Raw genomic sequence first — 72089 nt, 5'->3', positions numbered from 1 at the left:
GCCCTCCAGCTCCCCTTTTGCACACATACACACACACACACACACACACACACACTCACACACACACACACAGAAAGTAATTTTCTTCCTTGAGGCAGCCACCTTCACCCTGCAGCCACCTTCACCCATGACCTAAAGCAGACCATAACAAAACCTCTGTTCATGTGAGTCTGAAGCCCCAAATCTAACTACAATCTGAATCTACACACAGACACACACACACACACACACACATACACATGCATATGCATTGACACCCTCCCTCACAGTGTCACTTTGAGTTCACACACCACCTGACCAGCAGCACAACAAATCACTTTTCTTTTTATGAGGGAAAAACAAATTCGCAGGGTTGAATGCCAGGCCTTGGGAACAAACGGGGCATTTTCAGGGTTTACGTGAAGACCAACCAATAAATTGACTCCTGACCACATTGACAGCGAGAGGCTACTGAGGCGTTTTGGATGATCTATTATTGTGAGAATTGGACATTTTTCTGTGATTTGTCTTGTCTGGTCAGCAAAATGTTTCTTTTTTTGATACTTTGGGAAAATTGCAGCACATTGTGGAATTTTTTTTCCAATTAAACCAGTGTTTACGCAGTAGTGGATGAGGTGATGACAGAGCACACTATGTGTTTAGACATGGGGGTGGGAGACAGACTGCCCTTCTCATAAGGATTTTGGGGAGCGAGATTAAAACAGTGAGTTTATTGTTTGGAGAGCCGTACATGATACAGCTGATCCCCCTTGTCCCATTTCAACCACTAACCCACTCTGTTACAGAAACACACACACACACACACACATACGGATTTCTCACAGAAAACCAGCACAGAGCTCAAACTGATCTCTGCCTCTAATCATGAGAGCAACTCTGTGAAAATCATCTGACATCCAGTAAAAAACATTAAATCACGTTTTCCCCAGCAACAGCTCATGCTCACAACAGCAGCAGCGGAAATGTCAAGTGTAAAACTTTTTTTTTTTCCTAATAGATTTCATGTGTGGCTTTGGTTTATCTCAATGCCGCTTTCTTTGCCTTTTTGTCATTTTTTATGACTGTGATATTGAATGTTTAGCATTTTGATTTTTCTCTTTTGTGTATGTGACACAAAGGAATGAAATCAAGGCCTCTCTAGTGTTACTAGCATTACAAGCAATGCTCATTCATATAAAATTCTAAAGAGCAACAGCTTTTTCTGTAATTGTGCCCTTTCAAAACTCCAAAAGGAATTTCTCCCATGCAAACTGAACATTAACAGAATTGGGAAACTAAATGTGCAATGTTGAACTTTCCTGAAATAACATTATCTAGATATGCTTGAGAACATATCTTGCTCTAAAGCCTTTTGTTTTTGCTTAATCACAATCACCTGTTATTTTTTTCTATCAGATGTCAGTTCATCTTGTACTGAAAGTCGAGATGAAATGAAAAATGCCTTTTTAACCCTTTTAGATCACATCCCCGGTCATGTTGTGCACCTATTTAACAATATATGCCAAAAAATACAAAAAAAATTCTTTATGTTCTTATACAAAAAAATCCAATAATGTTTTCTTCTTGTGAAAGAAAATATGACATGTGCGCATGTAGGCTTGAACAAACCAAAATTTTAACCAATAATATCATGACATCCATCCATCCATCAGTCTTAAAATGTTAGTGGCACAGAGCTAAGACTCATTAGTAAGCCCCACCCACTTTTCAGTGGTCCAATCAAATGTGAAGGATTTGATTTAAATCCCTCTTGTAACTGTACACTGCTCAAACATCTTTGCTGGGGGTTGCCAGGTTTTGGGGAGGACATCTAAAATAATTTATGATCATTTTATTACTGATAATATTTCTGATTAACGGAAATGGTAACTTATGAAAACTGCTTGCAGTACTCACTGGCTGCAATGAGAAATGCAATATTTGGGGTAACTGAGGGACAAAGGTGTCCTTCAAGGACAAGGCACGAACCTCAGCAGAGAGACACAGTGTAACTATCTGCAAATAAAAATTACAGCATATCCCTGATATGTAAAGAAAGGCTTTGAAAAGCAGTTCAGAATAAATTAGAGGTGTTTTCAAGAGTGTCTGGCCAAGAAAGACTGGCTCAGCAAAGTGTCTGATTAGAACCATATTTGCCCTGCTAAGTGGAAGATCGATTGAAACAAAAAACGGAGGAAGGAGAGGGAGTGAGAGTACGAGGACAAGAGAACTTAAAGAAACAGAGAGCAGAGGACACGAGAAGGTAAATGAACGAGAGAGACTGAGAACAAAGAGCAGGAGAAAGACAGAACTGAGTTTGTGTAACTGTCAGGGAGCCCCTTTAACAAGTTCAACAAGCAGACTTTCTCTAAACAGCTCATTGGATCCAGATGACAACTTCCTCACTCTGTCCAGCGCGGTGTAGTATCGATCAGCCGCACTTGGCAGACAGAAAGTGCTGCTCCTGAAAAAACCCATTATTTGGAGTTTGCCTTTTCATATTTTATGGTATGATGTATTGACAAATTATATTTTTCACTAAGTTTAACAGATCTCAGCGGCTCTGTGGTCAATGGAAACAGCTGTAGAAATTGGATGGATTACAAAACATTTCAGTTGTATGCACATGCTTTTTGCCTGATTTCTGTCTTTCTTGCTGTGGTTTGTGATAGAAAGGGTTTACAAGACAAATCTTGCTGCCTGAATGTGGGTTTTTGAAGTTTATTGAGCATTCAATCACTTTGTATAAGCTTTAAACAAGATATCCAATGTAAGAGCACAAATACGAACATCACGTCACCGAGATATGAAGTGATGTGTTAGGAGAAAAAAGAATAACGACGCATGGAGTAGATCACTGTTTATCTAACCTTCAATCTATTTGTTGAAGCTTCATCATTTGAATATTGTCTCTTCTTAAGACATTTTGTTTTGAGCTCCACTCATCACTCAGCAGTCCACAAAGATGATATGGGTATATGATTTTTGTTTGTTGTCCAAAGTCCAGTTGAGTTCCATCTGGTTTATTGTCTTCAATGTCAGTGAAGCAAATTGTTTTCTTCCCTACATTCTTTACTTTTAAGTGGCAGAAACTCCTCATGTCTTTATCTTAGAGAGATGGTGTTGGTGTGGCTGTAGATTGGCATAACACCAAGTGAAGAATATTTAACTTGAATACTGATATCCTAAGGATAGTCTGGCTCAGTGGCTTGTCTGTTAGAACAGATGAGCAAAGGCCAAGAGGTTCCAGCCCATTCTTTTAAAAAGAAGAGAAGCAGAAGAAAAAGATAACATAAAATATTAATCTCAACATCAGAATTCCTAATTCCAATAAACTGATAATCCAATAAAGATAGTTTAACTTCAAACATATTTTCTAAACATAGGAATGAAACACTAACTCAAACACTACTGAAACTTCATCAGTACAGCAAATAAATCATAAACTACTAAAACTATCAATGCATTTTGAACCAGACAAAGTTAACTGGCATATCATATACACAGATCAAACAACTGAAGGATGAGGCATCCACATGAGTCCAGCCAGCTTCTTTGTTCCCAGAGGGTTTGCCGCAGGTGAGGAGGCTGCCTAAGCAGTTAGGCAGAGGAATGTTAGAGTTGGAGGGGATTTTCCACACCAAGGTATCACTTCATTTGTCGTTTATTCCATTGGATCAACACATTTTCAGCATGAGAGCCGCAATGTTATGGTCACTGTGACTTTTCCTGCCTTCATCCACATTTCATCAGTGTCACTGTGAACTGTGGTTTACTGTGTAACTTAAGATTCGTTAACATTTTGTTTTTCTCCTTTCATGTTCTTACATTCATCTAACAGATAGCAGCCTCACTGTTTTTTGATGATATGCTTTCAGAGCTCTGATAAAGTCAGTTGCTAGTTAATGTTCATACCAACTCAACAATTTGCAAGTGTTTCTGTATATCTACATTTAAATTTTTACTTTTTTTCAAATATGAAAATATACAGCATATCAACATATCAAAATGAAACCCACTGGTGGAAAACAAATGGCAGTAATATAAATTAATATAAGACATCAGTTGTAAAATGAGCAAAACATCAGTCATTGTTTCCAAAATGCACTTATGATTTAAGTTCTTTATCCATAACCAGTGAACCGCTTCCAAAAAAAAGTGCTTCATAAGTAAACCTGCAGTGGTACAAACCTTTGTAAATAATCATTTAAATCAGATTGATGATTCAGACATGTCTGCCAGTGTCTGACAACAACACCAAACATTACAGTCATCATGAGCCACCAAAGCTCTGATTGCTGCTGTTTTGGCACAACTGCAGTTTCATAACAAGGTCAGAAGGACAACATGACATTTTAGGTGTTTTTTGCTCAACACCATCATTCTTCATCATGTAACGATGCCAGACTACAACAGAAGTTATCTCAGGGCATTTTTCACATAGAGCAGGCCTAGACTGTACTCTAGCACTTGGCAACAGTGGTGAGGAAAAACTCCCCTTTAACAGGAAGAAACTTCCAGCAGAACTGGGCTCTAGGTGGGTGGCCATCTGCCTTGACCGGTTGGGTTTAGAGACAAATAAGACAATAAACAAATGAGGTGAGACAGGAAAATGTGAAATATTTCTATTTTATGATTATTATTTATATATGAAAATAGAAACCATTTTACTACATATCAGTGCAAAAATAAGAGAGCACCTTTGGAAGATGATTGCTCAAATTTAAATAACATGTTGAAATGCAGTGATCTCTCACTTCATCTCAATAGTGACATTACATTATTTGTTATGGGGAGAGATTGGTGCCAAAAAAAAGACATCTAAATAATTTAAATTTGACTTTGCCTATTGCAGAGCATAATTTCATAAAAAATAATATAACTGCTTGATATTGAAAAGATTCCAACCAAATGTAACTTTCTAACTGTGATTTTAAAGTGTCTTTTCAGTTTCATGAGACACAATTTGTATAGTAAGACCTGCCTTGTTGATACTGCCACCTCTTCCAAGGCTTGCAACAATGACTGTGAAATAATGGCAAACTTGATATAAATACTGTATATGGTCATGGGTGCTATATGCTTTTCTAGGCCAGCTGTGGTTGCACTGACAGTGCACTGAGGTTCGATACCCACTGAAAGGTCTGACAGCAGCTGCCGATTGCTTTGACTTGCCATCCAGTAGATACACTTCTTTTCCTTCTTCAGATATCTCCTTTTCCCATCATATCATTTCGAACTCTTCTATTCTCTTCTCATCTTTATTCTGTAAACTAAAAGGACAGTCATCCACACAATCCACAGTGGCATAAAGAACCACATAATAGCCCGTCTCATGTTTGTCTTAACTGGAAACAGCGTGTTTACAGTGGGTCTGGCACTACGTCAGAGAGTTTAATTGAAGGTGAGTGTTGCAGTGGCTGTGGCTCAGGAGTAGAGCGGGTCTTCACTAATCGCAGAGTTCAATCCCCATCTGAACCCAGAATCGCTCCCGATGGTCAGGCCAGTTCTGCCGCCACGGGTGTGTGAATGTGTGTGTGAATGGGAGAGGCAAAAATTGTAAAGTGCTTTGTCCATTAAGGTAAAAAGTCGCTATATAATAGCAGTCCATTTACCATATCTGGGCTTGGCCAAAAGAATATGCATGGCCCCAAAGACACATGGGATATCACACCCACTCCTTGGGGTTGGTTTCAGCTGCTTTGCATGTCTAAAACAAACCACTACATCTGTTTTTACTTCATGTTTTGTTTGCGGCTTGAAAAGAGAGAAAAAAATAGTGGCTTCAGTAAAAAATAATTGCATTGGCTTTATTCTCCTGGATCTCCTGGACTGACATGGGAGAGTGATTGGTTGAAAGAGACAAAGGAGAGGAGAGGAAGCACAGCAATTGGGATGAACACAGATTTATAGAGAGAGGGTCATGACAGGAGAAAAAAAAATGACCAGTATGTATGGCCGTGCACACACACACATATTTAAACACAGACGGATAAGGTTTCCCTGAGAGTGGAAACATCAAGACATCTCTGCCTTGCTCTGCACGGCTGGAACGCATTGAGCTTTACACATCAGATCTGAGCATTCGAGACACTCAAGGGGAAGTGCTTTCGCCTTTCTGTACACTATGTCATGCCCAGAAAGTGCTACCTACACAGGATTAGTTTCTATAGATGAAGACCTCCTTTCTGCATACTTCAAAGGTGGCTGCCATTTTACCCCAGGACCTAAAAACCACCTCTTGCCATGTTGCACAAGCTTGTGCTTTATAGGAATTTTATTTATTGTTTATATGGGCACCCTCCCTCCAAAGCTTTAACCACTGATCACTGTAATATCAACATGGGGCTAAGATACTCAAAGTTACCCATGCAAGAGTCAGAGCTTCTATGCAACACTGACAGAAAAAAAGATACATTTTTCCACCAATTTCATTATTTATCTCCTCGTTTTATAGTCACTCCTCACTGCTGCCAAAAATTTCAACTTCTCTCACAACTCTATTCAAACATGTACATTTGGCCACTCTGCATCTGTCGTTCTGCACAGCCTATGTGAAAATATTGATCAGTATTTTGATATATTTTGGGCTTATTGCAGTACAGCTCACAGCCAAGCTTCTCCATACTTTTTTGTAACGACCACATGCAATATCCAAGAAACACCTGGCTCAGTTTCTGTGGCTTATTTTACAAACTTTGGCTAAATTTAACTTAAAATTATAGTCACTGGCAAAGTAAAAATAACACTCCCTCATGGGAAAATGTTGTTAAAAAAGACACTGACATAAAAGGCTTTGTGTGGTCTACGTTGAGTTGAAAGCTCCAGTTTAAAACATATTTTTTCATATTGTTAAGGAATTATCTAATCATGTTCAAATACAAAATAGGAAGTTGATAAATTGAGCTCTAAAAGTTTAGTTATGGCCATGAAATAAACAGCTGTCCATCTGACACTGAATTTGGACCAAAATGGACAGACTAAAGTAAACTGTCACTGACCTGCTTTTGATGAAATAATGGCCTAATGTGTTCCATATTAAAAGGACATGGCTGGCAATTTTCTATATTTTTCTTATTGTCAACAAATCTCATGTGCTGAGCCAAACTAACAATGAACTCATCCTGCTTACAAGTATTGTGTGTGTGTGTATGTGTATGTGTGTGTGTGTGTGTGTGTGTGTGTGTGTGTGTGTGTGTGTGTGTGTGTGTGCATCCAAACCCTGATATATCCTATGGCTCTGTGCCGTAGATTGTTGTTGGATGTCAGACGTTGTTGTCCAAAAACAAATAAAAACACATTAGGGAGCCACACTGTTGCACTGGCTGACATGTTCCTTTGCCCCTCATGTGAGATTGTATATCATTCAGTGTTTTCTCTCAATAATCTACAGAGCAAACTGCATCATGATAGAGCCAAATCGTCTACTGCATCTTTAACGTGACTGTCGGTTGCTTGGCCCAATCCATCTGTAAACTTCCCTCTTGGAGGGTGAAAGGTGGAGAGGGTGGAGCATATGGCTCTGTGCCCCAGCTGTTGCTGTTTGCATTGGGTGAACAGTAATTGCACACACGCACCCACATGCACACACAAATATTGCTGTTGGCATTTAAACTGGCAACTAAAAATAGAAATCCTGACATGCAATGTGATGATGATGAGTAAGTGTTGAAAGTGAAGTCTGACATACAGCATATATACAGCGTGCTCCTTGTAGTTTCACGTGTCCATCTGGTTGTGACGGGATCTGCGATGGGACATGCATGCAAACACACATGCTGTACAGAGATCATCTTTAGATCATATGGGAACTTGGTGTCAAAGGAATCAAATGCACATACTGTATGATCAAGGTGACAACATGTGCACATGCTACACATGTGAATTCAGAATGAAAATAGATGCAGGCGCAGACACACGCACAGTCTCAAGCCACAGGTGTGGAAAGAGCTTTGTTTGTTTGGAAGGTCTTAACTCCCTCCTACCTCTACTCTCACATTTCTTCACCTCCTCCTCCCTTTTCTTTTTTCACCCCTTCTCTGCTTTCCTCACATCTTCTCAGCCGCTCATTCTCTTGCCTCCTACTCTGGCCATCTCTCTTTCTCAAACAACAGTTTCTCTCTTTTTATTAATCTTTCCTTTGACATAATGTTCTTTCCCACCTCTTGCTTATTTTTATCATCTCCCCTGTCCTGACACACAAACTAAATCTCTCTCTGTCTCTTTCTCTCTCTCACACACACACACACACACACACATACACACACAGAAATTCGGGAGAATGTCAGGAATGTGTCCGTTCCTGCAGCATCATGTTGTTGTTACACATATGACTGCAACCCCAGAACCTGAGGAGTGCGAGTGTTTTTCCAGAGCCCATGGATGGACGGACGGATGGATGGAGGCATAGAATGATTGATGAAGAAGCGAGACACTGTTGACTCAGCCCTTAAAGACTTGATGCTTAATCCAAAGGTAAACAACAAAGTGCTACCCCGGCAAGCTCACTAACAACAAACCAATATTTCCTGCAAAAGTATAGAAAATAGTTGTAGATTGATACACATACGCACACAAACACATCAGAAAATGATAATAGAAAGATTGTGCTGATAATGATTTTCCTCGAAGTTTATGATGTTCTTGAGTTTTTACCCATGCTAGTGGCTGTGGATGGCAATGTCAGTCTGTCAGTTGGCCTATCAGTCAGTCCACCTTCACATACTGCCTGACTGAAGATTGCCATAAAATTTTGTACATTCAAGCTCTGCAGAGGATGAATTCTACTGACTTTGGTGATCACCTGACTTTTCCTCTAGTGTCAGCATGAGGTTGACACTTTTCAAATTCAACAACTATTGGATGGATTGGCATGAAACACATTCATGTCCCCCTCAGGATGAATTGTAATGTCTTTGAGGACCCTTCACTTTTTATCTAGCACTGCCATGAGATCAAAATTTCAATTCGTCAAATGTTTAATTACACTTCATAATCTGGGCAACAATTTCAAATAAATTGTGTTGGTCTCAACTATTCTTGGCTGCTTAACATTCCTTAGTAATAATGACCCATAGTTTAAGTTTCACAAACAGAGCTTTGATTAAAAGACATTTTTGTCATCTAAGTATGGGCAGAAATGTGTCACTAGAAACTGAATTTGAATCATTTATATTTGAATTTCAATTGCTCAACTTGAATTCATTTCTCACAATTCAAATTCAATTCAAATTTCAGAGTTGAATTCAAATTATGTGATTCAAATTCAGTTTCTAGTGACACATATTTCTGCCCATATCTAAGCTCTTTTTCTCCGTGTTAGCAATGTACACGATTATTTATCTGTTTATAAAACCTGCCCAGTGTAGGTCTAATTTGCACAGCCCCAAATCCAGACATGCCCCAGACCTCCTCCAGCGTGGGCTGGAGGGAAGATTTATCTGACTCCATGGATGGATAACCTGATGGAAATGGAGATAACCTGCTTGCTCATCCTTGTTTGGCTGAGGAAACTAAACTTCTTTTTTCAGGTGTCCAACAGCTGGTGTAAACAAATATCTGTCAGCTAATGTGCATTTCATTGACTAGTGGCTCATGACCTGCTGACTATCTTTTGGTTTAGACATCTGATTGCTTTTGCTACGTGATGTACAGGATGTAAAACAAGCAACTTTTCCTTCCGGATACACGGGAGAATGCAAAAAAAATGACACATCATGTGGGCCTACATCTGCATAAAGTTACAAAACACACTACATGCCTCATTATCAAATCACCACTATCCAAATCCCCATCCTAACCTCTCTGGTTGAATGGGGAGTTCATTTCTGAGTGGCTGATGATAGTAAGCACCTCACCTCCCATCTTTCTTATCAGCTAGCTAGCCGCGAGATGGAGGAGTCCATCTCACTGGATTTAAGCTTGTCTCTGTGTTTATCCCTCTGATTGATCATGTTCATCTGCTGAACTCTGCTCCACATTATCTGCACTGGTGTTTTACAATAAATGGTGGCCTAACAAGTCTGTCCAGTACAGTTTATTTGGACCATGTAATAATTTACAGATAAAGATGTCTTTTTTGAGGATTGGACAACTATAACTGTGTGCTATATTATTCTGCATTGACATTCTCTGAATTATTCCACATTTTACATTATTCTTTTAGCTTTACATCATAGAACTTAAGGTAAATTCATGTCAGGATGCAACAGTAAAAATAAAACATTCCTATTCTATTTTCCATCCATTTTTTATTTTTTAAATCCAGATCCAGGTCATGGTGACAGCAGACTAATTAGAATAGCCAAGCCATCCCCATGAAGCTATGTCCTCAAACTTCTCTGGCGATCTCAAAGCTGAAGTATACATGCAGTTTTTCCTCCGTGTTCTAGTTTGCCAGAGGTTCTCCTCCCTCTCAGACTTGCTGGGCATACCTCCACAGTGAGGCTCGTAGGAGACATTCTAATCTGAAATAACTCGTAAACACATTACATGTTAAACTGTCTCTATTCAACATAAAAGAACAGTTACTCCAATGAGCTCCTCCTGATATCTTCTTATCATATCCCTAAGTCCAAAACCCCTGTCAAGGAAATTCACTTCAGCTGTTTGTATCTTCAACCTTATCGTACAGCCACTACCCAAAAGCCACATGTAAGCATTGGAACGCATAAATCACTAGCCACCTGGCCCTGCTCCATTTTCACCATGCCAATCTGGGAAAATGCCAGCAAAACTGAAGCTGTTGCACACATCCACCTTTTTAGCTCCATTTGACAAGTTTCCCAACCAGTAGAGGACAGTTCATCTCAGACTTGCAGGTTCTGTCTTTTACAGAGCAATCCTTTAAGAACAACCTCAAGTTTGTGCCAAAGAAGTGCATACAACTCTCATTCTCGTTGGACTTTGTAGGTCAGAGAACAACCTCATCACACCATAGCAGTCCACTGCTGGATCAGTAAAACCTCCGTTGGCGGTACAGTAACCAATATTAATGCAATGTTAAAACCCTGTCTCCCGCTTCTCAGTCTAAACCTCAAAACTCTGAGTAATAATTTTGATAATTTGCTCTGGCACTAATTATTGACCCCTGCCTCAATCTCCAAGTTAATATTTTTAAAGGGAATAACATTTGGCTCTATATTTACACAGCCGTTCTGTCTGGTGGAAGAAATAACAGCAGCAATAACAGCTCAGCCTGGCATCATCAACCTATACTCCACATCGTCCGGGTCATAAACTTGTATAACTCATACCAAAGGAAGATGGGGACACGAGGTTATGAAAACCTTTTGCTACTCATTTCGTCCAAACTTGTGGATTGCGGGCAGCTAACAGAATTAGGCCCTCGACCTTTTTTGGTACAGACCCCAAGGTTATGAAAACATCTGTAGTTTTTATGTGTTTTAAATGTAGAGCTGACATGCACAGGTCATTTGAAACATTAGTTTCCATAGTGATATTCTTACACTGTAACATTCCCAGGATCATTGCTCAGTTTGGATATACTGTGGATTGTGTGGCGGTGGATGAATTTGTATACAAAACAGTGATGTATTTTTTACAACATCAAGTCCATAACCCTTTGCGACCAAAATATAAATAAAACTATGGAAAAACTCAGAAATCAGACAAATTACAGGGTACTGTGAGATGCATCTATAAACCAAAGAATTTCAAACCATTCAGAGTGTGGTTATTCTGTGTAAAAATAAGGCAGATTTTTATTACCTGAAGATGAATGATTTCCATTGCGCTGATTGCATCTCATTTTTTCGGGTATCACAAAACAAAGATTGTGTTCCTCTCTAAATCTGAATTTCATTTTCAGTTTTGCACTACATACAGTATTGTGCAAGTTTCTCTTGCAGTTGCATGCACATATTGAGAAGAGAAGAAGAATATGTGGTATGCTGTTAGGGACAAATGTCTACAAACCGCAACTTTACAGTACATGTACAGCAATGGCATGCATCACTTAATATTCATCCAAAATGAAGTGTCTCATGTGGTATAAAATCAGACAGAACGGCTCTGGAATGTGTTTAGCTGGTCAGCTCTGTTTTGTCTGAGGCCTAAATGATCTTGATTGGAATGCAAGTGTTCATAATTTATTAAGCAAACCCCAAAAAACAAGTCATTGGCAACACACAATAACACTGAAGGACTCAACCCGTGCGAAGAACACTAAGCCAAGGATTTTTTTGGAGATTTTGGCTGACCTTCCAGACCAAAGAGCTGTTTATCTTAACTGTTAGGAAACAAAACCATTTGTGTTTGCTTGAATTATCCCTGATTGGAGCCAGATATACCAAATTAGATGCTAGAAAAATGTTTTTATTCAAGGTGAAATAACATATTAAATGAAGTTCCGTTGTTTTGTCGGCCTATCTCCGTGTTTATTGATGGCAATCTTTTAGAGCAATTTAATATACCTGTCAAAGCAAACAAAGAACAAAACACATTAACATCATTCAGAATTACTCTTATTACATTGATGTTTTCCTTTAAGAAGTCTGGGAAATTCAGAAGATACAAAGAAACTACCATGAATGGTCATGGTCTGTTTTGAGATGACAGGGATAGACAGAGAGATGACACACATAGATATATATATGTATACATCATCTCCTCATGTTGAACTGAAAGTATGAGAATATTGTTACAGCAGAAAAAAATTGACTTACAGTATGAAACATGCTGCATGTCAAAATCTAAGTCAATTTATTTGATACAGTGGATACATGTGTACATATAGAATATTCAGTAACAAGACAGATGAGAGGAAAAAATGAGAATAAGTTCTGAAAGCCAGGGAAAGCCCCTGGAATGTTTCCTCATAAAGTTGAACAAAGAAGGGTATGTATGGGGGATTTTGGCACATTGTCTAGAATCTACAACATATTTGAACAGTTTCCCATTTAACATTAATTAGACGTCTCACTAACCACTTCTCACATTCTTGTCTCTTCATTCCGGTGCTTAATGAGTCTGAAATATACTGTAAAATGATGTATCTGTTATTAATTCTACACAGTCATTCACGCCGTGCCAAGACAAAGATGATGGCTGTCTAAACATTTCACTAATGATCTACAGTACATCACACTTTCGCTTCATGGTGGTAATAATGATGATGCCCTCTCCAATTGTCTTTGACTGATTGATTCAATTTGACATTATGTATTTATGTGTAGAATAACTCAAACCGGTTGAACAATACTATAAAAACTGTGATTTTGAAACTATGACGGTTAAGAGCTGCTTTGGCTGAAAGAGTTCACTTTTCAGTTTTTGTAGCTGGGAGGCATTTTGAGGAAGTTTCCTCTTCCATGAATCATAATCTACTGTGATGCTGATAATGCCCAGAACAGCCAAAGCTTATTATTAGAGACAGTAGAATATGAAAATGTAAAATGTGGACGATGATACTTGTACTGTATTGTAAGTAGAAAACCTGCTAATTTTTAGTCTACAGACAAATTCTGTCTTTATTAGTCGGTGGTTTCTTGGAATACCATACAGAGAACTGCAATAAACGTAGATCATTGACGATTTTAACACTGTAATGTGGAAAAAATGCTCCAACTGTGGCACTGTGAAAACAACCTGATGTTAATTCTTATTCGACAAAGAATGCTTGTTTATTAACATGTGGTTCTTCCCATGCTTCTTGGTTGTTTTGCATCTTTGTTTTGTTGTCTAGTGGGGTTATACTCCTTTGTCCTTTACTGGAATCCATTGTTCTCTATAATCTATTTTGCGGTAGTGCAACTTTCTGTGACTATCTTGTGACCAATTGAGTGAGAGAAAAGACACACATAGTTTGACTGAAGCAACCTGAGTCTGCTCTCTGATTATATCTGCAAAAAGGTCCTTGGCTAAGAAAGAAAACCCTGCACATTCCGTTTCCCTTACAAGTCTATTGTATATAAACCTTTAAGATTAGCTATACAGTAAGCTGTGATTGCTGTCAAACAAACACAAACTGATATAATGTCAGAGAGAAGAAGTTTACCCTTTGAGGGAATGTTGTATTCTTAGAACAATATGTCCGACAAAGTAATGGCCTGCACCTGTTCACTGAGACTAATCTTCAATCCCAATATTGTGCCATTGCACCAGAAATTGTCTCCAATACTTCCTGTTGCGGTGATCAGTAAACTGATGTTGCCTGGCAATAGTTACATCAAGATAGAGTTTGGACCGAGTGTTAGGAAGAAACAGATGAATGTCTCAGACAGTTTACTGTAAAAAGTTCCAGATTACCAGTGTTACAAATCTTCAGAGATATACAATCCTGAATGTACCTATCCCCGGATGACCACAGCCAAGAGGCACAATTCTGACAGAGGAAGTGGTTTTCAGGCCTACACACTGAGGTTAATGCCTTTAAACCTCTACATGTGTCAGTGATTGTGGTTTAACAGAATGACGGCTCAGTTGGCTCCGAACAAGCGCTCAACAATGTTGCCATGCTTTAGCCTCCTATTTGACATGACACTGGGATTCTTAACATGCTGTGGGGAAGGAGGAACTGATGCTGTAGGGGTGGTGACGAGAATAGGTAAGACATGAGGCAAGGGAAAGTCAAGTGTAGGATGTCTTTTAGTTTGTCTCCACAGGATGTCTTTAAAGTCCAAAACCAGTGAGTTCAAGTTACCCTACCCTGCACTACCCTGCCTGTCCTTTTGGTCTGGCTCATACATCTGTCCATCCGTCTATCTATCTAACACATGTAACCTGGGATAACCTTTTGACTTTTGTGCCACTAGGACAAAGATTTACTCCCTGTTTTTGTTGGGGTGATAAGGTGAATTACCCACCCATGTCCAACGGGTAAGACGCAACACATGCGTACATTCTCTCACGTCTCCCTACATCATTGTGAGGACTTTATGGGAGATGATTTTATGAAACAGGTGCTTCTGTTACAGACAGACAGTGAGCTCAGAGGTCAAGAAGTCATTGTTTGTTTTTGGTCATGGAAATAGATGGACATGAGCACTTGGGAATATATTTAGCAGAGGTACTCAAATAAGCAAGTCAAAGTAAAAGACACTTACACCAGATAAAAAAGGGAGCTAAAGATGAGAGACAAGAAAAAAAACTGTATCAAGCTTAGCAGCCAGGCTAATTGCAACAAAGCATGAAAACAAGTTGCCACTTACAACATGAGACGAAGCAAAACTCACTTTCAGTCAGCAGGAAAACTGTCAAACACATGGCAGTCCTGATCAGAAAACTGGAGAAATACATGCATTTATGTGTGTGTTTTACATTTTTGAAGAAGTGGCTAAAAGGCAGATATTCCTGCTGGCAGAGCTTGGAAGGAAACTGTCCCTCTGAATTTCCTGAGCGGACAGTGGAAGCTGTAGATATGGTTACCCTGCAGAAAACTGAGGGGACTACACTCCAATTAGACTGAGCTGCTGCTGGCCTTGATAGCTCTCAATAGGAGAGGCAGATGGAACTGATATACAGTGTGTGTGTGTGTGTGTGTGTGTGTGTGTGTGTGTGTGTGTGTGTGTGTGTGTGTGTGTGTGTGCATTCAACCAACCTCATTGTGGACATTGCCACAGTTTTCCAACAATGCTAAAAGCATACATCCGTAGAAATCTAATAAAATCCATAAATTGTTCTGGTGGAATGCTGCGGTGCAATGTATGGTGAGCAGGCCACATGAAGCAAATGAAAACCACCCACTAAAGCATGTGTGTGTGTGTGTGTGTGTGTGTGTGTGTGTGTGTGTGTTTGTGTGTGTGTGTGTGTGTGTGTGTGTGTGAGTGTGTGTGTGTGTGAGCACATGTGTATGACTGTAAATCAAACAAAACTAAATATGAGGATGAAAGCAACACAATAACTGTGTTTATATGTACTGTAACCAGTGTGCTGATAAAAGCCTGTAATGGATGCATAAGAAGAAGTATCTCACCATTATCATTATGGAAATAATGTGTTAAACCAACATATATTCTTTCCAAATTTGTCAAGTATTTTTTGTATATGAGAAAAACATTCAAATTCAAGACTTTATCGCTATCACTTTATACAGAATAGGAACGTAAGCATGCTTAAGGTTTAAACAATAATTTGAAACATGCCAATGAGAGTAATGCGTAGCTGGTGTAGGTTTTACAATGACCTCAGTATATAAAGAATTTCACATAAATATCAAAATGCAGTTAAACTTCATTCAGCAATAAATAAAGAGCAAAATATTAAATGAAAACAGTGTAGTAATCAAGACATTCTAACAGTTTCTAATGCAATAAGACCAGAGTGGAATGCAACTGTATCGGAGTACGACGAGTAGCTGGAACATTACAGTAGAGTGAACACACATTGTGGTTAAAGTGACAACTTTGTAGTTCATGCTTGACTGCTTACATTCACTTCACTGAGGGAGCTGAGAAAAATAGCTCATCAGCAATAGTCAGCTCTTTTTGTTGCCTTTCACAGCAACTGGTGTTTCTTTTGTTTGTTTTTTTTTTAAATTTATTTATCCTGCAAGTGTAAAGATGTTTTTTACAATACTGACAGACATTCAGTACAGTATGAAAATCAACTTGCAAGTAGATTAATTTACAGTGAAATCATTTACAGTGAATATACTGTGTTTTCTTTTGTCAAAGTTACCATATCATTGGATGCAAGCTAAAACCCAGAGAGCACTCAACACACACATGGACAAGATGAAAAGGACAATGTGACTTGTGATGCTGTTCATGGTCATGGTGCAGTATTATTTTTTATTGTATTTTATATTAGTATAATTTTTATATTCTTACAGTTACATTTACAGTACAAATAACACGCCCACCTCCATTTTCTGAATACAGTTTGCTGTTTTAGCCTGCCTGTTTACAATATTTGATACAATTTATTTCTCTCTTTCAGCAAACATTTCTGTTCAGGGCTGCTCTCATTTACATCCAATACAAGCATCTTTCAAATTCTCCCTCTCTGCAATATATCTGCATGACAACTACAGTATTTATTTATTTTTATTTGTTGGTTTATTTAACAGGGACAGTGCACATTAATAAACGTTGCTATAAATGCACCAGAGTTAGCCAAGAGGCTATTTTTCATCTGTAGTCCCTGGACAGATGTTACATGTTTATTCTAAAAACAGAATATGAATATGAGATTAAAATTACAAAGTTATTGAGACATAAGTATGCAGAACAAATAAAATGAAGAAAAAAGAATATATTAATGTTAATAAAAACATAATTCAGGACACCCTTATACTACATTCTCAGGTACTATTTAAAACATGCAACACAGAGGCTCATAATACAAGATATGCAAGACAATAAATATATTAAGATATTAATGTTAATAGAAATGTAGAATAAGACCACATTGAGCTGCATTGTTAGACACTAACTGAAACATGCAACACATAAGCACTGACATAAAAAAGCATGCACAGTATGTAAAATACATAAATCAGGCAGACACAATAAAAGCAAGACCACAGTAAAACATGCATGCAGGTACATGAGGGCAGACTGGCAGTAGCAAGATAGCAAGTTAGCAACAGCAGACAGCAGACAGCAAGGGAAGTTAAGCACAGACAGACTGAGGACAGTAAGGTGCAATTAAGTTTTAGTATTGACAGAGCTGAGTACTAATTAACCATTTCTTTAAATGAGCTCTAAATGAACTGTATGTGTCCAGTTCTCTAAGAGTTGCTGGGATAGATTTCTATTCTAGTGCAGCTTTCACTGAGAATACAGACTGACTGAATATACTTTGTGGGGGTGCGTGGGGTGATGCAATTCCCTCTTGCTGCACCTCCTGTGAACCCATATGCAGTTGTTCTTATGTTGACAAAATGTCTGAGTGGAGGAGAGGTCAAGCTATACATAATCTTGTACATAAGACAAACATCTACATATTTAAACATGTTTTCCCAACTCAACAACTTATGTTTTTTTTAATATTGGGCAATGATGAAAATGTACCGGTTTCTTGTCAAGGATTTTAAGTATTCATTTATTAAACAAGACTCTATCGGTTTTAGAGTAGAGTTGCTAGCCTGCGACCAGGTTGTTAAACAGTAAATAATATGGGAAATGAACATGGAATGCATAAACATCTTAGCTGCGTCTGTTTACATGTAATCTCGAATGAAACCGAAATTTGAAAGACTGAATTTGACCCAGTTTGACCTTTTTCACCTGCGCCTTGAAAGAAAGTTTGGAATCAATCAGCACTCTGTGGTACTTGTATTCAGATACAACCTGTAGCCTCTCCCCCAATACAAGGACATCTGCCTCAACACTAAGTAAGGTTAGGATTAGGGAGAGATCATAGCTATGGTAAATAAAATATGGTTATGGTTAGAGTCTGGCAACTAAAATACTTGGTGAAGGTCAAGGAATGATTGTGGTTAAATTCTCCCTCACTAAAAGCGTGTACAGGGTGACATTCAATAATCTAGTTTTTAAATCTCTAATAATTGTGTTATGATCAGTTTATTCTTTCTTTTGATTTTCGAGATGCTTATATGTTGCTGAGATGTTGCCTTAACTGTGTCAGCCATGTCCTTACTACAAAGCTCATCATCCCATTAAAACCAAATTCACAGTCTCAAAGGCGCAGAGGAGTACTTTACCAGGACGATTTAACTCAAAGGAAATGAGCCGGACAGAGCAGTACATTATTTCTCCTGCAGGCTCAATCTGCTCAGCAATTCATCAGGAGTTTGAGCCATACAGCTCAGCTCAACATCAGTTTTTCAACAAAGGATGACTTTTGGGCTTGATGCTAAGACACACAAACATCCTGATGGCCTCTCTTATGAAATGTAGTATTAGTCGGAACTACATTTAAGGGAGGAGATGAGTGAGGAGCCCGAACCTCTTAAATGCTATTTAATCACTTGAAACAGCAACAGTAACTATGCAATCCTGCACTTAGACTCCCCTTTGCTGTTTATCTCATCTTAATAATTGAGAGAAGGTTGATGGATATGTTTAATAGTCAGAGAGAACAAGACCACTTACGCAACCCATCAATCTCAGACTGCAAGGGGTGAAAGAAGACAAGAGGCTTCTCCATATCCAAGGGATTTGGCTGCACCTTTTAGGGAGCTTTTCCAACATACATCAAGACAAATCAAGTCTTTTTTGGAGGGGGAGAGGACACCACGACACAAAGGATGAAGAATGAGAGCAAGAGGGAGGAGAGGAAAGAGAGCAGGAGAGGTGGTTGGAGGAAGATGGAGCAGATTTGAAAAGAAACATTACATCTATTTCCTTGCTGTGCTACTTCGAGTTCAGGGGTGCAGTCGCAGTGAAAAGGGAAAACTGGGGACAGGCAGGAAGGAGACCGGGTCAAAAAGGGAAAGAAAGAGGAGAGAAGAGACATATTTCCTGTCGTTACCACTAGGATCATTCATTTCAAGCTTATCTGCTGCCTGATCTAGAATAAGGGGTGTAACACTGCAGACACAAAACCAGAGAGAACCCGGAGTCCTGGCACCTGCCTTTATACTGCTGTCTCCTTTTCATTTTGTTTACAACATAGAGAACATACTGTATTTCCAACAGTGGTCATGAAAGTTGAGATGTTTTTTTACTGTCACAGTTTAATGCACAAGCATGTCAAATGTCAGGATTTCAAGCATAATTTAGAGACAGACATGCAGCCAAAAAAAATCATACCTTTTCCAAATTTATAGTTTGTATTTATTGTGGAGAAAACGCATAATATTCAGAGCTTATAGTCTAAGCTTTAGCTAGATGCACAATTTTAGCAATGCAGACATGCCTGCTCGACAAGGGATTATATTTAGAAAACCCAAGAAACACACACAGTTTGATACTGTGCAGGAAAAGGTGTGAGGTTGAACTGTTATGATGTGTTTATGGACTTGACAGCATTTCCAGAAAGTAAAAATTTGGTTGCTTAAAACTAATCTTAACCAATATGTAGATTGAAGGTTCGTTCCTCACCTTAGAAACAGTAGTTGACAAAACACTGTCACCATAAGGTCCATTTAGTAATTGTTCTGGAGCTTCACAGCTGTGATCAAATCACACAATCTTCCTCAAATCACAAACAAACATGATCTTTTCTTAACCAAACTGCCTAAAACTATCTGTGGCCTAAATGTTTTCATGTGGCAAATACACAAAGTTAGTGTGTCACTTATTCACTTATAACCCTGTCATGATAAAGGAATATTTTCATGCAATCTTGAATTCATGAAAAGTAGAACCTCTTTATCCCTCTTTCTCACTTCATGTTTCAAAATAAACACTCTGAAATGCTTCCCTCACTTAAATTAACTGCATCCCAGTCTGGCTGGTCATCAAATTCCACATTACCATGCTCATAGTTCCCCTCCCCAGCTTTGCTTAGTTGAGAAATAATATGACTGTGATGATATGAATGTGATTATTTAAAAGTAAGTGGTGAGGTATTGAGAACGAGAGTGATCCTAATCTAATTTCCTGGTTGTGTATGCTCAGGTTAACATCTTAATGATAGGTTTTTGGTTTTGAAAATTAGTTTAAACCAGGAAGTTTTTGGTACACTATGAACTAATGTTACTCTTTTACACGCATGAGAAGGCGGGGGGGTTATAGGGGTAGCGAGAGTAGAGGAAAGCCGGGACAAACACCTGCTTGCAATTTTACAGAAAAGAAGAAAAAAAAATCTTCAATCTGGGCTTGTATGGCTGGCTGGCTGGCTGGCATAGGAACACGGCATCGTTTTTCAGATCAATCCGATATTAAGCCTACATAAACGCCAACTTCTCTGGAGAGCAGGCCAAGTGTTGACATTTTTGACACATGGCCAGAGGCCCTTGTAGGTAGGTCTACTCTTAAGCAGAGAAATGTGATAAATGACTTTTACAACTTTCACACTATTGGAAATTCAGCTTGTCCATATGTACATTCCAGACGTAACTGTGTGTCATAAAATATCAGTAGAGGGCAAGCTGTCTATGCCACTGTTCAGCTGTTAAAGAGTGCTAGTATTATTAATCGTTCCATTGGGACAGGTAAATTCAGACAAGTCAAGTCTAACAGATTAAGAACCTGTTGTCTCTGTGAATCATGTTGACATATTCTGTAATTATGCAAATAGCTTTGCTTAATGTTCTGCAACAGGCCAGATCTTGAAAAGATTATAAGAAACACATATTTAACCACTAAAACCATGAAGTTAGTCATTACATTCTTACATTCAGTTACCAACATTCCCTTTTGGTGAAGTCCGAAAACCAGTTTTGATTTCACTAACTCTTCCTTTGAGCTTGGTTTGGTTGTACAGTATGTCTGTATGGGTATGTTTGGATGTGTGTGTGGATATTGCAACTCATGTGGGCGCATTCACGCATCTGTGCATGTACTGTACAGTATGTGTGCATGCATCTGTTTATTTGAGCATTCAGAGCCTGCTGAAGATTTGAAGATTTGAAGCAACCCAAACCACAGTAATGGGGACCTCTGAGTCTGGACTGTCTCTCTGTCTCAGGCTGTATGCTGACTTTCTGGCCTCACCAAGAGAGAAGATACTGTATCAAAGGACAGCCATCTGGTTCCCTCCACCGTTCCTCCCTCTGTGCCTCTATCTCTGTCTTTTTCTCTGCCTCTGTCTGTATTTCTCCACATGTAGTACGTGATGCAAGTTGAGGATTCCTTGAGCTGACTTTTGGGAAGCGATCTTGTCTTGATGTGACGATTGAAAGGACCAAATTATGTCATGCTCCCCAAGGCAAGAGAGCATATACTATGTGTGGAAGACTGGATGTAGAGAACTTAAACCTAAATAATTTATCTCATATTTCACATGAAGTCAACTTTTAAGAAATAATGAAATAAATGTCATATTTAGTAAGGAAACATTATGAAAGGACATCAGAAAAACACGAATGAGTTTGAATATACTGACGTAAGCTTTGCACACAGTGATGCAGATGCTGACATCTTACCGTGTTTATCGAAACCTTGTGACCCAACAGCCCTGCTCTTAATCCCAACCACCGGCACACAAACATTTGAATGCACATGTACATGCACGCACACACATCAACTCTTACACAGCTTTCAGACACAAATACACAGATCTCATCTTCACCTGGAAACAGATCCTCCACTATCCACATGGTGAACTATGTGCGAAGCTTTCATGGTGACTGCACTTAGTGTACATTTCTGTGGAGCTGGACCACAACCTGCAGCAGGGCTGCTCCCTGCCGTAGCTCTACAGTTTAGCCTATCTTGAACTGATAAGAAGAATCTTGCAGAACAATGCATTCAATTATGTACGTAAGGGTCTGAGGGGTGACTGAGGAGTCGTGCAGATATGCACAGATACAGTCTTAAGAAACTATGAAAACAGACAACTTTTTAGGTTTATGTATTCCTATTTTACTGAGCTATCTGACAGTGTAATTGTCTTTCTAAAAATTTAAATGCATGCAATTTAAATTTGAGAAATGATTTCATTACTTTCTGTTGGTCCAGCAGCTTTTAATGTTAATTCAGATAGCTGCAGGTTCATTCTGTCTTAAAAAGCTTCTGCAGAAGCTAAATAGCAGAAGCAGTGCGTCAGTAGGATCAAGGATGTGTCACACAAAGTGCCTGGAGGCTATCTGAGAAACATAATTTCCAGCTCACCACATGCTATTAGAACCATTTCTCACAGTTAAAATAGTCTTCATATAAAGTAAAACTTTTAAATGTCATTATAAATCTCCCTCTTTCCCTCTGCCATCAGGTATATACTGTAATAGTAAATAATTCAGCACCCTGGACAGCGAATATGTAATTACACAATCAAATCAAAAGACTAATATAGCATACACTATCAGCACATTCGTTGCCACTATAAAACAATCAAGTACACGTTATAATTTTGACAAAACTGCCATATTAATCCATTGCAATCAACACAACCAATTTAGTGTGCGACAAGCTAATTACAATAAAAAGTCCAGAATATTATGTAATGACAATGGGCTCCAATGAAATATGCAATATTCATAGTAAACAATAAGGTGAAGACTAGTTACTTTACCCTGCTTTTTGTTTGTGTTGCACCATCCACCTGCTGCTGTTCCTCGTGCGCAGTGCTCATTTTAAATGGAGCCATTATTATTTATACTCTAAAACAACACGATAATAAAGTCTTAGTCCCTCTAAATTAAATCATTGATACCAGGAGGGTTGTTTACCACACATGCGCTTAAATGAAATCACCATTGTGCACAATATTATCTGAAATCTGACATGCTGCAAGTGGAGTTTTTGCTACAATTTTGTCTCTGACATGAGTCACTGTGCACCAGTCTCCACACATCTTGTCGCAGACAGAGATCTCTAAAGGCGTTATCAGTCAGACCACTTAAACACTTGGGCCCGGGAACACTGGGTCTCCTATAATTCTCTGTAAATCTCTGCGAGATAAAGCTCTGCTCGCTTCCCTCTGTGTGAAGACAGACACCAGTATATGAGTAGAGATGAAAGGATAGTCTTTCAACACTGAACGGAAACAAACAGGCTGAAGAGCCTGAGCATACCTCCAACCCCCTCCTCCTCCTTACCTCTCTCTCCACTTCTCCCTCCTCTCCTCTGTCCTACGTGCTCTCTTTCCATCAGTCATAGGGGAGTCCTCCAAATCATCAGTCAAGCATGCACAGGGCTGATGCAAAGATGTTAGCTGTTACTTCGAGGTTGTTTGGGGCTTTGTTTCAATCGCCTAAGGTTACCTGGATGTACAAGATTTCCTGAATTAGTTCAACACTAAGTTTCCATTAAACTCACCTTTTTTTGATCATGAGCTCATAGAAAGCTTCTGAGAAAAACAATGACATTGAATCACTATGTTTATACAAGATGATAAAAAAAATAATAACTGCACCCTGATTCTGCAGGTACTGCCTCTGGCTTTTTTCATGTGATGTGACAGTGAAGTTGTTACTATTTTGAAATGAAAAGAAAGGCAGTGTCTCTTGCCACTATAGACTACCTCAGCATGCGGCACAAACAGGGTACAGATGGGAGATTGAATGCACATACGGTACACATATAATGCACAATATAGTTGTTGGTATATGATAGTAATATATCGTCACACTAGTAAAGTCCCCATAAATATTTCTGGGAATTTCCTGATGCGTGATTGCAGCACATGGCTAAAGATAACGTCGCCATTTTCCAGAAATTTTGGCTGCCAACAGTAGCTGACACAGAATACAGCCAACAACACATTCTCCCCTTGTTACTCACTGCACTTACTCATCCTGCTGGAAATAATGTTGATTTTGTTAAAGAATCTTTTTGTCCAGGGTTAAAAACATTCTGGACTAGTTTGTGGTATTGGTGGTTGGTGCCAATTTCCTGCACTCTTTTTTAATCAGTAGGTAGAGCAAGGTAATGATCCCACATTGGCTTCCCACCCAGGAATTTGTACAACAGAGGAAACAACCAAGCCTGAGATAGCACTAGTGTTTTTGTTACTGTTGATCTAATGTTCATTGTTGCTGGGTGAGGGAACCAAACCGTTAAATTGACTCCATTACTGAGACAAATGCACTAAATCTTAGATTTAATTAGGATGGTGTTTCATTTTCCTCTTAATTTCCAGCTATAACAGTAAAAGACACACTATCAGAAAAAGTCAATAGTGGGGATACTGTTGGTGTTAGAATAAAAGATTAAGGAGAGGTGTAATCTTTCATGGAGACTTATACTTTATTCAGTGTAACATATTGAATACTGTGATAACCTGTTCAGTATGCCACTATTAAAAAAGGGTTGATGGAGGCATTAAAATTGAATTTGAATAGAGTTAGAGTTTGAATAGTGGCCCCACATGACACCTAACACATTATCACATTATCATTATTATGTAAGTAAGGATTTACATTCCTGAACATGCTGACTTGATAACTAAGACGTGCTTTTACATGAAGCTTTCATTTGTTTCCTGCGATGCATTCAGTACAATGCAGATGTATAATAAAACATTTTTCTTTGTGGTTCATATAAAAAAGGAAAAACTGAAGAAATAATGGAATTAAAGACTTTTTCAGAACATATCTCACCTTTTGATATGGCACAGCAGCATTCAACTGTACATCTTCATGAAATATTTGTTTGTACAGTAGAAGCTTGGTGATGATGGGACTACTCACAGGGATAGTAAGTGAACCGCGGTAGCTGGCAAGCTAGCCACTAACATACAAGCCAGCCGAGGGCATGCAAGCGCTAGTTAGGCACAGCAGCTCCTTGAGCTTCTTTATATTTTCTCTGTACTATACTATTCACTCTCCCTGGCATTTTGTTCTCGAGATTGTACATCATTTAATTCAATAGAGTTTTGTAGAAGAGAGAGAAAAAAAGCTCTTAGACTATGCTCATGTAACTAAGCCTTAATGCAGGATTTATGCAGGACACATAACTTTTATGGTAAGAACTCAATGCAAGCTGTTGAAACACGTCCTCCTCTCCCACCACTTATGTCTCCTTTCAACCTCTCATTGTTCCCCATGACCTCAAAGACATTCCCACAACTTCCTCACTGACTTCATTCTGTGACTCAGGCGGTCTCAAGCTCCCCTGTCATGGGGAACATATGTATGTATGATAGAAAGAAGGCAAAAGATGAAAGCGTGACAACTCCAGAGAGCTTCTCTTTGCTCTGCAACACACTCTGCTCATCAATGAAGGGCTTCGACTTCAAACAGTCCAGCCAAAGAAGGACGCGCAGCAAAACAAAGCAGCACTCAGGGACTTTTGATCCTGTCAGCCTGTCCAATTCATTCAACAAAGGCTTGTAAAAGGCTGATTTTACCAAACATTATAAAGTTTTTGCAACTTTTTCATGAGAGCTCAGGTACAGTTGCTGTCACAGAAAACAATAAATTCAGATTTTTGTCCGGCAACAGTGGCATGTTTCTAAATTTCTATGCTTTATTTTAGTCATACATCTTTTCTGCATGGGAAATAGCATTGATCATGCTTTAGTCAAAATCCAGCATGAATGAAGATGTTGTTTGATTTCATTCCCAAGCAATTATTCTATTAGTAAGAAAATTACTGCTTTTAATCACAGAGGAGAAAAACAATTCAGACAGAATTACTTCCACTTAGACAAACTTCCCTCCAGACTAGAGCATTTAGACTGTCTACTTGTTCATTGAAGTATATGTAATATCCCTCTGATTCTTACCATTCCCTGGCCGCTCAGCTTATCTATACTCATATTTTCCGCTGCCCAGCTTGAATTTTGACAATCAATCTCAGTACTGAAGCAAACCCACAGCACCTGAAGACAAACTTTTTAGGTTGCACCCAAACACAGTGTTCAGGGAAGCATTTCCTCTCCGTTATCTCTTTCATTTTGATTGACGTTTCCCTACAAGGCGAAAATCAGCCCCTTTGCCAGCATGGAGGATCGCTCCTGGTGCTGTGCTGAGCGTCAGTGTGGAATTGATTCAGGAAGTAGAGAGACATGGTGGTTGACTGGTGGCGGCGTCACACTTGTTGTGATAGAGCCCACGGGTCTTATGTCTGCCAACAGAAACCTAAAACAACTTCAGCATTCTCAAACCCAAACTAATGCTGAATATTAAAAATATTTTTGCTTAAAAAAAAAGATCAGTTTAAGAATGGGAAGAAAAGAATTCTTTTCACTCCTCCTCCTCTTCTTCTCTTGTATCTCTGAACCATGTAATCATAAACACATTCACAGACTGAAGCAATAAATTGAATGTTTCATGTTTCTGTTTTATTGGGGGTTTTTTGTTTTGTTTTTGTTTTTTGTTTTTTTTAGGGTAGTTCATTTTGGGGGGAGTTTACACCTTTATTTGACACCTGAAAGTGCAGAGAGACAGGCCCATGTCTTAACCAGTACACTTGGGAGCCCCACAACTGTAATAGTTTGACTGAATATTACAACTTCACTTACTGCTGCAATCAGCAATAATATGTATTTTAAAATATGCAACCGGTAACTACTGTAAGCTGTGTTTGTCCATTCAGCACTTTTGAGGCTTGTAAAATTGATCTCTGAAGGCTCAAATGGTTGTAAACCTGATTGAATATGTGCCTCATTTCAGACATTTAATCTAGTTTCATAATGAAGGTGTATGTTAAAACTCTTTCAAATCTTTATCTCAGTATAGACTTGATGTTGGAATTCTTGCAATAATGCACATTAAACCCGAATTTTAATGTCAATATGTCTCCTGGTTGAACAATGTCTACTGAAGGTTTATTCACATTATATACAATTGTTGTGAATTTCTTTCACATATTTAGTTTGATCCTTCTGGTGAAATCACTAATTGTAACCTGAGATGCTGAACACAGACCTAATGCTCACACGTTAAATATCAGAAGTCCCAAAATACCAACACCTTGTCTTATTGCCTCATCTGCACAGATTTCACATCTTTTAATGCCTCTTCATCACATTTAAACTATGCAGTTCATTAATATTTAGAAAGTTTTGTCCATTTCCCTCACCTGTACGATGTCTTATGGTGTTATAGCAAACAAAAATTAATTCTGAGACCCATTTATATTGTTCTATGTTCCTCTTTTGGATCCTAAACAAGTCAATGAAAACTTGACTCTTAGCTGACACTGAGATGTCCTGAATCAGTGACTCTCAGGCTCAGCAAGGGGGCCATACTACTGATTCCATGCATGCCTTCTCTCCAGGACGCCTCCTTTTCACATCACACCAGCAACCACACAGCAACTCTCTCCCTCTCTCTCCCACTAATTTAATGTTGTGTTTTGTTTTTTCTTGCCCTCTAAGAGCTTGTCTAAATGGCTGACGTTGATGAATGCATGTAAAGGATACGCTGCAGGTAGGATACGGTTACAAGCTAAGCTGAGAGGGAGGGAGAGAAAGAGAGACAGAGAGAGAAAGGGATGAAGGGATAAGAGGGAGGAATAGAGGGAGGGATAGTTTATAGATGGGCCTGGGGGAGAGGTGGGGGTGTGTGGAGGGTCAGGATGTTTGTCTTCCAATGAGCCGTGACTCTGAGAGAAAGAGGAGGGGAGAGTGGGATGAGAGAGGAGAGGAGGGTGAGAGAAGATGAAGGGAGGGAGATTAAAGGTGAGTGAGATGAGAGGAGAGTGCCACAGCATCTTCATTGACAAGACAAGAAGAGAGAAAAGGTATCAATCCATTTTTTTTTAAATATATATGTATGATTAGTCTTCTAATTCCTGTTTTTAATGTTCAGTCCCTATTTAATTGCCTCGTTCTTACTTGTTATTCTAGAAAAACAATTTTCTTTAAGCAGTTCTTTACTATTTGGAAGTATATTTTCACCCCTGTGATGATGCGGTGCTCAAGTTATGTGATAGTGAGTGATAGAAATCAACACAGAGACAGAGAGACAGATACACAGACAGATAACTAAACAGCTGAAAAGAAAGTGCATGGCTGTGTCGGAGTGTGAGTGCCGTTGCATGGTAGGATTGTGGACTTTGTTTATTTGTTTTTCTAGATGACTCATAAAATGTGTGCGCATGTGTGTGTCTGCTAATGTGTGTGAAGGTGTGTAGTGTGCATGTTTCTCTTAGGGCACACGCAGGGCAAAGGGAGTGTGTCCCTGAAGGTGTGTAAACAGAGCACACACACAGCCCCATGCTGAGGTGTTTGTAAGTCCTGAGAGTGGAGATTCCCTGTTCACCCCTGAGGGAAATATCATTCTGAGCCAATTAAACATATACCCACACACAGAGACTTCACTTTCTCTTCACAAACACACACACCTTAAAAAAGGCCTTGATCACACATATTTACCTGAACATGGTGGTGTGTAACATGTGTCACGACAGCATTCATGTCACTTTGACTTCGAGTGAAAAAAAAGTAAAATAATCAACATAAAAGATACAGTAAGGCATAGAGCTGGTGTGAGTGGGAACATTCCCTGTATTTTAGATTTTTTATGAAAACAATTGTGAGAAAATATCATTGACATACTGTTAGGTTCCAAAAAACCGAGGTCTTTGAGACTTGGCTAAAACTGCTAAGTAATTAAAACAAAAACCTGTAATGGTCAAATAAAATAAAACATTTCTTCATGTGTGTATGAAAGACTATGCAAATTGCAACGAGAGGCTGAAAATTTGGAAAAATCCTGAAATATCGCAAAAGTTTTTGCATTTGGCCGAGGTGGAAAAGTTGGTGTATTGAGAAAAGTAAAATGAAATGGAAACAGACTTAACTAATGATTATGAGGTATATGAAGCATAGGACTCAAACATCCACTGAAGCTTCCACTTCACTAATGAGATGAAAAGACTGTAATGCTCCTCAAATCAAACTACATGTCTATCATATTTTTTTATTTTTCACTGTTTGAGGTTTGACTGGTGCTCTTTCAATTACGTTGTCTTGTTACCCCTTATCTCCTGCAATGCTTCAATGGCTCCCTACTGAAAATTAGTGGCACCAGCTTTTTATCTGGACATCCTCACTCCAAATGTTCTCATAAGGGCAGTGGGTCCTGTCCTGCATTGATTTTTATGTGCCAACCAGGGTGATTGACCTGACCAGCAAGTGGATGTATCTCTGTACCTGCCATTCTATATTAGAAATGTGGTCAGCTGAACAAAACAATATGAATATGGTTCTCTATAACATAATAATAACCATTATCATGAATCTTAAGATGTGTTTGTGATTGTTTGGCAAAACAGAGCACTCTTTTAAAACATAAAATGGTTCATCTTTTCACAAAAGCACACAGAGAGGGGGCAGAAAAAATGGTTGTTTCAGTATAAGTGAATATATGAGCATATGCATAACAGCTACATGGTGAGATCAAATACAACAAAGCAACAGGAAAGCTGAAATAAGCCGCCTGTGTATACAGCAACAAAGTACTTTTTTTTCACCCGCTCAAGATTTTCTTCTGGTAGCACTTTTTTTCCACATAAAAATCACAATGTGTGAATTCAGCTTGTTTTAATCATAATAAACGAGAAACTCTGTGGAAAAACCTGCAGATTTCAGTAGTGGGGATTATTCATTTTTAAAAGGACAGTTACACTTGATAAAGTACAGTTTGAAGTGTCTGTGTGTGTGTGTCTGTGTGTGTGGGTGTGTGTGTGTGTGTGTGTGTGTGTGTGTGTGCATGAGCAAAAGCAATTGTGTGCCTCCTATGTCGGATGTGTCATCACTATAGTGGTGCTCATGCTAAATAAATGCCTTGCAGTGTTTTGCCAAGGCGCCCTGGCACCTGCTATCCTTGAACTCCACTTGGTTCAGTGTATTTGTTTACCCAGTTACTGATGAAAACACTACTGGGATGCGTTGCTGCGTTACGACTCCAGACATATTTACTGCACCGGGTATTCCTCCAAGAGTGTGTACGTTCTTTGCATGTGTTCTCATGTATACACATAGACTTGTCTGCACAGCCCTAAGGTGTGGTGTACACCATCAAATTTATGGCCTACTATTCCTGTTCGGAGTCGTTATGATACAGCTGTACATGAGGAGACAGATGATAAATAGACACAAATATAGATACAGGATGGAGGGAGCCTTAATAGACAGAATGAGATCCTGAGAGAGAAAGTTCGTCCCAAACATGTCAGTCTCATCCACGCTGGGTTCAGCAAGGCTATGTTTTTTCCATTCTCATGCAACACCTCTTTACACACCCATGAATCTGCACTAGGCTACTTAACTACCAGCACTAAAACATCTCTGATTAAATAGATGGAAGACAACTCCTCATACTGCAGACTGAGGGAGGGTGAGGTCAGGTTTTGCGGGACTTGCTGTGCAGTTGCTAAACATCAAAATGTCTGCACCGTAACTAAACTGAAGTCAATTACTATGTGACCTACGCTAAGTTGTCATCACTCACTTCGGTGCACAAGGATGTTGTGGGTGTTTGATTTATATCCAGACACATGCTGTTTCATCTTTCTTCCACTCTCTCTGACTCTTCGTGCATTCCTTTTCTGTTCCTCAGCTTTCTCTTCTGTCTCCCACTCTTTCTCTTTCTGTCTGTGTTTCTGATTAAACATTGTTGTTGTGGTTATGAAATTCTGAATGATTCAGAATTTGTGGAGTGATGTAAACAGCATTGATATTGACATGATAAAACTACTTTTATGACGTGTTTTCCAAGTGGTTTTTCTGTTTAAAAATTCCAACAGTCCAGTGATATTTCACAACTAAAATAACACATCGCACCCACAGTTTTTCAGCTATTTCACTTTTTCACAGTCGAGTCAGGTAGTTTGCTTTGCCATTCCTGGTGTCAAATAGTGCGTCTTCATGACGTAAATAACACTAATTCCACAACCATTGCTGTGAAGCTGTTTTGAAGCCATGGTGAAGGCGAAAGACCACAGAGACCATAAATTCTTCTTGGCGCAGAGCACAGATGGAGAAAATGTTTTTATCTCACAGAACCGAACATACACAACACGACAGCAGTAGGGAATTGAGCCACAAGTCTCATCTTGTAAAAAGTCATTATAGCCTAATAACTTTGATTTAACACCTTATAACCAACACATGAATCAACTAATTCAGCCTCGGCCACAGCTGCAGGCAGCTATTTGTTCGGCAATTTGTTTTTGTGAAATGATAGATTGTTACGCCGCAAAATACAATTCACTACGATTGACTTTTTAGAGAAGTCATAGGGAGGGCTTACAGTGGTGTAAATGGCAGATGAGAGGGCTGTAGAAAAACAAAACAGTGTTCAAAAAGTTCTGTTTGGGTTAAAGTACAGTGACTGTAATACTTCTGAGACTGAGGCGGCTGCTGTTAACTGCGAATACAGCACTGCTGCCTGATCTTATGAACTTATGAAAAAAGCACAGGGTTAATTGTCTCTCCATTGTATTGTATGTTTTGAGCTGAATATACACCATGCTTACATATACCGTATTACATTTAATATCATATAGTTGTGCCTTATAAAACATTTGCAATAGCTTTTGAGGCTTGGCCACGTCTGTGTCTGTATTTCTTTAACCACATCCCATATTTGGTTCAAGAGGGCACACACACACAACCATACAGAAACATATTTCTCTGTTTGTTTGCCACCTGTTGGTGATTAGAAACTTCCAGTAAATTCAACAGTGAAATGACATTGAGTCATCTATTATGGAGACGGGTTATATCCACCATACCCTGCCTGTGTGTGTGTGTGTGTGTGTGTGTGTGTGTGTGTGTGTGTGTGTGTGTGTGTGTATGTGTGTCCGCAAGGGCTCTTGTGACCAAAACTCTCAGCACTGGGTATCTCATCACTAATCAGTTACATTTCCCAAGATAAGCTACAAAATGTGTTTACACAGATTATACACACACATCTCACTAAATGTAAGGTAAGTGGTATTTCCTGGTGTGAGCCATCAGAGCCAGTTCATTTCAGTCACGATCAGGGATGAGAAGATCTATTGCCAAACAAATCATCCAAGTACAACAAACCTGCCCATATCACTCGCATCCAAGCACAGTCCCTCAGCGCCCCCAAATCTGTGCTGCATTAGCCCTTCCCAGCATCCAATCCCATGTCGGATGTCTGCATATGTCCAGACGTTTGCCCTTTGGCCTGGATGAGAGTTCTTCTGAGGACAGGGTCCATAATTCCACAAAGGTTCACTGATTGAAAAAATTGTGTATGCCAAGGTTTCATAAGTACTTTTTTCATCTCAGAGTCCAATCAAAGTAAATGTGCTCATGTCATGTGGGGACTATGAGAGACCATTTCAAGTTCTGAGCCAAAGTTAAGACACTGGTCTAGGCACATTCAAAACAACCGACACTGATGATTGTAGCGGCAATCAGTGAGGTCATTATCCACCTTTGAGGGGATATTTATCTCATGTTTTCATTAAATAGCCCTAAAAAATGAAAGTCTATCTCAGTACCATGTGGACCTGGCTGCGATGGGATCCAGATAGCGTGATTCTGCTCCGTCTTCTGTCGTGTAATTACTGAAATGAAAATAATTGAATCCCAGGAAGATGAGTGTATTTTCAGGATGGTGACGTTCGTCTTGCATGTGGAAAGAGTACAACTGGTTAAGAATAACACATTTTAACAGACTGACTTACTGTGCCAGGTCATTCGCAATAACAATCTGAATGTTCCCTCTTCAATAGGTTGATGATCCCAATATTAGTCATAATAAATTTTTAAGGAGTGCAATTGACAGATGTTTACAAGTAGTACAAGATAGTTTGCTTCCATTTGGAATTATGTGTATTTCGCAGGTCCAGCAAACTTACCGTATAACACATTGCACAATTATTTTCCAGTTAACCATGCTTTCACTTTCTTTGGCATTTCTATTGACCATATTTAGCTACATAATTTTATTGCATCTTATGCAGTTGGTCTCATATATTTGGGGGTGCAAAATGGTGCTAAAAGATGACAAATCCAATATTTAACCATGGTCACAATGTTTTCCTAACATTAACAAGTGTTTTTAAGTTGTCTTAACACTATCACACAATCATACTGAAATCATGCTTTTGTTGCCATATTGTACATTGAATTTGCCTTTAAAAATGATAACGGTCTGTTTTTTTGGTCTGATGCATTCATGTAAAAAAGAATGTTGCTTTCAACTGCACTTTGCATCATGCACCTTGTTTTACCAAATTACCGCCGAATGTCACAAAGTCACTAGCGTAATTAGCCTACTGTTGCTTTTATATGGAGGCCATTATCACTGGCTATAAACAGCCACTGTAGTCAGCCGCCCCTCTCTTTTGGTCAGATGCAGGATCAGTCATTTTTTACTGGCCTCATGTGCTTCACATACGTTGAACATGTGTGCTGTCCGGCTACACTGTGATTGCTCTGTGGCTAGACACTGTATTTCACATTCAGAGGAATAGACATCGTTTCAATTAAAACACTATTAAATTCACCAGAGCTTTATGTAAATATACTTTATTTGTTCTAGTTTATACTGCACAGTTTTACAAACATTGGTGTTTCTATTGTTCATAGATATTCATATTGTCCATTTTCAGATGCAATATTTACAGATAACAAAACAGCAAATAACAAAACATACACTGGAAAAAATTGTATTCCAGTGTAATATAAGAGTTTACTGCCAAATATATAGCATAATGTATCATGGCAGCTCCTCTTCCCTTTTTATATTTGCTTGAAAACACTGGTCTTTTTTTTAGTTTAGTTTTTTAATTTTTTTCACTTTAAAAGGACAGATTAAAAGGTTGCAACACCATCTGCATGCACAATTAAAAGAGCATCAAGGATAACACAAAAAAAGACTTATTTCCATTGTGGTCCTTGTCATAGTTAGATGTCGTGGAGGTGTGTGCATGTGTGTTTGTGTAGGTGCACGTGGGGATAGTGGAGTATGGTATTAGTGGCATATAAAAGCACAAAAAAACATCATTATACAGAAAATATTCACATTAACAGGCATTATTCTGACAACAAGCTAAAGTACATAATTCTTATTATACTAAAACTGGTCCAGTAAATGAGCTTCATACAACCCTGCCTACAAAACTGTCTTTACAGGGGCACGTTATCTAAAAGCCAGTGTTTTAGTTTTGCCTTGAACGTGACTGGGTTTGTAATCTGTTTAACACTATTAGGAACCTTATTCCAATCCTGGGCACCCAAGTATCTAAAAGAACTACCCTTCCACCCCTCTGTCACATCTCCAGTACCAAAATGTGTGAACAGACTGTCAGAAATGCATAATTACAATCAGACCTATACTGAACTTATAGGCAGCGTACATTTTAGTGGACAATGTGCCATCATGCTCTAATTAAACCCATTTGTAGCTGTTGATTTTCTTTTTTTTTATCTTACTTGATCTTATTTTCTACAGCCGCTGCAGATCACATCAGTCGGACTGACACTGTGTGCAGCACACATGTACCGTCCCTGCTAAACACTCCCACTCTGGTCATTAGCAGGAATGAGCTTTGGCTTAAATTATAAAAACACCAGCCCTTGAATCCCGCTGTTTTATGGGTCCAGGGTATTTTTATATGACTGGTTTTCAAACATGAAATGGATTGCTTGTGTGAGAATAATCAACACTTGTTAATTTTTAGACTGGTAGGAGAGATTCCTTCTCTTTTGTTGGTTGCTATAACAATGTGTGACCAAGATTAAACATAATCAGAGCTGTGACAGATAATTGATGTCTCTTTTTTTTTATAAACATCATGGCGTGCCTGTATTTGTTTTTCTGATCTTCACAGATCTATTATGTAGTCTCTCATAGGATGGGCCACTTATGGGGTAAAATGGCAAGAACAGACTCATACATCTGGTGATTTATTCCACGTACTAAACACCAAGAAAACACTGTCTGTTCTTTTTTAGCCATGCTGGCAACATTTCTCTGAGTACAGCAATGTCAGCCAGGTGGTCCACCACTTGATTGAGACTGCAATGTCTCAATAACTACTAGATGTATTGCCATGAAATTTTGTACAGACATTAGTGGTTCCCAGACTATGAATCCCTTCTAGCGCCACCATGAGGTTGACACTTGTGGTTTTGAATAAAATGTCTCTACAACCAGTGGATGAATTGCCATGGAAATGCTCCAGCATTATATCATGTGGTGCATTCGAGGGAGGAGAGGCATCACTCCAGTGTCTTGATGTTTGGAACATCTGAGAAGCTATTTGTTGACTGTCAAAACCGCACTGTTGCAACAACTGCTGAAATCAACAACCTAACATTAGCCACTGGTAATTCCAGCAGAGCAGATGTGGCCAACACTGAGCTTTGCTGGAAGAGGGAGCGGGTCTAATTTTTTTTTACTGGATGGAAAAATGTCTGCATTAATTTGCTTCATAAAAAGACAAATTCTCTTTTCAGTGTGGTTCGCTGAGGTTGTTCTGCCTGGGTGAGAAACGAAGGGGTAAATTGTACTTTCACACATGTTTTAATTCAGGTTCTTTCCATTAGAACCCCTTAGATTGAGAGGAAATTGTTCACTAGAAAAATAAAGCTCAGGCCATCTGCCTTCTTTCAACTTTCTACAGTGAGTAGTCCTGAAGTTTCTCTTGGGCTGTTCCTGGACCATGTGTTCTGTAAAAAGTCAACAAAAATTATTTACAGTATTTGCATGATAAACTAGATTTTCCTGAGAGATGTTGCTTCGCAACGTTTCCGTACTGATTACAAGGCTCTGTATCTCTCACACATACCCACCACCTACTTGCACACAGGCTCTCTTTGAGGGGGGATACCTGACACGGGTCCCTGCAGAGCTGAATGATCACAGGACAAAAGTCGAGGGCAGACGGGCCGCCTGTTATAAAGAAAGAGCAGAAAGGGTTTTATCAGGGAGGAAGAGAAAAAGACTCCCCATGCAGATTAATAAAATAACCCCGAGGTTCTTCTATACACACCCTGATCTGCGCCCCCTCCTATTCCCCCACCAGAAATACCACACACACACACACACACATAGAGAATACCTGGGGTCTGCCTCACCTGTTGCCTGGCAACAACTGATGGGAAAAAAAGCTGGTGGTGCTCCAATGATTAAAATTTCCTGGGTAGAAGTGTTTGATCCCCAGTATGCTGTCATTGTCTCTCCACGGCTTCATAAGAAACCCAACACTGGGGTAGCGAGAGAGGGAAGAGAATATATAAACTTTCTCACTCTTGTCAAGAGGTGGCTGGCTTTGCTCACTGACTTTTCCTCTAATTTTTTGAGTATAAAGAAGCCCCCCCCCTGCTCTTCAAGTGAACTCAGGACATTTCTTACTCCCCCCCCCCCTCCTGTCATACTAGTCATTTTGACAATTCACTGGGTAGTCATGTTTTTGTTTTGTTTTTTCAAAAGGAGCCTAAAAAGAAGCGGAAATACATCAAAAGAGGTCGTACCGAGGGTGAGACACAGAAAGCGGTGGCCTTTCTTAACAGTCCTGCGCTCAGTTTATTTAAAGTGTTGCTGTCGAGGGGGAGAGGGAAGTGGAGACGCCGCTTCGGAAGGAATGTGTAGTTAATGCCACGCTCATGGCCAAATTAGTCAGGCCTGCTGAGGGGATTCCTCCTGGGGTCACTTCCACGATAAAAGACACACATATACTTCAGTACATTCATGTCCACATCAAGCACGCATAGACGTTTCCATACTTACACATTCATAACATATAAACAAACTCACACATCCAGGGAATGCTGTGCTAACATGCATGAGAAGACCCTGACGCACTTGCATTTGCAAAAACTAACAAATCCAGGCGGTGCAGCATTTCAGATTACACAAGCTTAAAGAAATAGTTTGACATTTTTAGAAATACGCTCATTTGTTTTCTTACCAGAAGTTAGAAGAGACGATCAATACCACTCTCACGTCTAAGAGTGGTATCAATCTTCTCATCTAACTCTCAACAATAAGAAAGCAAATTTCCCAAAATGTCGGGCTATTCCTTTAACACAAATTAAACTGATTTGGTGATTGTTTTGTTATTACTTCCTTATTTGAAAGGGGAACACAGGTCAAGATGGGGAATCAGATCAGTGGTTACTGCCCCCCTTCACCACACACACACACACACACACACACACACACATAGTACCCTTGTCTTTTGACCTTCTCTATACAAAACTCTGACCTGCTTTCCCTCTGTATGTACAGCTGACAGCTCTTGCTCAGAGTGATTATCTGTCCTTGACTACCATCTCAATCCCTCTTACTATGAAATTATCCCCTCTATCACGCCAGCAGACACACACAAACGCAGCCTCACACACATTTAAGATAAGGTTGCTCCACCTTCCACCCCACAACACATGCACCTGTCTTATCCTTGTGTATATTAATCAAATTCTCCCTGCCTGTGTGTGATAGAATTTCACTCAATAATTATTTTTTAGAACTTTTAGATCCTATACTTATGTGTGTGTGTGTGTCCTCATGCATGTCTATTTTCATAACATTGCACACCCTCTGCTGCCCTGTGTATCTGTCTCTGCACTTGCTTCATGCTGAGAGAATGTGTAGGATTGCCACCAGGATATTTGCAGCTTTAATAGATACAACGTCAGAAAAACCTGCTGGTAAGGCCACAGACTGAGCCACTATGTTTTCACAGACTCCAGCGAGGCACATGCTATCAATTGCTGTCCACACTGAGCCCGGACTAATTCATAAGCTGATGACAGGACAGTGGATCAACATTGTCACTGTCATCTGGGAATTTTATGAGTCATAGGCCGGGGAATGAGCAGGTTGGAGATCATAAGCATGAGCTTCATGGCATGGTGTGTATTTGTTGCTCTGATGCGGCTGAGGATTAAGAGCCTGATTTTCTCGAGAAGGTCGAGGTAAATGGATTTGTGCAATGTCATATAAATATAATAAAATGGACATCTAGCCTAAGCTGGGAAATTATAATTAGCTTCTGATTGACTTTGAATTTCAGCCTCTTAAATCCTGATATGCGCCTTAAATTTCCTCATAGTGGCTTTAAAGTGAAAAAAAATGTTTAAAAAGCAACATTTTTTCCACACTGTTAAGAAATCTCACACATATTCTGTATGTCTGCTTGCTCCAGTGCTTTATTAAAGCTGTGTCATGATCGCACTGGGAAAGAAAATAAATCCTAAGTCGCCATTTTTATGGCTGCACCATTACAAGAGGAGGAAAAGTCTGCACATTTTATATGCATTTTATAATCATTTTATATGCATTAGCCTGGTCTGTTTGGTATCTTTGGCAACTTTAAGATTTTGAAGGAAGCTTAGAGGCTTAGCTGTGTAGCATGCATCTTTTAATGATAGATTCATCGGTTGCAGGGTAGAATCAGTTAGTTTTTGTGGTTAACATGTACAAAAAGCAAGTCATTTAAAAGACTCTATAAGAAAGTTGAAAAACTATGGTATGTTTGTAATGGACTAAAAACTTAATTCTGCTCTCCAAGTTTTCATAAGGCAGAAGAACTTTTTCACCCAGTGTCAGTACTATATTATATTCATGCTTATATCAAATCAAAAACAAAAAGAGAAAAGAAAAAGAAAATAAGAGTGTTTTGGGGTCCACCTGTTGCTTAGGGGTTAAGACACTGACCATGAACCACAACAGCTTGAGTTGAGCTGGGGACCTTTGTTGCATCTCTCTATCTCCCTCATTTCCTGTCATTTCTCTACAAGCGCCGTCAAATAAATGTAAAAGTTTGTGTTTGCGTTAATTTTAATTTGTGCCACACTTTGTGTCAGCTAGGATGATGGTGTACACTAGCATACTGCCGTGGATCAAAGCCTATGAATTAGATTACAGCTAAAATAGGACTAAATGTGGTATTAGAAAAAAAAAAAACGTGTAGTGTGCATTCAACCATTGGTTGGGAGGGTTTATGCACCTGCCCGACTTCATTTACAGGTGTCGACTGATTCTCTCACTGGACGGTCACAGGGACTGACCAAGTGACCTTAACCTTCCGCACCCCAGTGCCACATACACACACACGCTCAACATACACACACACCCAAACACACACTCATGCTCCTAATCCCAGGGGATGGTGGGGCTAGTTCAGACTGGGACACAAAGACCAGCATTATTCTACATCACTTACACCAGACTGCTGGGACTGAGGAGAGGGAAGGGGGGGAGCAGAACTGCAAGATTTCATAATTTTTCATGACAACATTTCAATAATGTTTTATGTTTTCTCTATTTTCTGCCAGAACATATTAATTGTGATATTAAATTTCACTCTAATAGAGGCATTACAGTGCTTTTGTCCAGATATCATTTAGTCACATAGACTCAACATGCAGGATGACGTTTAGATTCTGCAGTCTGCCCTCAGTGGAGGTGAAAGGGTTTAAAACAATGCATCAATCTCTGTTATGTCTCACTGTCCTGGTCCTGAGTTAGCGCAGGGCAAACAGGGAAGTATTCCCATAAAGAAAGAGCCCATGCTATGTTTGCATTGCTTTCCTCAGCCCAGTGACTGATGGAAAACCAGAAGCCACAGTGAGGAGACGCAGTAGACCCATGCATACTGTTCCCCCTAAACATCAACACACCAGTTAGACAAATGAGGCTTCAGGCCGCCTCTACACTGCTCTGCTCGGATCTCCAGAGGTTGCAGTTCTTTAAGTCTCTGCATTTAAGAATATTTATCACCAAAATTACTAAACCTCACATTGTTGATTCTGGAGACAAATGTAGTAATGACTGAATATGTATTTATATTTGCTCACTTTGATTAAATACATTCAAGGGAAAAACATCCTCAGTGCTCCTCTTTTGTGTTTATTAAAATGTGATTTTTTATGTTTTTATGCGATTTTCCTGTCTAATTCTCTACAATGTAACTATAAAAACAGCACCACATTGAGACTCAACAGGGAAAGGTAAAGTGCTACACTTGGCCATAACTTACTGATACCCATGGTTGTCTGACATGAAAATGTGCCTCAAGCTTTTATGGAACTAACTCCCTCTAGAGGAGATGATATGAGATGCTGCTGAGTTGCTGCCTCATGCTGCATGGGCTTTTTTCTCTCTCCACACCAAACTGTCACATTCACTGAAACGATTACAAAAATAATTCCAGAATTCAAATGATTGACTTTGAATAGAAAATGATGACTGTCTTCTGTCTTTCCTCTTATCTCCCTTTTAAGGTATTGGGTCCATGGAACAATTATTTTTCAGGATTTGGCACATTTCAGCAGATCAGTCTCATATATCATCATTGAAAATAAATAAAACACACTGCAGACTTAGATTTAGGAAACAGATAGTAGATTGACATTATACACACTGACAAATCCTTTAATGAATGAATATGTCTTACTGAAGTGGGCTAATTTTAGAAGCATACTGTATGTACAAAGATATCCTGGAAAGAATAATAGGCTCTACAGTATAATAAAGACACAATAAAGACAGAATGATCTGCTCGGTATTTATACATACAAACATATATACGTATATATATACATATATATTTAATTTCATCTCATTCAGAAGAGGGGCTGACTTTACAGAGTAACCTGTCACCTCTCTCTTCATACAAACTCATTAAAACATTAGTCATATATTTGAAGGAGAAGAGATCTGAGGGGACAAGATCACATCTCCATGAACATCTGCTGTCACAGAGTTCTTCCTTTTCTCAATCAGCATTAATGTAATCTGGCTACTTGAATTTTGCCCACAATGTGTTTAACCACATTCCAATAATTTTCAAGGACTTTATAGTATAATTTGTTTTAAGCATTTTAATAGGCTTCTTCGCTTTCTTCAGACATTAGTTTTTAAACTATTAACACTGTCTACTGTAAATATGGAAAAAATACTGAAAAGAAGTGTTGGCTCGCAGGTTTGTCCATTAATTTTCACTCACATCCATTTTTACATTCAGTCCATTTTAACGACGTGCATTTAGAGCATCACATGGAAGCACAATGCCAGACAGGACTCATAGAGAAGCTACAGTTCACATCTCTAAACCCTCGTTGAAATAACTTCAGTAGGCCTATGTCCACTCCCCCCCACCCCACCCCCACCCCCACCCATCTCTCTCTCTCTCTCTCTCTCTCTCTCTCATTCTCTCTCTCTCCCTCTTTCTCTCTCTCCCTCTCTGACGCGGGGGGCTTGCCCTCTAAATAAACTTTGGAGCTCATAGGGGGAGAGAGAGAGACAGAGAGACAGCAGAGGGCTGAAGTCATCAGCGGGCCGGCAGGAGGGGAGTGAATGGGTCCTGCACGCAAAGCAGAAAAGCGCTGAAACTGCGGAGATTTAGATTGGTTTGCCTGCCGCCGACAGCGAGTGAGAGGAGGTGTGTGTTTGACAGCCCAAAGAACTGCGAAACACTCAACTTACAAATTGATTTTGTGGTTACTGGTGTTGGTCCTGTGCTGGCTTTTACTTTTTTTGTGCTTCAGCTGATGCTGAATGAAACCGAGACCATCAGCGTGCCTGGCACTTTAGAGTATCCACACACACCGGGACGCACGGCGCATCTCCACTGAGAAAGACGGGGAGAGGGAAAGAAAGGTCAATCTGGAGCTCTACACATGGATATAATGTCTCAAACTTTTTGAGAGCCATGCTAACTATAAATAATAATCCTATTCATCATTCTGACCTACACTAATGATTGATTTTGTTTTCCTCCTGCGCGCAACGGATGAAAATCGAGCTTTTTATGTGTTTGTCCGTTTTTTGGGGGGGATGCTCTTTAACACAGCACGGATAACGGATCCCTGATTCAGTCTGGCTTTCTTGGCACATATGAAGATCCTTTACAGGATGTTACAGTCTAAGCGGCCCAGGCATCATTGGGCCACCGTACACTACCATCATCACATATCACCACATAGCTGGGGGTCCCGCTGTGTCTAGGAATTATCACCCTCTGCCTCCGTCTGGGGGAAGAAAACGGAATCTTACCCAATAAGTGTTTTGGTGAACATTGACATTGGCTTTACGAGTCTCATCTCTGGGCTACTATGCAATTACAACTGATCTCCTTTGTTTTGATCATCTTGCACTGCATGGATTACACTGGTTGTCAGCCGAACAGCAGCCCGAACCGACCTAAACGTGAGTAAAGTGAAGTGAGGCATGCTGCCCGGTGTTTAGTGCACACACACACACTCACACACACCTACACTCAGAAAACTCGTTATGTGTGTGTGCTTCTGTGGTTTGTTTGTTTGTTTTGCTTTTTTTTAAATTTTTTTTTTTAGCATATAGCATATATTCAGTGTTGGGGAGGCTAGTTTGAAAGCTTTGCAAGCTACCAATTACTTCACACTTGAAGAAGTTGAACTACAGCAAAATCTCAGGGAGATATCTAGTTTGGTTTAATAAAACTACTTAGAAAAAGTAGTTCAAACTACTTTGTAAAAAAATAAAACATTTTTTTTTAAATTCTAATTGTCAATGTACATGTGATACGAAATTATAACAAAATATTGTACAAAATAATCACATGCCAGCAAAAGATGCCACTCAATTGAGTTTATTGCAAAAATACACAAAGGTCAAGTGTGTGTTGGTGGCTGCCTTCACAGCGAAAGTGAAAAGGAAAAGGGGGCGGGGATGGTCAAAGGGGATTCAGTTAGAGAAGCAACGGTAAAATAAAAATAAAAAGTCATTCCTTTCCTTTTATGGCCCAAAATTGTTTTGTAGTTTCAGTAGTGAACTACACAAAAATGGCAAAAAACAGTAATGTAACTACTTGAATCACCTTGCAAATGTAAATGTAGTTGAACTACCAGCAAGCTACTGCAAAATGTAAACTAGTTTAATTACATATAGTTCACTACTCCCCAACACTGCGTACATTCATATATATATTTAGTCAGAGAGGCATTAAGTCACAGAAGTGTCCAGACTAGAGGTATATCCTGTATCGTGCCAACAAAAACAGTATCTTATATTCAGGTTACTCTAGATTTACGGTTAGTAACTGGTGACAGGTATATGATTTGGTCAGTGCATTGGCAGACTTATAGGTCACCAAACTTACGCAGACGCACAACAGGGACCCTGTGCGTCAATGTTCCTCTGACTTGAGTTTGTCGAGATATGACCTAATATTTGCTGCGTTTGGATCTCCCCATTAGATAATTTAAGATGACAAATCAAAATTCAATTCAATTTCAATTCACTTGTAGCAAATCAGAAGAAGTATTGCCCTAATTCCTGAAAATAATAAATAAAGATATTAAAGATCAATAAAATATTATCAACAACTTCCACACTCCTGTCCTGAATTAAGCATCATGAGGTTTATGAACTCCTGGAATTTAAGTTGTTTAATTACTGTTACAAAATGCAGTTATTCTAAAATTCACTCAATTAATTTCCAGCCAATTCCAGAGCGTGCTCCTCTGGCTCTTTGATTGGATGGCACACTCTATTATACCCTCAGTAATTTCGCCATTATCAGCCCGCTTTTATTGGATTTCCTTTTATCCTTAATTGATCTCATTAACTGTGCTGTCTGTCACCTGAAGCCTGCAGTCGCCGCTCTCAGTCTCCTGGTTCCCGTCGCTCTCTAGCGGTCAGAGCAGCAGACCGCACTTCAGGATGGTCTGGTGCCTGTTTATTAGGGCTGACTAACGACAGTGCTCAAATGGATATTCACAGCTTTAGTTCCCATATTTGGCGCTGTAGCTTCTAGGTTCAGCTTATTTCCATATACTGCAAGATTCTGTAATTCGCGGAAAAAGTTTATTCTGTCCACTTCACATCGAATGGGTTTCGAGTTATTCCAGACACTTTTAACTCAAGTAGGTTATCAACACTGAAATCATGTCCCATCTTGTTCTTATTATTGTTAAGAATCTGAGTTAATACAAAACTGACAGTATGCTCCATCAAAACACCAGGTTCCACACTGAAAACACTCAAGTCTGGTGGTATTTCATCTCCCCTATCTCCATGGGGTCCAACATTATGTCTAATCTCTTGAGCTATGGCCGGCCTTTTTCCATGACACTATAAAATAAGTATCAATAAAGTATATTTTTCTACTATTCCTCCACACACTTTATCACTGAGGGTCTCCAGATGTGCTTTGTGACTAAGTCTGTTAGAGAGGAGCAGTGATAACTGGAATATTCCATGTATCACTTGCCAGCGTGGCTGAAAACTGTCTGTGATCTACTGTACAATAATAGACCTTCGGAGTGATGTTTTTATGCCGGCCACCTGTGGCTGAAACTTCTCTCTGCATGTGTCTCTTTCTCTTTACATTTTATTACAGAGCTCTGACCTGCACTCCGGATCAGAAAGAGGACTTTTGTTGTTATTTTTCCCCTAAAACCTTTTTCATGGCCATCAAACTTGAATTTTGGAAAATAATTTGTTTTGTTTTTTCAAGACAGAGAGTTGCAACACCTGCGTGTATATTATGCAGTTTTGAAGGAGTCCTGAGGATTGTTTTGCTGTTCAGCATGGTGAAACAGTCCATATAGAGCTTATAAACTGCAGCAAACTGAAAATTAGTTTAGACATCAGTCCTAATGAAAATAAAACAGAAGAAAATGTAGGTAGATATGTTAATAATGTAATACTTAAATAATAATAATGTAGTCACTTAAATATGTGTTTGTGCTGTACAAATGTCGGATATATAGACATTTTATTGTCTGCTTTACCCTGTGCTATGTTAGGACACACAAATTCTCTCTTTTAAATGTTTATTTCTTCCTAAACAATATTAAAGAGCCTCTCAACAGTGTGAGAGAGGTGGGAGTGGGGGTATCCACTGAAACTTTAGTGCTTAAATTACAGGACAGAAAACAGAATGTCTTTTGTGAAATCCTAACTTCTTTCAGTTTGTATTAATTACTGAAAATGTGCTTTTTTTTCGACTGAAAAACATAAATCAGTTTATCCCAACAGCGTATCCACATACCGAAACATGATGTAATGAGATGGCAGCACCTCAGCACTCATTCATTTTTTGTCTAAGGAAGTTGAAGGTTTAGGTCACGTTCTACAGTAAGGAGTAATCCTCTGCCTGCCAGACTGACTCAGTATCCATTAATTGACAAGTGCTTCTAAGAATGCAAACTTCCTTCAAGGATGCAGATATCTGACACTTCCAGAGATATCAGGGAGGATGGAGGGATTAGTTGGTGAGGGGGTGAATGAGTACAGACTTCAGAGGGAAAGAAGGGGGTAAGAGTGAGTTGGAGGTCATTGACCATTCAGTCAACTGACCAAAATTACCATGCAGAGACTGAACCCGAGCTCCGAGCTTCCTGTCTGTGATGATGCATCCAAAAAAAAAAAAAAAAGGCTTGTGGGCGCTAACAGTGGGAATTACATACATATTATATACAGTTTATGAAGACTGATCAGTTTTTGTGGATGGCTTTACCTCTTGGTTTCAGGCTGGACATGTGTATTGTTAAGGTGGTGAAATCAAGTGTGTTGCATAATTGAACCCTAAAGACATAGATAATTACCAGTTTAGATAAAATGTCTGTTCTTTCCCATGTTACTTCTATTTTGTTGCACAATTCTATTTTTTGCCATGAACCATCTGTGTGTGTGCCGGCTTGTGAATGTGTTTATTCATATGTGACTTTGTTGGTATGTTATGTAAGATACCACTGTCCAACTGAGGTTTTGTCAGTGTGAGGGCAAAGCCAAATTCCTGTGTCTTAAGACTTCTGTGGATCAAGGCAGCTTGGCAGGAGCACATGTGGGCAAATGGACAGCAGTTGTAAAGATCGTTGAGATATTTCAAACAAAATATTAATGATCTATTGTAAACCGGCAGCTAAACCCGGAACTTAGACAAGAAGGACGAGGACCAACTTAAGCCAGTGGCATGAAATGCCATGCAAGGCTGAAGAGGAAAACTAATTCAGTGGTTGCTTGCAGGGGCTGCCATTTATTTGCCAACCATGAGTGAAACTGCAACAATTTCCAAAATACTAATACCTTTAGGAATGGCGGATCAATGCAGTGTGAGTGTGCAAGTATGAAAAACACGGGACTTTTCTCATGGATACATGTTGACTTTGTGTCACAGGTGTTATTCCTGGTGCATGTTAAGCAATAATATAATAGTAGCCTGTACCAGCCACATTCCTGACCTAACTAAAGCACAGTATTTCGAGTTGAACCCATTTCCTCATAGAGAAAGTGATACTGTTAAATAACATTGGAACCAGGAGCAAAGAACATCCTCACATACAACACATATACACATCCAACCCCACAAACCCTCTTTGTTGCTGTTTTGCAGGAAGCAAAAGCTTGAATGAAATTATACTGAATTTTTGTCTTCTTCTTTAATACAGTTAGTTATCAGCCCAAAGTCTATCTAATCTACAATATGCCAGTAGCAGCATGTACATCTATATGTCTTTAATCATGGACTTCAACACATGCCATCATATTGAAATAAACTTGCTGTAACTTTGGAGGCATAAAAATGTCTTTGACATGGCTGTCAACAAACAATTCAAATGATTTAAACCTACAACCCAGGCTTTCATCCTCAAAAGACAAAGTCTGGTGAATCATCCCACAAATCTGTGAAGAGTGGGGGGATGAAAACCCTTCCTGTGAAATACACCAACATAAACTAAACACAGCAGTACTCATGCCCATAAACACGGTTGTAAACATGGTATAAATTGTGGTCACTGGCAGTAGGTGATTAGTCCTGTGACTCTGCATTATGCCACTTATGCATGTAAAATAATTGCCCTTCATGACATGGTTGTCTGCCCTTAGCCCACTTTCTTGGAAAACATGATATATCATTAAGTTTATCCCATTTTAGCAATCTTGACTTAAAATCTACATCTTATTATCTTGCTTACTGAAACTCATGTGTGGAACATAAATCTACAGTATGTCTGACGGTTTGTGTATGCCTTACATTATCTTCTTACTAATCTCCTGGACGTATGATACATTGCATTCAACATACACTAATATACAGCCAATAATTCATTGAGAGTGATGTGCCATCACTAAAATACTTACATTGGTATTGTAAAGAGAAGCACATGAGTTTAGACCCACTGGCCCGACAGCTGCACTGATATTACACTGAAATGTATAAACCCCCATAACAGTCTGGGCCTAATAAGCAGCAAAATAATTCAATTAAAGAAGAAGAGGTTTATATTCAAAGCGTTATTTTTCTAGAGGTTTTAGCATATGTAGGCACATGGGATGTTATTCTCTGTCCATTGGTCTTTTTAGGTAGCGAGGTGAAATTTTTGGATACAGAAATAAATGATACAGATGCTGGTATAGATGGGAAGAGAGCAAGAAAGAGGTGACACAACAGATTTAAAGAACTAATGGTAAGTTTATTTTAGTGCAGGTGTCTCGTCAAGGATCTAAAATGGCTCTTCTGGGACTACACATTTGGCTGGCTGAGAAAATATGAGAACACACTATATTTTCTATCTTAAAGTTTAAGTGCTACATGCTATAGGGTTGTATATAAAACCTGCCAGAAGTTTAATGGGTCCATTATTGGCACCAACAGAAAGGTGAATTCCTGCTATGTGCTTTCAATAAGAGGGAGGTTGGTATCACTGGTATGGAATCTACAAGTCAGATGTTGTGATCTCTCCAAAACTATAACATATTTAGTCAAGTTATCCATTAGGATTAATTTTACTGATTTAGCTTACAATGTCTGAAAATGTTGCCTTAATCTTAATATTTTAGTTTTTCCTATTATACCACATGTGAAAATAATAAGCTTCCCCCTGTTCCTGTCAACAGAGATCTCTGGTGTGAGCTCAGTGTGTCAGCAGAGTGGCTGTGAGACCTGCTCTGACTATAATGGCTGCCTGTCCTGCAAGTCACGCTTATTCATGCATTTGCAGAGGATTGGGATGAAGCAGATCGGGGTGTGCTTGCCCTCCTGTCCTCCAGGCTTTTACGGCACTCGCGCCCCAGACAGAAACACCTGCACAAGTAAGCCATTGCATGTTCCTTGTAAACTAACACAAGTATCTAGGTGTTAGTGGCTGGACTAACTAATTACAATGAGTTAATCATTAAAATAATCAATTGCCTGCTAAATTATCAGTGTGATATTTACTCAAAACAAACACACAAAGAAAAGTGTCTTAAACTTATCTTGAGTTAAGTTCGGCCTCTTAAAAGTTTATTTTACTTACATGTGACAAACATAAGCACAAGGATGTCCTTCTCCATACATACAACTCTTTACAAGCAACAGTTTCAAGACCTGCTTGTGACATTTGGCATTATGTACATACAGTTTGAGCTGGGCAAAAGGCTAGCAGTTAGCCTGTTAAGTATGTTTCCTTTTGGTGACATTAAACTGAATTAGGTGTTGTTTTACTTGAAATCATATATCACCAGCCACCAGAAAGATCTGCCTGCAGTGGTCTATATTCCTGACTGAATCCCCAGTGAGACATGCAAACACGAACACACACACACACACACACACACACACACACACACTGACACCCTGTATATTTAACACGCAGGACACACACGATAACTTGTACGGTTTAAATAAACGCTGGTGGTGGGTCTGTGTTTCTCTGTCAGAGTGCAAGACGGAGTGCGACTCCTGCTTCAACAGGAACTTCTGCACGCGCTGCCGAGCAGGATTCTACCTTCACAAGGGCAAGTGCCAGGAGAACTGCCCTGAGGGGCTGGTCCGCAGCGACACACAGAGGGAGTGTGTTCCTGGTGAGCGTTCAGGGTTCATATCATTCAGAGACGGGAATAAAATGTAGGGTTTGCCCTTTATTTAACTCTTAATAAAGGGGACAAATTTTTGTAAAACATGATGCCTTACATGTTGTTTTTTCCAACATTACCCATGCAGAAGATAGAGGCATGACATGTTTACACGTTAAATTTGGCCACTATACTATGCTTTTGTCTTTGCAGAGTGCCCTGCAGAGTGTGAGTCATGCGTGAACGGTGAGACATGTACACGGTGCCGGCCGGGCCTGTACCAGCTCAGTGGGAGATGCCAACATGTCTGTCCAGAGGAGTATGAGCCCAATGACAAACTCATGGAGTGTACACCACAAGGTCAGTCCAGTATGTCTGTGGATGTGTCACATAAAATAATTATCTAATAAGATACAGAGCTGTGGTCTGAAAGCCTGTTTTGTTAGAAGGGGCCTATGCCACATTTTTGGAGGCCACAACTGGCAAATAAGCTTGAATTTTAACAAAGAAAAGAGAGTAACCCAATTTCAAACTTGGAATGGCTAAACATTGATGTTTCCCACTCTCACTTCTCTGTCTCCATTTTTCCCCTGTCAGTGCACTGCGAGGTGGGTGAGTGGAGCGAGTGGAGCCCCTGCTCTCGGTTTGGTAGACCATGTCAGGGCCGGGAGACCCGCACACGGCAGGTCCTCGTGGACCCATCACCCCTCGGCAAACCCTGCCCCGAGACCTCTGAGACTAAAGAGTGCCCGGTCAAGAGGAAAAAATGTACAGGTAAATAAAACAATGGAGACGATAAGAAGGAAGTGAGGAGGAAAAGGAAGACACTGTAGCAGTGTTTCTGTGTTCCAGCTATGTGTCCAAAAAAAAAGCTGAATTTAAAAACTGCATACTAGACATTGTCTACTGTAGTTGCTACTGACCCATCACGCTCACTGCCAACATTGTATTTGTGACACATGGCATGATTTCTACTCTATGAATTCCAGACCTTGCTGCTTCAGCTTGTACAATCAGATCTAGTCGTTCTTCCGCTCAGGACTACGACTGTTTACTCAGAGGATTGTCGTTGTGGTTAGAGTGAGGACAGTGGGGGGAACACACATTGGCGATGTTGCAATGGGTATGTTGTGTGTTTTCCCACGAGACCTCTTTGGATTTTTAAACAGTAAAACCGCTTTCTCTGCTCCTAGTAAACAAGGAATAGCGTGATCATTTCCAATGAATAGAGTGAAAACTGCTTTCAGACGGCCTGTCTCTTTATAAACCCCGATGCTGTGGCATATTTACGATCGCTTTGTGTTATGCATATACTGTGTGTGTGTGGTTACTGAGGTGGTTGGCGGCTACGGCTGGTTGTTTTTTAGCCTGGGCTCTGTAGTGTTAAATGACAGATCGCAGACAGGCTAGGAGGCTGAGATCCAGCCCCCCTGGGGCCTCACACTTACAGAACAAACACTGTGTGTATGTGTGTGCATGTGTGTGTTTCTGTGCATGTGTGCATGTGTGTGTGTGTGCATGTGTGTGTGTGTGTGTGTGTGTGTGTGTGTGTGTGTGTGTGCGTGTGTGTGTGATGCAGCAGAAAAGCAGTTGACTCTGGAGCAGAAACAGCCAGCTCAACATCAACATCCTCCCCCTGGGAGGCACGCGGCGACCAGGGGATCAGTATTGGTTTATCCCCACAGCTGCCAATACACACACATACATACACACACAAATTCAGATACAAATACACCCTCTCCATTTCAAACAAGTCAGACAAATGCACAAATCACACTTGCACATTCACTCGGGCACACTTAACACACGCACATAAATACACACACATACCAACTTCGTCTCACTAAAATAACTACACAGCCGTTGCTCTTGGTGGTAATTTGTGAAGAGAGTCAACTGGGTCGACGTGATTTGTAAGGCAGACTGTGAAATGTGCCCTCTATCACCCTGCCTATCCCTCTCTCTCTCACTTTCTATCTGTATCTCTCTACTGATCCGTTCCCCCATCCTCAAGCCCTCCACACCCACACACACCCACCCTCACACACACACACACACACACACACATCCTACCACACTAAAGAAAACATAGACCCCCATATAAGCTCCCTGTTGGCGCTCCCAGTCAGTCGAGTCGGGGCCGAGACTTTAGTGTGGTCGACGGCTCTGTTGATCTAGCTTGAGCCTGGCAAAGGGGGGAGGAGGGGTGTGTTACAGAGAGATGAGATGAGATGAGAGATGAGGAAGAAAGAAAAAAGAAAAAAGAAAGAAAGAAAGAAAGAAAGACAGATGTGTGTAGTCCTACACACTACAGACCCCATTTATCGACTTTGCCCCCGCGTGTGATTACCCAGTTGCTCCCACTCCAAGAGCATCCACAGTGAATGAGAGCTAATTATCTGCTTCGGCGCGTCCTCTCCTCACTGTTTACGTTCTGCACACGCTAGGGGGTCAGTGGTCCGACCTCAGAGAGCCCCCGGTAATCCTCCAGCAGCCCTCAGACACTGATACATCCTCCTCCTCCTCTTCCTTTCCTCCTTTTCTGCACTTTCTCCCTTGGCCTTCTCCTTCCCCCTCTCCTCTTCCTTTCCTGCTCCTCGCTACATCGTTTTACTCCTCCACATGAGTCTTCCAGCTCTTTGCTAATTTCATCCTCTTTCACCATACTGCTCCTTCTGTTGGCTTTATACATATTATTTACTTTTATTGTGTGTTCTTCCTTTTCTTCATACATCCACCATCCTTGCCCCAAACCCAAAACTCCTCTAAAATTCTGTAAGATCCTTTTTGCATTTCTCCTCTTCCTCTTGACACCCCTACTCTTGCTACGTCTCTCACTTGTTTTTAAGCCTTTGAGTGACCTCTCACTTTCTATCTTATCTTATCTTTACATGTTACTTGCTCAAGGTGTTTAAGAGCAACATCCATCTAATTACAAATCATTAAATGCATCACACTTGTTAGTAATCAATTTGAAGTTCCACCCTCCTTTTTGCATTTAAACAAACTAAAAAGTAATCTTGCACAGTGCTTTGCAGATTTTCAAAATGTAGATTTGCCTACCTGAACAGATTCATGGCCATTCTTTGTTAAAGGAATTACTTGATGTGTTGGGAAGTAGTTATTTGTCTTTGTGCTTAGAGTTGGATGAGAAGATTGATACCATTGTCAGATAAGAGTGGTATCAATCTTCTCATCTAACTCTCACCAAGAAAGCAAATGAGTGTATTTTTCCAAAATATCAAACTCTCCCTATAAAAATAAATTAACTTAAGCCTCCGGAGAATCGTTGCAAAATCACAACTTCCAGTTTGTAGTGATTAACTCCTAAATGATGTTTTAAATTATAGATGTCACGTCAGAAAAGTTATAAAACTGCAGGAAACACGCAGACATATTTAGGCTTGGAGTCAGAGAAACTTGGCTCTGTTCCTCCGTTATCCATGGCTAGAGATTATGAATGTTTACACACACATCCTCATCCGCCGCCGTCTCTCAAGTTAATGCTGGCTAATTTGTCCTTCGATCGACCTGCTGTTCACCCCTCTATCTCTGTAGCCGGATAGACTGTGTGCCCTCTGCAAACCCTAGCCCCCCTTAACTCCCACCACACACACACACACACACACACACACACACACACACACACATATACATACAGACACTCACACACACCACAGAGAGACATACATACAGTTAAACCACCCATCCCCAACCAGTCAGTAGAGGGGGATTCACACACACAAACACACACACACACCCAGAACCCCCCTCGTGACATCCTGGCGGCCATGCGGCAGGCATTCCACTTGTGGGACAGCCCATAGCCTTTAATCCCAGCCTGGCTCCCGCCAAAAGCTCCCCGGACGACAGAACGCCTGCCACTGAGGATGTACCACCATAAAACACACAGTGCTCCTCCAACCGCACACACGTGTGCAAACACACATAAACACATCTTCCCTTACCCTCAGTGCCCTTCTGCTTTCTCACTTGATTTCTGTGTGTTTCCGACTCTCACCTTGCTCTTACAAACAAACACACACACACATACACACACAGTGTCAAACCCAGTAAAGCAGGATGAGTGGATGAATACAGGATGAAAAGGTGAACACTTTTCTGTGTACATTCCTCCTCATTAGCAACAGATTATTGCAAAATTCTTAACTTGTAATGACAAATACTGAGTCTAGCACTAATTGTATTCAGAACATGAGTAACAGTGACAGACAAGGATTTCAGTGGGAGATTCAGATTTACTGTTTTGACATGACTGTCAATATTTGTACTGTGTAGGTCATATAAAATCCTTTAGTGTATCCGGTCTTTAATGACAAAATTTGAAGTGGAGCATGTAGTGTGCAAACAGATGCACATCGTATAACATTAGTGACAGGTTAAAGAGTGACCTCAGAGATTTACAACCACTCTCCTATATTACACCATTATTATTGTCTTTCTGTTATATTTTTGTACTTTTATGAGCTATTGCTAGACAACAAACTAGAAAGTGCTCAAGGGCTTGGTGTTTAATGAATGTTTCAGTTGCTTCACAGTTGTGGCAGTTACGTCAACATATTAAAGGAATAGTTTGACATTTTGGGAAATATGCTTGTTTTCTATCTTACATACATTTTATCATTTGACATAGGCTATGCTTTTATCCAAAGTGACTTTTACGGGGAGTTACATTCCACAACTATTTCCAGGCAACAAGCAGACTCCTGGAAATCACTGTGCTGGTTATTAAAAAATAGTTATAGCATGTAACTGCGTGTTGGTAGGTGTTTTTTTTAAACTCTGGACAGAACCAGGCTAGCTGTTTGCCATCTCTCGGTCTTAATGCTAAACTAAGCTTATAACCTTCTGGCGTAAGCTCAATACTGAACAGACAACAGTAAGAGTGCTATTGATTTTCTCATCTAACTCTTGTCAGGAACGTTGAATGAACTTCCATATATGTCAAACGTCTCTTAGGTTGACATTTAGAGAAAATCCCTAAACGGGAAAAGGGAAAATCCCTAAATGTCAAAAATCTCTTAGTTGTTTCCTTTTAACAGCGTTTACTTGTACCAATAGGAAGCCCTCACACTGATGATGTAATTATAAATAATTCCAGTACCTGCCATAAGGGTAAGTATTACAATATGAATTGATAGTGTATATCATTTGTCTGCACAGAATTAACTGTGTCAAGAATTACAACTCCTGAGCAATCCTAGTACGTTCACGTTTGGATATATTTCAGTTGTAGACACGGGGATTCCCCAAAACACTCATAGCTACATAACCAGCCCGAACTCTTATTTTGTAGGAAAAAATGTATTTAGTATATTTTTGTGAAGTGATTGTGCATCCTTACAGCGTATTGTTCAAATCTTGGCAGAGCAGCTCCACTTTTAACGAAGACCAGTCTTGGGAATATCGCGTTACAATTTAACGCGGTACTGTAATTCTGCTACTTCTGTAACTAATTTTACTAATTACTTTTTCAAATTAAATAATCCAATTACAATAACTGAAATTCAAAGGGACTCGTTACTTTTTATCTTACGTGAAAATAGTGGACAACTACAAACAAACGCACAAACAACATAAAAACATCTGACCTTACGGTGTCTCAGAGCCACGTTATGCTCGTTATTGTAGCCAACTTGTGGTAAAACATAAGCTTTGTCTCTGAAGTTATAACGTTATATATTGTAAATAACACCTGAAACTGACCTGCCGCTGCTATCCCTGGTTTGAGTTGTGGACCTGCGGTAAAACCCGGGGCGGATATTTTAGTTGTCTCTCTTATGTTTGTGAAACTGGATTGAACTGAACTGATTTTGGGTTATGGGGAAAACAAAACGGATCCTTTACGGAGTGGATCGAACTCTGAGATTTTGGGACGAGTTAAATTTTTGCGTTAAGTAACGCAAAAGTTACTCTGCCTCGTAACAAATCACTTTTTATATGCAGTAATTGGTAAAGTAATTCAATTACTTTTTGAGAGAAGTTACTAATAACTAACCACTAATTTTAATTAACTTGTCCAACACTGATGAAGACAAAAATGGAAGCTTTTCTTGAACGTTTACATTCGAATAAAGCTACAATATTTTACCATTGGTGCAAGCTCCAACTCGTAACATTACTGGGAGATTCGTGTGCTGTCCTCAAAGCCAACCACTCACTCACTGCTAGGCTCAAACTCTGGATGACATTGTCACGCAGGACGAAGCAGGTGAACTCAAGTGCAGACGCTTGAGGAGACAAGGATATGACAGAGACAAGATTTTATTGTAAAGGCTGGGGAAAGGGAATGCAGGCCTGGGGAAGCTTGGGCTGCTAACTGGGAACTGGGGTGAGGGCTGGGGCAGGTAGCTTGGAACCAGGAGCTGAGGCTTGGGTAGGTAGCGGGAAAACTGGGGATGGGGGCTTGGGCTGGAAGCTGGGAGCCAGGGGCTGAGGATTGGGCTGGTAGCTGGGAAGCAGGAGCTGGGCATTGGGCTGGAAGCTAGGAACCTTGTGGCTGAGGCTAGAGGCTGGAAGCTGGGAACATGGGGCTGGGGCTTGGGCTGAAAGCTGGGAAGAGTGGGAATCCAGGGCAGGGAAGCAGGGCTGACAAGACGAGACAAGGGACTGGAGACAGAGCACATAGAACAGCAGGAGAAAGGAAATGGGGTTAGGTACAGGAAAACAGGCAACAAGATGTCTGTGAAGATTCTCAGTCATCCAGATCATGGTTATCCAAGGAGGGTTGAATTGAGGGCAACTGGACTTGGTTGAAGTCTATGTTATCAGCATCTCAGGTTAAACTGTAGGTGGTTTCTGTAGTCTGCAGTTTTCCTGGCTTTCCTGTCATACTCTTGTACCATTCTGAGGGTGTTCATCCCAAAATGCTTAGTAAGAGGTCTGAAGATTCTCAGTCATTCAGGTCACGGTTATCCATGGTTGAATCGAGCTTGATTCAACCCTCCCTGGATGGGCAACAACAAGACAACTGGATAAATGCAGGTGAAGTGGCTTGAAGCATAGTAATACTGACTGAAGCAGAGACTATGATATGGCAGGGTGGTTGTGGCAGTGCTGGGTATTTGTAGAGAGCTTGATAATAGTGATGAGGTGCAGCTGGTGTGGCTCTGCTCTGACTCCGGCACACCTGTCTCCACTCACACAATCGCACATAGACACACGCACAGGGAGAGAGCCACTGGGAGAGCGGCAGCAAGTTAGGGAGACACAAGATTATAACATTTATTCATTAAAAGTTGGCTTTTGGGAATGTCCTAAATGTCCGTTGAAAATGTTCCAAAACCTCAAAAGGTGTCTCATTTGGGGTCCATTACACACTTGTCAACACACAGTTTACAGAAAGCCCATCAGAAACTGTTCCAACTAACCAAATGCAGGTCAGTTTGATAAACACTCTCCTAATCATCTCAACAATGGCATGGATTAGGTTTCTCTTCTGGCTCTACAAAAGCATGGGGGCTACAGTATGACTAATCCACTGAACTTGTAAATAGTTATAGTGTCAGGAGAGAGAAAACAATGAGAGTGAAGGGGACTTCCTGTGTTTATAGAGGACAGGGGCAGACCCTGAATGAGTCAGTGCACCAGATTACTCCATCCATCCACCATCTATCCATCCATCCAGGCACCCAACCATCTTCACTATCTTTGATTTTGATTATTTTTTTTATTTATTTCCCATATTCTTTTAATCAAACCTTGTAAACATTGTGTTTGTGCACAAATGCAAATCCTCCATCTCCTATCCTTGTGTTCTTTTATTTCAAGATAAAGGCTAAACACAGGGGACAGGTAGAACTTAGTTTAGCCGAGGGTGATTTGATCTGACTTGTGCTGGAGGGAACACTGAGAAGTGAGCCCTTCTCCCTGGTCCAACAAGAGGACTATAACTTGATTAATGAACAGACAGAAAGGGAGAGCATGAGTGTAGGGGGGCAAACATGAAGCGGACAGGAGGGAGACAGAACTCTCTCTCTCTCTCTCTCTCTCGCTTTATCTCTCTTTCTCTCTCCGTGTCTGTGCCTACTGCCTACTTCAGCAGTTTCACAATCCCCCGACTAGCCAGCCATCCAGCCAAGCAGGCCGTGCTGCTCCGTTCCACTCACACATGAACAGCAGCAGTACAACAACAGGAAAGGGCCTCTGCGTTCACTTGCAGGTCCTGTCTCCAACCTCCCTGGGGGTGGATCTTGTTATTATCATTAATAACTGTAGCTCCAGCAGAGATAAACCTTCAGCATACCAAAACTCTTGGTTTTGTTTATGAGATGGTGTTGCAAGAACAGATAAATTGGGGGTTTATTTAAAGGCTTTCTATTTTGGATAAAGGTCTGCTCATCATAGGGAGAGGGCAGCAACAGCTGATAGGCTGACAGTGGAGCTGCTGTCTGTGATTAAAGACTGGCATCTAGTGGTGAATGTAGAGCACTGCAATAACCAGCATCACATCTTAAAGGGAAATGACACCTTTTAATGTCTGTAGTGTGTTCACCCTCCCCCAACAAGTCTGGCTACGTTTAATAGGGTAGATGGTTTTATTACATTTATTTATTTGTTGTTTTTCTATATGTCATGTTTTTTTAATGGAAAAAAGTTGAGCATTGAGTCCTGTCAATCAAACATCCCCCAGTAGATGGCCAGATAAACTGGGCTGGTTTGCGCTACAGTAAAAACAAAGAAGATTACTGTGTGGGAAATGATTATAGTATGAAACATTCTTGTTTGAGGCCCCTTAGCAGAAATTCCTTGAGTAAATGAACAATATCCATTGAGACATTAGCCATTCTTATATGTTATGAAACACATAACAGTTTGTACTTCTTAACATATGGACTGATATTTTGGACATTTTCTGCAGCTACATTATTGCATGTGTTCCAAAGTAAAATGTTTTCCTTTTGTCAACAGTCTTTTTAAAAATATTGATTACCACAATTTACTATTTTGACAGTGTGGAAAAAATGAGAAAAATTATGCAAATGTTTCTTAGCCTCCTTTTCATAGCTTTCACCATTACTGAGAGCTCTATCCTTTTCTCTACTTTACTATTCTTTATTATTTTATTTTCTTAACCCAGGGGGACAGGGGAAGAATGTAAGAGGACAACGGAGGAACCGCAACAACCGCAAAGACAAGGAGAACCAAGAAGTGAGACGGGAGAGGAAGAGAGAAAGGCAGCGAGAGAGGAAGAGAAACACAGGTGAACGTGAAGACTCTGATAACAGAAACAAAACGGAGCACAGGCATCGCAGAGGCCAAGACACAGACCCAGTCTCCCCTCAAGATGGCCTTGTACAGTAGTGCTCTGGACAGACAAAGTCTAACGCCTCCCAACCCTCATCCTGTTATCCTCCCAATCTTCCTACTCCAAAACTTCCCCACCCTCACCCACTGTTCGCCCCCCTCAACCCCTCTCTGCAGGGGTGTTGCTGCTACCTGTATGATTTTAATATACTGTTTATGCACAAGCGGGATGGGGCACGTTCAGCCAAAAGGCTTGGGCCACTATGGACTTTAAAAAGTCATTTTATCTACCCTGTAGCCTCTACTCCTTCACTTCCACCACTGAGTGTCTCTTTCGAAAAATGCAAGAGACACTGCTGAGACTGCTGTTGGTACTGAAGAACAAAGTAAGAAAAGTCTGTGACTGTGTGGAGGACCAGCAGACAGACGGACAGAGATACAAAAACGTTATACTATGTGCTTGTTGATATGGTTATTTAATGGGGCCCTGGTACAACATTGCGCGTCTTGGTTTTTGAATGTAGATTTTGCAACATTATGTAGAACAAGTGTTTATTATTGTTGTTCCTGTTCTTTAGATATACTTTTATTTTATTTGGTGCAGAATTTGTAAAGAAAAAAATAAAAGTGAGTTTGCTCTTGCCATCTTGTGACAACTTCATAATCACTACAAATGACTGATGTAGGCGAACCTGCATGCTGTGAGTCAAAGGAGACTGAGTAGTTTGTCAGTGGAGTATGGTCAAAAACTGAAAAACCATTAACACGTGTTTTGTATGTCTTGGACAAAAGCTAGTTTTATCCAGATAAGTGATAAATCTAACCTACCACTGTTTTTTCTTTTTGTGTAAATTGAATCTGTGCTCTCAGTAAAGCTCCTTGACTAGGAACCAAAAGCACCTGTATGTCAAATAAAACTATAATGGGTTTGTACTTGTGTCTGTTATGTTTTCTCATCTGACTGTCATCTTGTACAATCTACTTTAACATGATTAAAATTGAAAGTGACAGAATACAATTATTAATTGCTAATTTAAAGGTTGCCTCATTTGGTTGAAAATGGTAGCAATTGTAGTAAGTTACATACTGCTATACTTGCCATGGATAGAAAACCCATCTCCTAGTTACTAAATTCACAACTTAACAGTCTTCAAACTATGAAACATGTACAAAACAATAAACAATAGTTGTGTTTTGTGCACGCAGCAAAGCCTATCGTGTGTTCGTCAGTGCATCTTGTGAATCATAAACATGCAGTTGAAATATATCAATCTACCTGCAGTCCTCAATATGGAAGTCAAAACCCACAATAGGGATTATTCATTAGCTTGTTGGTTCTTTACAAGAACAATACTTTCATTTTTCTTCAAATAAGCAACTATGACAACTACTATGTACCTCAAACGTCACAGAAAGTTTTACGTTTACTGATGGAATTAATTCAAGTGTATGATTAATTTACCTAATATGTTTGCATGCATTTGAACAATGCATATCCAAACAGTCTCAGTGCAAAGATGAATTTGTCAAAAATAAGTTTTTAAATGTGAAACCAACGATGAAAAATCCCTTTTAGAGCTGAAACGATTTGTCGATTACTCACTTGACAGAAAAATAGTATTTTCGTAATCAATTCATCATTTAAGTACTTTTTCCAAGCAAAAAAGCCAAATTTTCATACTTCATCTTTTTAGTTTTCAGGCCGTGCTGCTTTCTTTGTGATATGTGATGATAAACTGAATCTCTGGATGTTTTAGACTGATGGATGCATTAAGTCAAAATCACCTTCACTTAAATAGTGGTCATAATTTTTCACTATTTCCTGATACTTTAAAGACCAAACAATTAATTGATTAATTGTAAAAAATCGGCAGACTTATTGATAATGAAAAGGTGCAGCTCTTAATTCCTTTCATCTGGATTCACCTGCTCAGTCCATTTCATGAAAAGCATCACCGAATCAGTTGTACCCTGTCGAACCAAATCAATTGTGTACCACAAAAAGAAGAAATAAAGAATCATTTTTAAAGCTAAACTGTTTATTGGTGGAGTGAATATTTTGTTCACCAGTAACATCTACTAGCATCGACAGGCATGACAGTATTTCCTCCTCATTCATTCAGCAGAGAAATCTCCACTAATACAGATTGTACATGAAAATATATGAATTTGAGATTTGCAAAATACAGTTAAGTCACAGTACAGTATGTACATAAATCACAGGTGTGCAAGATAAAGCCATGTTTGTAAATGGTAAGGAAATTAATACATAGGATCAGGGTCAAAACCTGGATTTTTTAAATCAAGACGACCATACTGCTAAAACAAAAACAAATGAGGAACACTGTGACAGATCTTGAGATTTACCCAGATGCCTTTTAAGTTAAGACGGAACAAATTAGCAATCACAGCTGCTGATTTTAGCTCACTAAATGCCCACTGTTCATTTCATATTAGCCACAAAATTCTCGCCCTTCTTGATGGAGCCCTTCAGCTCGTCGATGGCATCAGCCACCAGCTTCTCCTCGAAGGCAGACAGCTTGCCCAGGCCGAGGTTCTTCTCAATGCCGTTCTTCCCCAGGAGGAGAGGCGTGGAGAAGTACTTGCACTCTGTTTCCTCAGACCTGACGAAGGAGCACTCCACCACTCCCTCTTTACCATTCATGGCATCGAGGACTGAGAAAGTGAAACGGGCACCAGCGTAGGCCATGGACAGGGTGGCAGATCCAGCTCCAGCCTTGGCCTTCACTACCTCTGTGCCAGCCTCCTGGATCCTGCCAGTCAGGGCAGACAGCTGGTCAGCAGGGAACTCAACTTTGGGTGTGCATTGGGAAATGAGGGGAATGATGGTCTTCCCAGCATGACCTCCAATGACTGGTACATTGACACGAGCTGGGTCAAGGCCTTTAAGCTCTGCCACGAAGGTATTTGCTCTGACAATGTCCAGGGTTGTGACGCCAAACACTTTGTTGGGGTTGTACACTCCGTGCTTCTTCATGACCTCTGATGTAATGGGGATGGTGGAGTTGACAGGGTTGGCGATAACGCAGATCATAGCCTCGGGGCAGTTGCGGGCACAGGCATCGGCCAAGGTGGCTACAATGGTGGCATTGGTGTTGAAAAGGTCATCGCGGGTCATACCAGGTTTTCTGGGCACACCGGCGGGGATGACCACGACGTCGCAGCCCTGCAGTGCGGCATCCAGCTGGTCGGGACCCATGTGGCCGGTAACATGAGCCCTTGTTTCGATGTGGCTGAGATCTGCAGCGACCCCGGGGGTGTGGGCAATATCATACAGGGAGAGGTGACTCACCAGGGGGCTATTCTTCAGCAGCAAGGAGAGCGGCTGGCCTATGCCGCCAGACGCGCCGAGCACCGCCACCTTGGCGTTGTTCTGCGAAGAGGTGGACAAGCTCCGGGCGAGGCTCACGGTAGGTCTCACGGCACGGGAAAACATTTTTGTTTCTGTTGTTTCTTTTCTCGATTTACTGAAAATAAAAACTACCTGAAGAGCCCCTCTCCTGTGTGACACCAACGTCCTCTAGCCACAAGCGAACAGGAAGACTCGTGAACTGTCATGCGTCGAAGATAAGGGGTCGAGCGTATTTTACGTCAAACTGCGTCAGCACGTACTGTTACGTCGCCGTCTTTATCTCCCAGCTTCTTTTTTTTCGGAGGAAAACAAAAGCCTGTTAACATCGGGAATTCGCTAAATTAGCATTGGAAATTAAACCAGTTACATGAACAGTGACTGTACACCAGGGCACGACAGCGAAATATAACGGTACGTAGTTGCTGCGTTGTCTTGTGTCGCGAGAATAAGGTGTTCCTTGCTGTTTATGTCGCGTTGCTAAAATAAGCTAGCGCCGTGTCAGATGAACTCCGTCTATTTGCTGGAGTCAAAGTGCTGCCCTCAGCCTTGACAGCGTTGGCTACATCAGATATTATTGTTATGATCGTTTTGTCAGTCGATAAATCCTTCTGTGCTGTTTGACTCGTGTTTATACTTGTAACGGTAACAAACCAATTGCATTTGAGTAGCTGTAACGTATCTTACGTTGGCTCCACCAACGTTAATAGACTGTCATTAGTTAAGTTTGGTTAGTGTGAGTATTAACATCGTTAGCTGCCGATTTTACTTCAGAAATGTTCTCTCTGCTCATCACTGGCTCTGTCACTGGGCCAGCTGGGTAAGCACGAACTCGTACAGTTAGCTGACACAGTTCACTGCTTGTTGTCAGACAATTAACAGAGCAGCCCTTTGTTCAACACACTTAAGTAACCTCTTACATTTCAGTCATAGCTGAGTGAATGAATGTTAATTTGTAGCCAATCCGTTTTAACATAAGGCTTAAAATGTAATGTTTTGTCACACATGGTTTGATTGACAAATAATGTTTACATGAGGAATGACTGCATTAAAAACAAAAACATTTTCACCGACTGCTTTTTTCCCTTTGGCAGTGGCGAATTTGAAGGTCCATCAGCACTCCTAATGATACATCAGCATTAAGGCTACTTCCAGTAAGTATTAATTCAATATTTATAATTCCCAGTTTGCTCTCATCTTGGGATTGTTTGCTATTTAGTGACAGTAGTTCGTCTTATATTTTTTATTATCTTAACTACCCATCTTTTATTGTTGTCTTATTCAATGAACTCTTTTGCTTTTCAATTATTTTGGTGTGCATTAGTCTCCAAATCCATATTTACCATCTTGTACATTTGTTAATCATTTGTGAAACACTTTGAACTTGTACTTTGACTTGTATGAAAGGTGCTATAAAAATAAAGATTGATTGATTGATAGTTTGCAGTTGAGTGTGACCAGCAGTAAAATAAAAAGTCCTTTCAATGCAGATACTTAATCTCACAGGATTTTTACATCATTTGTTGACCTAAAAAAAATAACAACCACAATAATGATAATAATTTTGACATAAACTTGCTTTTTCAAAATGAATACCGCTAATACAAGCCATAACTGTCTCTTACAATTGTCCCCTTTCCTCAGTACTTCCTAAGGATGGCTAGTTGTGGGGAGGTAGACCACTCTGTTAGCTCGCTTCCATCCAGTAAGAAAGGCGGCAACAGTGGTGGTGGAAGTGGGAACAGTGCAGAATCATCGTGTTCCAGCTCTAGCAACTCATCCCCAGCTCTGTCTGTACCGGAGTGTGCCATCTGTCTGCAGAGCTGCGTCCACCCAGTCCAACTGCCATGCCATCACGTCTTCTGTTTCCTGTGTGTGAAGGGAGCATCCTGGCAGAGCAAACGCTGCGCTCTCTGTAGACAGGAAGTACCGGATGACTTCCTGGAAAGGCCAACACTTCTCTCCCCGGAGGAGCTGAAGGCATCGGCAGGGGGTCGAGGTGGGGCAGCAAGTGATCACGCCTGGTACTACGAGGGCCGTAATGGTTGGTGGCAGTACGATGAGCGAACCAGCCGCGAGCTGGAGGACGCTTTCTCCAAGGGCAAGAAGACAGCTGAAATGCTGATTGCTGGGTTTTTGTATGTAGCCGACTTGGAGAACATGGTGCAGTACAGGCGCAATGAGCACGGTCGTAGACGCAAGATGAAGAGGGACGTTTTGGATATCCCCAAGAAGGGAGTGGCGGGACTGCGTTTGGACACTGAGGGTGGCACTGGGGCAATAGGGGCAGCGGGTCGAGAAAACTCAGCTGATGGGGCTGATACCACAGTAGCAGGTGTACAGCAGCAGGTTACAGGTATCTCCTCTACTGTTACAGCCCCTCCAGCCACTGCCAGACCTCCCACTTCCCTTGGTGGTCAGCCTGGCAGCAGCAGCAGCAGCAGCCCCTCTCTGGAGGATGCTCTTGCACAGCTGCAAATCAGCCCCAGGCCCACTCCTTCTCATGAGCGGTCTGAGGCTGGTGAAGGAGAGGAAGAAGACGAGGAGGAGGAGGCTTCACCCTCCAGGTCCTCTGACCCTCACACCTCCGTGGACGAGTCTGGCTCCGGAGACTGGAGCGACGATGAGGAAGAGGAGGATGAAGAGGAGGAGGGAGGAGATGGAGAACGTGTGGAGCCTTGGGAGGGTAGGCCACAGAGGCAAAGACTGAACCCAGAGGACAGAGCCCCCCCTGGCGCAGAGTCCACCTCTCCCCCTTCCTCATCCAGTAGCAGTGGAAGGTCCAGAATGCCTGATGGCCAGTGTACAGTGACTGAAGTGTAAAGTCATCATTGATACCATCATCACGGTCATTGATACCATCATAATGAAGCCTTTCCTTCACCAAATGGCTGTGTTCCATTCCATTAATTTATTCTTTACTTTATGCTGTCGTTCACTGTGTCACAGATCCGATGTGGGTGGTTTGCTTGGTACCACAGAAATGAAGTATTACACACTCAGTAACAAACATAACCATGTTTTTCAGTAAACAGTTAGTTTAGCAACCAAAGGTGGTGCCTCTTTCTGGCTCACAGTGATTCAGATGTATATGGATGATTTGTTTGTCACCAGCCAGTAGAAGTAATGTTGGTCTTTATGTTCTAGTACTGAGCGTTCTGGTACTGAGACAGCAGGTAGAGCTGTTTGCCAACAGTCAGATGGATACAGCATGTCGTTGTGAGCCATGAAATCTCAGATTCATAATTGTCTATCTAGCACATCATGTGAGGTAGGTGTAACAGACCTTTAGCATTTTGTTTACAGGCTGTCTGTTCTTTTTCAGAAAAGTGGAAGTTAAAAGGTCCAAGTGTCTCGCCAAATTGCTTCTGCAGAACCTAGGTATTCTTTTGTTTTAAATTTATGATCCTGATACCCAAAGGGACTCTTGGAATCTGAGCCAGATCTGTGACATGAAGTGAGAGAAAGCATGAAAGGGGATCTTACTCCCGGATATGGAACTGTAGTGTGTCATTATCATTATCATGAACAGATGCATTGTAATCACCTACACGTTAACTCTCTCAGCTAACATAGCACGCAGAAATGAGCTTCTTAGAGCTCATCATCTGATTACTCTTGCAAAGAATTTATTCCTCAATAACTTGTTCCCAACCTCCACCTGACGTAGTTTCCTTGCTTCAGATTTAACAGTGTATGAAGCCTTTCCTTCAAAATTCTGAAACTTAACGGTTAACTTTTGCGAGTGAAGTCATTTTGAGGCACATTGTGTTTGGTTTGAAGAAAATCTTCAGGATGTTAATCCCCATTAAGAAAAGAAACATGAGTGCTTAATTCATAGTTTTCCAGCATAGTAATGTAACTCAGGAGCGTGCAGGATTATGTGGCTGCCTAACTAGGGTTTGTCTTAGATTTCATTTCAGTTAAATCTGAAGAGATTAAGAAACCTGTTTTTAAATGAATGTGCATAAATAGATCACATATCAAATTCTCTTATATAAAAACTCTTCCCAGCTTGAAATAATTGGAATTTTAACGTGAAGTATCAGTGTTTTTCCCTTTAAAGCTGTTGAGGCCTCTGTAGCCTCATAAGTATTGTCCCTGATGATGAAAGTATTCTCAATTGGTGTGTCACTAAAGTTTTGTGATTTGTGCATGTTTGAAGAGAGAGTTATTTAAACACTACTGGTCAGCAGGATGTTGAATTGATATTTTGGGTTTAGTTTCAGTAATTGTTTTTATTTTGTGTTTGTTTTTGCGTTTCTTATGGTTGTAAATCCTATCTTACATGTGATGTCCAAGGCAGTAAGAGAACAATAACATGCCATCGCTATTGGCCATCCTGCAGAAATTTCAAGTTTGTTATTTTATATTTCTTACGTGCTTACATCATCAGCTCACTATTAGCCTTTCCATTCTGAAGAATAAAGTTTGTGTAACAGTTTTTGCTTGGCAACTTTTTTTTTTTGTTACATGGTTTGTAATTTAAGAATAAATTGTGTCATTTCATCATCCTAAAAGGATCTGCTTTTTGTCCTGTTGTCTTTAAATATTGGTGTATTTCTTGGCTTGAGTCAGTGTTATGTAAGAGGGACTATCAATGGGTCCATTGTAAGATTTCATCTCTTTTTCTCCACACCGCCACCTGTTATGATTCTTAGAAGAACAAAAAGAACAAACCCACATTCTGCCCAAGAGGAGGAGCTAAAGTAGTCAATATCCTTACTTTTCATAACAGCTCCCAAAATAAGTCTTGGATCAAAGTGATGATGCATTGACAAAAAATGCCAATCATTATGGTTCACCTAATAAAGACAAAACTCATGTTTACTGATGCAAAATGTATCTCTAGTTTGTATCAGCTTTTCTACAAGATGTAATTTAGGACCATATAGGCCAAGTGTTTATGTACTGATCATCATTACCATAAGGGGCCTCTTGACTTATCTTCTTGGCTCACCTTGCAGTTGTTTGGTATTCTGACCACAGTAGCTATTAGCGCTCCAGTTGGGTGACTGGCCAGGAAACATACAACCTCTGAAAGGCCAACAAGAGATAAAGGCCTGGTTTCCTCAGGGGACCTGTCCCGCTCTTGCCATTACTGTCAGTTCACATTTGTGCTTTTGCAATGCCTCATTTACTGTATGAACTCAATTTAAATATGCAATGACAAATGAGCTACAAATTTGAAAATATTCTGGATGTGTTTTTCAGCTGTTAAATTTGGCCCAGCTTTGCAGCGTGGATGAGAGACAGAAAATCAGCCAGATAATGCTCTTACCTACAACTGATAATCTCTATAGAATAGAAACAGAGAGCGGATCTTCAAGGCCATAGTGACATATCACGAGCACAGAAGGATAAGCTGAATTAAGCAGAAAAACTGAGGTAAAGAGGAGGGAAGTGCAGCAGTAATACTTTGAATCCTTCAGACAGATACTGATGTCTCATGCTTGTTATATCTCGTCAGTATCTATTGTATTTGTACGTTGCTTTTATCTGTCTGCTTCAATTACACTCAGCCTGGCATGATCTAATCATTACCATAATCACATTTTAAAGGGACATGGAGGAAAGACAGTGTTCGTTTGTTTGACCGATGGGAACGGAGGAGATTTAGACAATGGGGAATGTAGTTCTTCAGGTCCTTGTTTTCATCCGTCCTGGAAATATAATAACATGGAACAATACAGCACATTCACCACTTTACTAGATATTATAAAATGATGTGTGTAATACAGAAAACAATATCAGCCATAAACAGGAAACTGTACTAAACAGTATTAATGAAACAACCAACATCATTTTTTGGGTCAGCTGACAATTTTCAACACATTTTTGTGAACAGAAGACTGCAGAATCCAGTTTCTAAAATATAATCCCCAAAGATACAGGGGAGTTTTTATTTATGGGGTTAATATTAATGGTGGAATAGGCAGCTTCCAGGTGCCACCTATTCTGTTTGGGGGCACCTCAGCGTCCTCTTGATCACATTCCTCATATATATTATAATTTTGTTTTCCTGTTTAAAGTCCCTATACTGCAGGCATAATGTCACATCGAGAGACACCAAACAGCTTTTAAAGTATGTGATAATGAGCAATGTCTCATTAGTGGAGGCAAAAAACACTGGATTAATCACAGTCAGTTCAGTAATGTCAAAGGTGGTGTAGCACCTCTCCGAACGACACCTTCTACACAAATTTGACCTGTACAGGGTTTTTAAAAATGATTCTTTGCTGATCTGAGATTCTCAGATCTAAAAACACAAGACAGACACTTTGGGAAAACTTTGATCAGCTCATTTATGTTTGGACTTGCTGGCCAGTGCCTGCAGGTTAGCCGGACCACCCCACACTGTGCCAAATACATCCTTCTCAGTCCTCAGAGCCTCTGACAGAGGGAGCTCTCTCCCCGACAACACTACCTTCTTCACAGCCTGGATCACTGGGGCAGGCCCTTTTGTATAGTGACTGAGCCAGTTTTCAGCCTGCTGTAGGAGAGTCCCTGCGTCTTCCTCTACCTGAGGGACCTCCATGACTCCATCTGCCAGTCCAATCTGTAGCCCAAAATCAGGGTCTACTTTTAGAGCGCCGCCGAGCAACTTGAGTGAATTCTGGCTTCCGATAATGCGGACAAGTCGTGCGGCACCGCCCCAGCCTGGAACCAGACCCATGTGTTTGTGGACAAACTGGATCACGCTGCCAGAGGCCATTAATCTACAAGAGACAAAGATTATGAGCAATTTCATATGACTGTGCAAAAAAGAACCTGAGGTTCATCAAAAAGAAAAGTATTTCTCGCTTACATTTGCTTATATAAAAACATTACCTGAAATCGCAGGCAGTGGTAAGTTCTGCGCCTCCTCCCAGCGCTCTCCCCTCCACCAGAGCAACAGAGATCAAAGGCAGCCTGCGCTGAGAACACAATTCTGTCAGGATACTGTAATGCACATTACATAACAGCACAACTCCAACTTCTTTTAGCTCTTTTGATGCTGTTGCAGTCTGCGTAGACATTTAGTAGAGTATTGCGAGGGGAAAATGAGAGCTCTTACCTTAGTAGTCTTGTGAGAGTATTCTGCATGAACATACACATCTTCATCCCATCCTACAAGGCAAAATAAACATCATTTAGAGACCAACAGGCGTTAAAGTCCCAAGAATATGCACTAAAAAAAACCAAAACAAGCAGACGAAGCAAAGATGCAGGTGGGCAGAAATGTTTGACTCTCCTGTCCTACCTGTGGGTTAGATATTGCTCTGACAGCGTTGAGGTCCGACCCAGAGCAGAAAGTTCCAGCAGCACCCTGGACGATGAGGCCTTTGCCTTCTGTCCAGTTCTCCAGTTGGCTCACCTTCTCCTCCAGATCTACCATCATACTGCCTGGGAGGAAGGCAGGACTCTGTCTTAACACACACTTAACACACTGATTATGCACAAATTCATTTCATCCTGACAGTACCAATTCAACACTAGTTCATTTCAAAATGATTAGCGTTTAGAGTCACCTTACCGGAGAAGGCATTCATGCGGGAAGGGTTGTTGACGGTCAGTACAGCGATGCCAGACTCCTGTTTGAGCAGATCGATGGAGCCTCCAGCAAAGGCCTGCAGCTTCTCTCTAATCTCCTCCGGGTTGAAGTCATGGATGCTGGAGTAAACACAGCCACTGCTCTGTCTCTGCAGCAGCCTTAGAGGAACAATATTTATAAGATTCTTAAAATCCAATCAATCACATTCAACCAACACACAAATCTGGCTCTCACAGAGGTTTAGAAAGATTTAGGTTTATATACAAAATTAGCGTATTGATGGTTAGTTTAACCTAAATAAAAACATGTTTTTGTAGAAGTGTGTTAATTGATATATCAGTACCAATTAAACTGAATGTGCATATGTGTAACTGTAGTATAAAGAAATAGTATGCTGAATGGGAATCGGACTATTCTTGCTCAGGAATGAAAGTTAACGCTTGCACTCACAAACAGGAGGATGAATGCTTTTAATACACTCCCTTACCTCCCTTACCTCTCTATAAATCAAGCTGATGTAGATATTATACCAAGCAACTCCCACAAACTTCTAAAATATAAAAATATACCATCTCTTATTCTGACTCACTGTAGTTATAAGTCAGAATCAGAGTCGTAATTATTACATATTAACATTTTATAAATGTGAGCACCTGAGAAAAGTGTTTGTTAGATTTGTCTGTGTTTGCGATTTGTGAACAATTATATGGGTCCAACGGCATAGACTTGATGTTCCTTTATTTATGACTTTATTTACCGTCGCCAGCATAGTGATGAATAAATAATGCTGGCTTGGCTCCTTTACCTGGCCCAGGCTCCACCATTACCACTGCCCCTCAGGAGATGTCGTCTCAGTGCACAGAGAACCATCCTGATGCAGCACAGAGATAAAAGAAAATGGGAGAGTTTACTTTCATCGGGGGAAATAACAGTACCTGAGAAACAGCATTTTATATTAAAAAAAAACATTTCCATCAAGATACCCTGCTGATGCAGAAAAATACAATAGCTATTGCTTATTAGCATGTTGTAAAATTAAATTTAACAGAGTTTAACAAGTTCATTCCTCTAACTTTTTGACAAAAGGAACTAACAGCAGAAATGAACTCACAAATGGTCCTGATGGTGGTTAATCTGTGGGCCTTTTTGACAGTGGACATGTTGACTTGTCATAGTGGGAAAAATACAGGTGTTCCTAATGACATTTATGATGGCTCCATTATATTCACATGTCCAATAAGCCATGACAGTGAGTCAGCGTGCACAATACCACAACCCTGAAACTGAAGCAGCTAAATGGAATTCAGCCATCATTCATTTTACTATTTACACCTATGTTTCTCCTAAAATGAAGTGTCAAGATATCTTCTGTGAAAAAGGCCTATTAAGATACAAAGTGTGTACTCTACTGGCAGTGCTACTGAGATGTATTTGATCGCTCACAAAAGTTATTCAGTAGGATGAACTACAACTACCATGTTTTTCTTAAGTTCCTACTATTACTATGTGCCCACTACGTACCCTATGTAGCTTATAATTTTTATGAAAGGGATTGATATTAAAGACCTTACACACTCATAGTCAACCCACACAGATGCTTTCATTCATACTGTCTAATAAGCAAACTGAACTTGATTGACAGCCCCCCTCAATCCCCTGTTAGATGTGTTGCACCAGTTAGGACAATTTAGACTGTACATGGAGTTTGTGACACCATGTAATTCCCAGCATATTCAACTTGACTACAGGTCTAATTTGTCAGGGCAATTAAAAACACCTGTGTGGGTGTTTTTAATGATGCACAGACACAGTGAGAGCTGGGCTTCTCAACAGCTGCTGAAGGAGGACGTTCAAAAACATTTAAACTGGGAAAAGCACATAAAAACACTACAAGAGATCCAGTATGTGCTTAGTGTGTGAGTACTGTATTAGTGGCAGTAAACATAAATCTGCCATAGCTGACATTAAGAAATTTAACTTACATTCACACTCAAATGTGTCGTTTTTTACTGGCAAAAACAGAAGTACCTGAATAGGTTGCTAATGTCATCAAACAGGATGTGAGATTAGCTCTGTAACAGCACTGCTACACGTTAATTTTTTTATGTAAATCATACAGAATTCGTTTAATGTTTACTTTCCTGACTGATTCATGTTAAACCCTGGTCTTGCCTTTCATAAAGCGCAAATGCATCAAAGTTTTGAATGATTTTAAAAACTTTTAAAAGGTCCCTTTCTAACTGTGGGACGTACACATACATACGAGCTGCAGAAAAATTAATATATTTCTTTTATCTACCACAATTACAAAACATTTAGCGACAAAAACGCAGACACCAACCTTGTGAGTCGAGTGGTGTTCCTCTAAAATTCTTCCCTCTGGAAACAAGAGCTCTTCGAAAACAGTGGCAGCACACACAAATGTAGTTCTTCATTCTGTCCACGGGGGGGCGGAATAATACTGCCACGCTGGGATTAATTTGTACACTGTCACCTCTTGCAAAGAGGGACAAAAATGTGTAATTGTTATATTGGGCTACATACATTTTACACAGCACCCTAAAGCCATAACATGTTGAACATGAACTGTGGTGCACTGTAAGTCATTATAGGCCTATGTGCACTGCACAGAGAGATCTGCTCTTTGTCTGTCATAACTCTGTAAACACAGCATACTGAAGAACTGGTGCTTCAGACATGTCCTTATTTGACAAGGGGCTTCAAATAACACTCACAAGTTATAGTACAGTGCTGGC

General features: G+C 40.2%; 4 protein-coding genes across 7 annotated transcripts; 2 read left to right on the top strand and 2 right to left on the bottom strand.

The window, feature by feature from the left end:
• The first annotated feature begins 41619 nt into the window (after positions 1-41619).
• LOC137191796 (R-spondin-3-like) lies at positions 41620-61537 on the top strand. 2 transcript variants are annotated; one of them, XM_067602195.1, is made up of 6 exons: positions 41620-42547; positions 48224-48418; positions 49028-49171; positions 49376-49522; positions 49760-49936; positions 58263-61537. In XM_067602195.1, exons 1-6 carry the CDS (start codon positions 42454-42456, stop codon positions 58484-58486), a joined length of 981 nt encoding a protein of 326 aa, XP_067458296.1. In that variant the 5' UTR covers positions 41620-42453; the 3' UTR covers positions 58487-61537. The 2 variants fall into 2 exon arrangements, with proteins under 2 accessions (XP_067458296.1, XP_067458297.1); XM_067602196.1 differs by lacking the exon at positions 48224-48418.
• Positions 60448-62010, bottom strand: mdh2 (malate dehydrogenase 2, NAD (mitochondrial)). Its single transcript, XM_067602194.1, has one exon. The coding sequence runs from the start codon at positions 61884-61886 to the stop codon at positions 60873-60875; it is 1014 nt and encodes a 337-aa protein (XP_067458295.1). The 5' UTR covers positions 61887-62010; the 3' UTR covers positions 60448-60872.
• Positions 62011-62059: 49 nt separating this feature from the next.
• On the top strand, positions 62060-66322 carry LOC137191794 (E3 ubiquitin-protein ligase rnf146-like). Its single transcript, XM_067602193.1, has 3 exons — positions 62060-62213; positions 62894-62953; positions 63444-66322. The coding sequence occupies exon 3, from the start codon at positions 63456-63458 to the stop codon at positions 64620-64622; it is 1167 nt and encodes a 388-aa protein (XP_067458294.1). The 5' UTR covers positions 62060-62213; positions 62894-62953; positions 63444-63455; the 3' UTR covers positions 64623-66322.
• Positions 66323-68085: 1763 nt separating this feature from the next.
• echdc1 (enoyl CoA hydratase domain containing 1) lies at positions 68086-71722 on the bottom strand. 3 transcript variants are annotated; one of them, XM_067602200.1, is made up of 7 exons: positions 71675-71722; positions 70139-70204; positions 69316-69491; positions 69043-69185; positions 68857-68909; positions 68631-68711; positions 68086-68518 (listed from the first exon to the last, which is right to left on the bottom strand). In XM_067602200.1, the coding sequence occupies exons 2-7, from the start codon at positions 70201-70203 to the stop codon at positions 68101-68103; spliced, it is 936 nt and encodes a 311-aa protein (XP_067458301.1). In that variant the 5' UTR covers position 70204; positions 71675-71722; the 3' UTR covers positions 68086-68100. The 3 variants fall into 3 exon arrangements, with proteins under 3 accessions (XP_067458301.1, XP_067458298.1, XP_067458302.1); XM_067602197.1 differs by lacking the exon at positions 71675-71722 and adding an exon at positions 71316-71591; XM_067602201.1 differs by lacking the exons at positions 70139-70204; positions 71675-71722 and having other exon boundaries at positions 69043-69181; positions 69316-69398.
• Between the last annotated feature and the right edge of the window lie 367 nt (positions 71723-72089).

Source organism: Thunnus thynnus, chromosome 10 (assembly GCF_963924715.1).
Source record: "Thunnus thynnus chromosome 10, fThuThy2.1, whole genome shotgun sequence".
NCBI classification, from domain to species: domain Eukaryota; kingdom Metazoa; phylum Chordata; class Actinopteri; order Scombriformes; family Scombridae; genus Thunnus; species Thunnus thynnus.
This window is presented reverse-complemented; position numbering and strand designations above follow the sequence as displayed.

Excerpts from the sequence above, each read along its gene's own strand:
- LOC137191794 (XM_067602193.1), top strand. The coding sequence starts at position 63,456 with ATGGCTAGTTGTGGGGAGGTAGACCACTCTGTTAGCTCGCTTCCATCC.
- LOC137191796 (XM_067602195.1), top strand. The coding sequence starts at position 42,454 with ATGCAATTACAACTGATCTCCTTTGTTTTGATCATCTTGCACTGCATG. Across the intron at positions 42,548-48,223 it reads CAGCCCGAACCGACCTAAAC|AGATCTCTGGTGTGAGCTCA; the intron begins GTGAGTAAAGTG and ends TCCTGTCAACAG. Across the intron at positions 49,937-58,262 it reads CAAGAGGAAAAAATGTACAG|GGGGACAGGGGAAGAATGTA; the intron begins GTAAATAAAACA and ends TTCTTAACCCAG.
- echdc1 (XM_067602197.1), bottom strand. Across the intron at positions 68,910-69,042 it reads GAGCAATATCTAACCCACAG|GATGGGATGAAGATGTGTAT; the intron begins GTAGGACAGGAG and ends TTTGCCTTGTAG. Across the intron at positions 68,519-68,630 it reads ACCACTGCCTGCGATTTCAG|ATTAATGGCCTCTGGCAGCG; the intron begins GTAATGTTTTTA and ends TGTCTCTTGTAG.
- mdh2 (XM_067602194.1), bottom strand. The coding sequence starts at position 61,886 with ATGTTTTCCCGTGCCGTGAGACCTACCGTGAGCCTCGCCCGGAGCTTG.